Here is a 72,089-nt window from a genome sequence, read left to right as displayed (position 1 = left end):
CTTGCTTCCAACATTCTCAGTTGATAGTTGTTCATCATTTCCATCTCTGCTCAGTCTATCAACACTGGAACGTTCCTCTTCAACTTATTCTTGAACGTGTTGATCACCTTCAAAAGCCGCTTCCTCATGTGTATCATTTTAATATACGACTTTATGCGATGCATCATGAGCAGCATTAATATCCAATAGATGTTCGAAAGAGTCATTCATCCTATCATATTGTCGATAGTTCATCAAATCAAAATTGCCATCGTCCATTCCATTTGATTTGTCGACAATCTTAAACAACTTTTCAAACTTCTCATTGAAATATTCCTAGAAAAACAATTACTAACAATGATTAATCTGAATAACATTAGCAGAAAAAAAAAAGACTTCTCTATAAATTAGCTTACCTTTACTATTTTAAAAACCGCATCCACAATAGCAGATCACTCATCCCCTTTAAACTGATCGACAACTTCTTTTGCGATCGTACTTCTTTCTTTTTATATATGCCTTTAAACCTCCATCGTTACCCTCTAGTATAGAGACACAGAATAAAAATTCAGATATAAAAGAATGCTAAAGTTCAGCAAATACAGAACATAACTTCAGCTATTATAATGCTGAAGTTCATTACAAACAGAACAAAACTTCAGCTCAAAAACATGATGTAGTTTTTCAAAAAACACAACCAGAAAACTTCAGCTTAAAACTTACAGAACATATTGTGTTGACTAATTCATTGTCAAACGTCATTGTAGAATGGATAGAACGACTCTGGGTACGAGATGATTCGCCAGTAATCGGAGTTTGATTCGCTTCTTTTGATCGACTCTGACTACGTGGTGATTCGCCAATAACAGGAGTTCGATTCGCTTCTTTTGATCGACTCGGACTACGTGGTGATTCACCAGTTGAAGGAACCACATTAAGTACCTTTAAACAAATTCGCCTGTATGGTAATTGTCCAATTAAAGGCATTGAATTCGATTCCTCTTCTATAGGAATTATATCCAATACCCTAGACGTGTGATATCTCTGTTTAATACAAAAAGTATATTATGAGAAAAAAATAATACGTCAGCATATTAACACAAAGACAAAGATAAAAAAAATTAACTTACAGCATGATTACGGAAGTAATCCTTAAAAAGTTCGTTATATTTAGGCTCTCCCACACATACATAATGTAACATCCTGGGAACCTGAGGGGTATCAAAGTACTCATCCTCTCTTATACTTCTTACGAATATCTGGGAAGCACTAATAGAACCAAGCACATATCAAAAATGGAAATCCACCAACTTTACACTTAGTTGAATGAAATTTGTTCTGCTTGTCCAATGCATGTTTCAGTGAGTAAATGAGTTTCTCTATGATGACCCAAAAGGGTCATCACTCGTTTTGAAAGTAAATTTTGTGTTTCGAAGCCTTAAAAAACCCTCTTTTTGTCTCACCTCCATTTGGGTGTGAAATCCGAGCGCGTTTCCGGAAAGCGTTTATGTGAAATTTAAGAAAAATAATGAAATTGGCTTTTAAAATTGATTAAAGTTGACTTTGGTCAACATTTTTGGTAAACGGACCTGCACCCCTGATCGGACGGTCCCGTAAGGTCCATAGTAAAATATGGGACTTGGGCATATGCCCGGAATCAAATTCCGAGGTCCCAAGCCCGAGAAAAGAATTTTTAAAGAAATTATTTGCTCGAAAATATAAAGGCTTTTAGAAGTGAATTGATGCGATTTCTTGATGGTATCGAGACCGTATCTTGGTTCCGAAGCTCGGTATAAGTTTAAAATAATAATTTGGTTGAATCTGTGGAATTTGGTAAGAATCGGAGTTTATTTGGTATAAAACGGACCTATAGTTGAGAAAATAGGAATTTCAATATTCTTGAGTGATTTCATGAATTTGAGGTTTAATTTATAGTTGTTGATGTTATTTTGATGATTTGATTGCACGAGCAAGTCTGTATGATGTTTTTGGACTTGCGTGCATATTTTATTTGGAGCCCCGAGGGCTCGGGTGAGTTTTGGATAGGCCGCGGAGTGTACTTGGACTTAGGAAAATTGTCCAGCATTTCTACATTTGCGAGCATTTTTTCGCAAATGTGAAACCCTCAGAAAATCCCAGTAGTCGCAAATGTGACATTCCCTTCGCAATTGTGAAGATGGCAGGAATCCTCAGGAGTCGCAAATGCGAAGGTAGCAGACTTTTGAAGGGTTTGCAATTGCGAACCCCTGGTCGCAATTGCAACATCTGCACCTGATAAGTGGGATTTCAGACGAGATTCTTCTTCATTTTTACAACTTTTCAAACCCTAAAACATTTTTGGGTGATTTTTCAAGGGCACAAACTCTTCCCAATCATTAGAAAGTCATTTCTAACTCATTTCTTTCAATCTAATCCATTCTTTTTACATGATTTCATTTCAAAATCAAGGGGTTTTCATGGGAAATTGGGAGATTTTGGGTAGAACTTAGAATTTTCAAATTTTGGGGATTTAAACCTCGATTTGAGGTCCGATTTCAACGCAAGTTATATTTTAGTCTGTGGCTGAATGCGTGATCGAGTTTTGGTTCGAACCTCAGGTTTTGACCAAGCGAACCCGGGGTCATTTTTGACTTTTTGGGAAAATCATTAGAAAACCTATTTTCATGCATTAGAATTGGTTTATTTAGCATTTGTTGATATCGTTAAGTAAATTGTGACTACATACAAGCGAATTGGAAGTGGAATCAAGAGGTGAAATGATTGTTGAGGCTTGATTGTGTTCGTGGAATTGAGGTAAGTGTTTGGTCTAACCTTAGCTTGAGGGAATAGGAGTTGTGGTCTTATTTTCTATGTGTTAAGTATTGAGTACAACGTATAGATATGCTGACGAGTATCTATACGTTGGTGTCAAGCATGTCCGTGAGTCCTATACTATGATTGTCGTGACTCCATTATGTATTGGCTCAAATTGAGACCTATGATGTGAAGTGATGGTGGAAACGAGATGAGGTATATTGTTGTTTCCCTTGCTGGGATGTTATTGTTTATGATATTGTTTCACTTGCCAGGATGTTATTGCTTATGATATTGTTTCACTTGCCGGGATGTTATTTCTTATGATATTGTTTCCCTTGCAGGGATAATTGTTATTATACTATTGTTCTCTTGCCAAGATTCTTTGTGATTAGTGTTGATTTGTATATTGGAATCGGGTTGCACGCCGTAATAATATTATATGGGATCGGGTTGCACACCACAACAAGGAGTAATAAGGGTGGACTAGGGGTGGGCATAAAATCCGAAAAACCGAATTCCGAACCGGACCGAATTAATTCGGTATTTCGGTTTCGGTTTTTTCGGTATTTCGGTATAATTCGGTATTAAATTTTTGGTATTTCAGTATATCGGTACGGTCCTCGGTATTAAGATCTTGTAATTTCGGTATACCGAAATTACCGAATTTTTAAAGAATTGCCTAATTCCTATCCTAGTCCTACACTGCCTAGCCCAACCCAAAATTTTATATTTGTATCTCTACTAGCCCAATAAGACTAGGCCCAACTTCCTTACTCTCTTTCCCTAGTTTCAATATAGAAATTAGAATTAGGTTTTTCTCCACTCGCAAGTGTCAAGAAGGAAACAGATCGGCTATGATCCTGTTACTGCGTCTACGACTGTGGTCTGGGAGTGCGATAGAGACGGCGTCACGGCGACTTCACGACCTCGGCGCCGATGACTCTTATGTGTGATGGCTAGTTTCCTTATTTTTGACCTTCATTCTTCAATCTTCAACTCTTCAACATGTTCATAACTTCTTCATTCTTCAATCTTCAGCTTTTTTATAATAATTTATGGTAGATTAATTGGTAGTTCTTGTAAATTGGAATAAGAAAATCTGTTTGTGGATCTAAGTTTTTCCTTTTTCCATTGTTTGTGGATCTACTTGGTCACTGCAAAATTTTAGATATTGATTACTGCACTTTTCTTTGAAAACTTATATTATTGATATAGTTTAATAGCAACAAATTATTTTCTCTCTTTTCTTAGATTACTACACTTTTCTAGTGAACAGATTAACTACTCATTGGAAATTTGGAATCGCCACTTGCCTTCTGAACTTTGTCGTGTTAATGTTTCTCAACAAAAGGGTCTTTGTGAGCATCCTTAGTCCGTAGGCGAGTAGTTTGTGCTATTGCTAACTGGTTATATTGTATGATCCAGTTGGGACACTGTAAACTACTAAACTTAGCTCGTTGACTCGTGTCTCTGAGTCTTAGTTCTTTCTCATTATAGTTTGACATATCTCATCACCTTTCCATCCAACTTCATCTTACTATCTTAGCTTGATGTGATAATTTATTTACTTCTTTTCCCTTTCAAGTACTTGCTGTGATAATTAGGTGTGCATCTGGCTTGTTTTTGCTTGCTTAATGCTTAGGCTCTTAGCACTTAGCAGTAAGTGACACATGAATATGTATCAAACCGAAATCGTACCGAAACCGTACCGAACCAAAATAAAAAATACCGAACCGTACCGAAATATTTTGGTACGGTATTTGGTATACACAATTGATAAACCGAATATCAAAATTCCGAACCAAAATTCTTAAATACCGAACCGAAATACTGAATGCCCACCCCTATGGTGGACAGGTGGGGTTGGGTTGCATGTTGCAACATCATTATATGATTGGGATCGGATTGCATGCCGCAACAAGGAGTAATAAGGGTAGACAGGTGGGGTCGGGTTGCACACCGCAACATCATTATATGATTGGGATCAGGTTGTACGCTGCAATAGTATTATATGATTGGGATCGGGTTGCACGCCGCAACAAGAAAGAATAAAAGTGAATATTGATTCTTATGGTGAGAACGAGAGTAAAAGCACGAAGGGTGATGTCGTGCCCTTGTTACTGTTTCCCTTATTCTTGCTGATATGAAATTATGGTATTATTTATGCTTCTCTAGTGAAATTCTGATAGTACTTGATATTCCCTGCAACATGTTCCCCCTTCCCATCTTTAACTGCTAGTTTCTGTTATCATTATTTGCCGTATGATTTAACTGCAAATGTTTATTTGGTAGTCTCGTCCTAGCCTCGTCACTTCTTCGCCAAGGTTATGCTCGATGCTTACCAGCACATGGGGTCGGTTGTGCTGATACTACACTCTGCACTATGTGCAGATCCTAGTGCTGGAGCATTTGGACCACAGTGAGGTTGCTGCCTTGTAACGACCTGACTGGTCTTTTTGAGCTTTTGCACTTTTCTCGCTAGTTTTTGGGCATGACTAGCCCCGTGTGATGTATTATGACTTATGTAAATCATCGGTTTTGTTTTTTAGGGTAATCAGAATGAATTTGGAAGAACAGTTCTCAGTTTGAAGTTTAAAATTTAAAAGGTTGACCAAGTTTTAACTTGTTGGTATATGATCTCGTATTGGAATTTTTATGATTTGGTTAGCTCCGTTAGGTGATTTGGGACTTAGAAGCGTGATCGAAATGTGTTTTACAGGTCCAGAGTAGATTTAGGCTTGAATTGGCGAAATTAGAATTTTGGCGTTTTTCGGTTGATAGGTGAGATTTTGATATAGGGGTCGGAATGAAATTCCGGAAGTTATAATAGGTTAGTTGTATCATTTGTGATGTGTGTCCAAAATTTCAGGTCATTCGGGCGGGGTTTGATAGACTTTTTGATCGAATTCGGAATTTGGAAGTTTTTTGAATTCATAGGCTTGAATCTGATGATGATTTGATGTTGTTTTGAGTGTTCCGAAGGTTGGAACAAGTTTCAATGATGTTATGGGATATGTTGGCATGTTTGGTTGAGGTCCCGAGGGTCTCGGGAGAGTTTCGGATGGCTAACGGACTAGTTTGGACTTGTTAGAATTGCAGAAAAATCTGGTATTCAGGCTGGTTTACTTCTTCGCGTTCGTGAGGGGAGTTTTGCGTTCGCAAAGGGTAATTGAAGGCAAGAGAGGATTTGTGCTTTGCGTTCGCGAAGTGGGAGCCACGATCATGAAGGTCTGTGCAGCGGTGCATCCCGAACGCGTGAGCGGTATCATGTTGACATTGAGGAAGTGGGGTAGCTAGGACCCCAAGGCATTTGTTCTATGCATTCGCGTAGTAGGCGTCGCATTCGCGAAGAGGTGAGTCAGTTATACATCACGTTCGCGAGAGGGTCCTCACGTTCACGAAGAAGGATTCTTGGTCAGTGAAGCTTGGTGTTTCGCGAACGCGAGGGTGCTGCCGCGTTTGCGATGAAGAAAGTATCTGGGCAGAATATTAAGTTCTAAAACGAGGGTTTGGTCCATAATTTCAAAATTCCACTGGAAAACTCGGGAGAAGGTGAAATTTGAGGAGATTTTTAGTGGTGCAACTGAGGTAAGTATTCTTCACTCATATTTGGTTTAATTTCGTGATTTAGCCTTGAATTTCATCATTTAATATGAGGAATTAGAGTGGAAATTGGGGGAAAATGGAAGAACATTTTGAGAATTCTTTTGGGGATTTGAATGGGCAATTGAGGTTGCATTTTGATGAATTTATTATGGGTAGACTCGTGGGAGGATATGGATGCTATTGATGTGATTTTTATCGGATTCCGAGATGTGGACCCGGGGGCCGAGTTTGGCCAATTTCGGAATTTTTTAGTTAATTCGATTATTTTCGCTTGTGTTTTGTTCCTTTAGTGTGTATTAATGATGTGGAACTGATTTTGGTTAGATTCGGGGCATTTGGAGGCCGATTCGAGGGGCAAAGGCATCGTGGGCTAGAGTTTGGACCGGATAAAGGTAAGTAATGATTGTAAATGTTTGTCATGAGGGTATGAAACCCAGGATTTCACATCGTTATGCTACTTTGAGGTGACGCATATGCTAGATGACGAGCGTGAGGTCATGCACTGTTGGGGATTGTGACTTAGTCCGTCCCGTATGACTGTTAAACCGTGTATTTGATTGAAAACTGCTTGCTATCACTCTGTTTTGGAATGTATTATCTTGTTTTGGGTTGAATGCCATATTTGGGCCTCGTGCCAACTGTTTTGGACCCTTAGGGGATTTTTATTATTATTCCTCACTATTTTGATTTCATATTTGTAATCAGTTATGTTGTATTCTATTGTTTTCATAACTCAGCAATATTTACTCTGTTTTGACATTTTAAATGATATTTTGGGATGAGCATCATGTTTTACTGTTGCCCAAGTGGCTTGAGAGATTTCTGACTGAGTGAGGCCGAGGGCCTGTGTTGTGAGGATATTATGGGATCGGACTGCACGCCGCAGTAGTGTGGTACTGATTCATGATTATGAGGCCGAGGGTCTGATTAGTTAAGCCACGAGATGGCTTGTTATGAGGGCGAGGGCCTGTTTGATTATGCCACGAGATGGCTTGTTATTGCGCTGGGGCTGTATTAGCCCTCTAGGAGTATGTACACCCCCATTGAGCGCGGGTACCCAGTGTGAGTGATATGATGTAGCCCAAAGGGCTATTGTTGTTTCATATTATTGGCCGATAGGCTGTTCTTGGTCCATGTTTTGCCCGAGGGGCTGTTCTTGATTCATGTTATGCCCGAAGGGCTAATTACGAGTGTTTGTGAGGTAGCCCGAGGGGTTGGTTCTGTTGATATTATGTCCGAGGGATGGTTTATGGTACATGTTTTGCCCGAGGGGCTGTTTACTTTTTCTATCATTTTTACTCACTTTTTTATCACTCGTTTGAAACTATTGAAAGTTGTTTTAAAAGGTTTTACTGAAACCGAGCTTGATTTATGAAGAAAATGATTTCTGTACTGTTTTGGATATATACTGCATTTGCTGTAGCATTATGATGTGGTTTACGTGTTTTCTTACTGCTCAGCTTTCATTTACTTTTATTACTTACTGAGTTGGCATACTCACATTACTCCCTGCACCTTGTGTGCAGATTTAGGCTTATCTGAACCCAGTAGCGGGTGTTGATTGCCTAGTGTCAGAGTCATCGGAGTTAGCAAAGTAGTTGTCGACGTTCGCAACCCTGATCTTCTCCCTCTTGCCTTCCTTAGATTGTATTTAGTATATTTTTAGACTCTTCGTTGTATTCAGACCTTAGTAGATGCTCGTGACTTGTGACACCCCAATGTCGGGCTTGTGTATTTCTTCTGCACTGTTCATTTAGACTTGCATTTTGAGATATTTGGATTAATAAAAAGCTTTAAAATGATTTATATTGATTAATGGTTAATTCGGGAGTTGTGTCGGCAGGCCTAGTTTCACGATAGGCACCATCACGACGGGGTCAGTTTAGGGTCGTGACATGCCTTCAGTCTAGCGGAGACCCGAGGTAGTCCTGTAGACATCTGAAGGCCTTGGCGTCCCCTTCTATCCTACTTTCTTTCTATTCCTACTTATTTTAGAGACAGACATGTATTTTCTTTGATTCAGACCTTATTTTTAGTAATCTTAGATAGTTTGTGAGATTGTAACACCAGTTCTTGGTGGATTATTGTTATGGAATCATATTTGTATTAAGTTAAACTATTAGATTTCATCTTCCGCACTTCTCTTTATTATTATTATTCCGCTGTTGATCATATGTTAACGTGTAAATGTTAAAAGTTAATGGAAAAGGGTAATAAAATCTGTAACACTCGGCTTGCCTAGCTTTCCCGATTAGGCGCCATCACGACTCCCGAGAGTGGAAAATACGGGTTGTGACAAGTTGGTATTAGAGCTCTAGGTTGCTTAGGTCTCACAATTCACGGACAATCTTAGTAGAGTCTGAGGGATTGGTACGGGGACGTCAGTATTTATCCCCAGAGGCTACAGAGTTTAGGAAAACTTCACATCTATTCTTCTCTGTTGTGCGACTTTATTTCTCAATGCTAATTGAACTTCTACTTTGTTTTTTCGCAGATGGCGAGAACACGTGATTCTTCATCCGCTGATCAGCAGCTCGAGCCCCCAGTGGTAGCTCCTACGAGGGGAAAAGGACAAGGCTGAGCCCGTGCTAGAGGCCGAGGTAGGGGCAGGGCTCAGCCCAGAGCAGCAGCACCAGCAGCGGAGCCTCAGGTAGAGTTTGAGGAGGAGGCTCCAGCCCAGACCGTTCCAATAGGGCCAGCGCAAGTTCTAGAGGGGTTCATAACCACCCCGGTACTTCAGGATGTTCTGGTCTGTCTAATGGGCCTTATGGAGAGCGTCACTCAAGCAGGCATATTTCCTATAGCACTAGTTGTCTCTCATGCTGGAGGAGGAGCCTAGACTCCTGCTACTCGCACTCCAGAGCAGATGGCTCCCTAGTATCAGACTCTAGCAGCTTAGCCAGTCAGAGTAGTTCGGCCAGGTGTTGTGGCACAGACCGGTGAGGGGTCAGCTATATCTGTTGATGCCTTGTGGAGGTTGGACAGGTTCACCAAACTTTTTACTACAACTTTTGGCGGTACATCTTATGAGGATCCCCGGGATTATTTGGACAGCTATCATGAGGTTCTATGGAACATAGGGATAATGGAGACCAATGGGGTCAACTTTGCTGCTTTTCGTCTGTCAGGATCCGTCAAGACTTGGTGGAGGGATTATTGTTTGGCTAGACCAGCTGGGTCACCTGATTTAACTTGGGATCAGTTTTCTCAACTATTTCTGGAGAAGTTTCTCCCTGTCACTCAAAGGGAGAACTATCAGAGGCAGTTTAAGCGTCTCCAACAGGGTTCTATGACTATCACTCAGTACGAGACCAAATTTATTGACTTGGCCCGTCATGCTATTCTTATACTTACCACAGAGAGAGAGAGAGAGTGGGGAGGTTTATTGAGGGACTCGTTCAGCCTATTCGATTGCAAATGGCTAAGGAGACGGGGAGCGAGATTTCTTTTCAGGATGCGGCCAATGTGGCTAGAAGAGTCGAGATGGTTTTATCACATGGTAGTGGTCAGGGGTCTGACAAGAGGCCCCATCATTCGGGCAGGTTCAGTGGTGCCTCGTCGGGAGGCATGGATTCTTTTGGTAGGGGCCATCCTTCCAGGCCGTTTCATTCAGCACTACAGGCATCTCACGGTGCTCCAGGTGGGCATGGTTCTTATGTACCTCATTCAAGAAAGCCAGATCCTATTATAGCACCTCCTCTTCAGAGCTATTCTCATGGTTAGCCGGCCCGCCAGGGTCAGTTTCAGTTTCCTCAGCCACAACACTCAGGTAGATGCTTTGAGTGCGGTGAGTATGGTCATATCCAGAGGGCTTGTCCAAGATTAGTGGGTGTTCAGTCGCAGCATCAAGATTCCCGTGCCATGGTTCAGGCACCGGGTATTCCACCGCCCGCTCAGCCAGCTAGAGGTGGGGGTAGAGGTGCTAGAGGTGGAGGTAGAGTTATTAGAGGTGGAGGTCAAGCCGCTAAAGATGGAGGCCGTCCCAGGGACGTAGTTCAGAGTGGTAGGGCCCAACCCCGATGTTATCCTCTTCCAGCCAGGCCTGAGGCTAAGGCCTCTGATGTAGTTATCATAGCTACTGTTCTAGTTTGTAGAGAGATGCTTCAGTTCTATTTGATCCAGGGTCTACATACTCCTATGTGTCATCTTATTTTGCCCCGTATTTGGACATGCGTAGTGATTCTTTGAGTACTCTTGTAAATGTGTCTACACCGGTGGGTGATTCTATTGTGGTGGATCGTGTCCATCATTCATGTATATTTATGATTGGGGTTCTTGAGACCCCAATAGATTGTTACTTTTGGATATGGCTGATTTTGATGTCATATTGAGGATGGACTGATTATCACCTTACCACGCTATCTTATATTGTCATGCCAAGACTGTGACCTTAGCCTTTCCGGGTTTACCTCGTTTGGAGTGGAGAGGGACTCCTAGTCATTCCACCCATAGGGTTATCTCATATATGAAGGCTCGGCGTATGGTTCAGAAGGGATGTTTGGCCTATTTGGCGTATATTCGTGATTCTAATGCCGAGGTCCTTCTATGGATTCTGTGCCTATTGTTTTTGAGTTTCCGGAGGTATTTCCTTCAGACCTGCTAGGGATGCCACCTGACAGGGATATTGACTTTTGCATTGATTTGGCTCCGGGCACTCAGCCCATTTCTATCCCTCCATATCGTATGGCCCCTCCAGAGTTGAAAGAATTGAAAGTACAATTGCAAGACCTGCTTGATATAGGCTTCATTAGACCTAGTGTCTCGCCTTGGGGTGTGCTAGTATTGTTTGTTAAGAAGAAGGACGGATCGATGAAGATGTGTATAGATTATCAGCAGTTCAACAAGGTCACAATTAAGAATAAGTATCCATTGCCGAGGATTGATGATTTGTTCGACCAGCTTCAGGGTGCCCAAGTGTTTTCTAAGATCCATTTGAGATCTGACTACCATCAGTTGAGGATTAGGGCATCTGATGTCCCTAAGACAGCTTTTCGCAATCGGTACGGGCATTATGAGTTCTTAGTGATATCATTTGGGTTAACAAATGCCCCAGCAGCTTTCATGGATTTGATGAATTGAGTGTTCAAGCCTTACTTGGATTCCTTCGTGATAGTCTTCATTGATGATATTTTGATCTATTCCCGCAGCCGAGAGGAGCATGAGCAACATCTTCGCGCCGTTCTCCAGACTTTGAGGGACAGTCAGTTATATGCTAAGTTCTCGAAATGTGAGTTCTGGTTGAGTTCAGTTGCATTCTTAGGTCACGTTGTATCATCAAAGGGTATTGAGGTAGATCCAAAAAAAATAGAGGCAGTCAAGGACTAGCCTAGACCCGCATCAGCTATAGAGATCCGGAGTTTCTTGGGTTTGGCGGGCTATTACTGATGGTTTGTGGAATGGTTTTCATCTATTGCAGCCCCGATGACCAGGTTGACCCAAAAGGGTGCCCAGTTCAGGTGGTCGGACGAGTGTGAGGCGAGCTTTCAGAAGCTCAAGACAGTTTTGACTACTGCGCCGGTGTTGGTATTGCCTACAGGTTCAGGGCCATATATAGTATATTGTGATGCATCTCGTATTGGACTTGGTGCGGTGTTGATGCAGGATGGCAAGGTCATTCCTTATGTTTCACGATAGTTGAAGATCCATGAGAAGAATTATCCAGTTCATGATTTGGAATTAGCAGCCATTGTTCATGCGCTGAAGATTTGGAGGCATTATTTATATGGCGTGTCTTGTGAGGTGTTCACGGATCACAAAAGTTTGCAATACTTGTTTAAGCAGAAGGAGCTAAATTTGAGGCAGCTGAGGTGGTCGGAGCTATTGAAGGACTATGATATCACCATCTTATATCATCTGGGGAAGGCCAATGTAGTGGCCGATGCTTTGAGTAGAAAGTTAGTCAGCATTGGCAGTCTTGCGTATATTCCGGTCAGTGAGAGACTGCTTGTTCTGGATGTTCAGACTTTGGCCAATCAGTTCGTTAGGTTGGATGTTTTTGAGCCCAACCGTGTGCTAGCTTGCACCATCGCTCGTTCTTCATTATTTGAGCGTATCCGAGATCAACAGTATGATGATCCTCATTTTCTTGTCCTTAGGGACACCGTGCGGCATGGAAGTGCCAAGCAGGCCACAGTCGGAGATGATGGAGTTTTGAGGATGTAAGGTCGAGTTTGTGTGCCTAATGTGGATGGACTTCGTGAGTTGATTCTAGAGGAGGCCCATAGTTCCCGGTATCTATTCATCCGGGCACCGCTAAAATGTATCAGGACTTACGGTAGCATTATTGGTGGAGGAGGATAAAGAAGGATATTGTTGCGTATGTGGCTCGGTGTTTGAATTGTCAGCAGGTAAAGTACGAGCATCAGAGACCCGGTGATTTGTTTTAGAGGATTGAGATTCCTGAGTGGAAGTGGGAGCGTATCACGATGGACTTTGTTGTTGGGCTCCCACGGACTCAGAGGAAGTTCGATGCAGTGTGGGTTATTGTTGATAGGTTCACTAAGTCTGCGCATTTCATCCCTGTGGCAGTTTTCTATTCTTCTGAGCGGTTGTCAAAGATTTATATTCGGGAGATTGTTCGTCTTCATGGTGCGCCCGTGTCTATCATTTCTGACCGGGGTACGCAGTTTACCTCGCATTTTTGGAGGGCAGTACAACATGATTTAGGTACGCGGGTCGAATTGAGCATAACATTTCATCCTTAAACGGATGAACAGTCCGAGCGTACTATTCAAATTTTGGAGGATATGCTCCGAGCATGTGTTATTGACTTTGGAGGTTTGTGGGATCAGTTCTTTCCATTAGCAGAGTTTGCCTACAACAACAGTTACTAGTCGAGCATCCAGATAGCTCCCTATGAGGCTTTATATGGTGGGCGGTGTCGGTCGCTGGTTGGATGGTTTGAGCCGGGAGAGACTCGATTGTTAAGTACAGATCTAGTACAGGATGCCTTGGACAAGGTTAAGATCATTCAGGATAAGCTTCGTACAGCTCAGTCCAGGCATAAGAGTTACGTCGACCGCAAGGTTTGTAATGTGGCATTCATGGTCGGAGAGCGGGTGTTGCTTCGGGTGTCGCCCATGAAGGGCGTGATGAGATTTGGGAAGAAGTGCAAGCTAAGCCCTAGGTTCATTGGTCCTTTTGAGGTTCTTGATCGAGTGGGAGAGGTGGCTTACAAACTTGCGTTGCCACCAAGTTTATCAGTTGTGCACCCAGTGTTTCATGTGTCCATGCTTCAGAAGTATCACGACGATCCATCCCACGTGTTAGACTTCAGTACTGTCCAGTGGGACAAGAACTTGTCCTATGAGGAGAAGCCGGTAGCTATTCTAGACCGGCAGGTTCGCCAGTTGAGATCGAAGAATTTCCCTTCAGTTCGTGTGTAGTGGAGAGGCCAGCCTGTTGAGGCAACAACCTGGGAGTTCGAGTCCAATATGCGGAGCCGTTATCCTCATCTTTTCACCGAATCAGGTACTTTTCTTATGTCCGTTCGAGGACGAACAATTGTTTTAGAGGTGGAGAATGTGATGACCTCGTTTTGAAAGTAAATTCTGTGTTTCGAGGCCTTAAAAAACCTCTTTTTGTCTCACCTCGATTTCCGTACACAGTCCGGGCGCGTTTCCGGAAAGCTTTTATCTGAAATTTAAGAAAAATAATGAAATTGGCCTTTAAAATTTATTAAAGTTGACTTTGGTCAACATTTTTGGTAAACGGACCTGGACCTGTGATCGGATGGTCCTGTAGGGTCCGTAGTAAAATATGGGACTTGGGCTTAGGTCCGGAATCGAATTCCGAGGTCTCAGGCCTTGGAATTCCCTTCTATCCTACTTTCTTTCTGTTCCTACTTATTTTAGAGACAGACATATATTTTCTTTGACTCGGACCTTATTTATAGTAATCTTAGATAGCCCGTGAGATTGTGACACCAGTTCTGGATGGATTATTGTTATGGAATTGTATTTGTATTAAGTTGAACTATTAGATTTCGTCTTCCGCATTTCTCTTTATTATTATTATTATTATTATGATTATTATTATTATTCCATTATTGATCATATGTTAACGTGTAAATGTTAAAAGTTAAGGGAAAATGGTAATAAAATCTGTAACATTCGGCTTGCCTAGCTTTCACGAGTAGGCACCATCACGACTCACGAGGGTGGAAAATCCGGGTCGTGACATTCTCATAACACACATTAGCCCAAGGATATTTAGCACAAGCCTTATCATCTTCAACAATAGTTGCATACTCCTCCATCATAGATGATTCAGTCTTTTTTCCAAACAAAATAGACTCCACAACAAGAATTTCTATAAGCTTCACAACATCTTTATCACTCTCGCATACCTGTCTGAAATTCACAACATTCTTTGTAATTGCATTTCGGGTCATAAAATCTCGAATATCCTTCAAGGTCATACCCTTATACTTCCTAAAATAACGCTTCAGAATATCGCTCTCTCGATTAATTGGTTCTTCAACATTATGTGCAGTGATCCACAAACCGCACATAATGTGAAAGTCTTCAAGGGTGAAGGAAACATCATGGCCAAAAATCTTGAAACTAATGGAGTCTTGATCATTGGTGAATATTCGAGAAAGACACAAACAATGAACCAACTTCATGCTGCATTTGAAATTCTCCATAGCCATAATATATCTAAATATACCATTATTAAGCTTTCCCGTTGTGCAAGAGTCAAGAAACTTGCAATTAAACTCTTCAAATCGTGGTTCCCCTTCCAGTAACCATGATAGTTAAACCAATCTCGAAACTCATAATATTTATCCCCTGGTTTTGTAGGTGGAGCAGTAGGGAGTAAGGACATGTGGGTATTATACGTTGATTAGGTGCATTAGTTGCTTTACGTGCTTTAGCTGCTTTAAGATCTTTAGGTGCCACCTGTTCAAAAAAAGTAGAAGATACAAAAAATAACATCAGAACATTATCAAAAAAATCAATTAAAACTTCAGCTCTGAGAAGGCTGAAGTTCACCAGTCACAAAACAACATTCAGCAAAAATATGTTGTAGTTTTTATAAAAAACAAAACACAAATTCAACTCTAAAATAATGTTGAAGTTCATAAAAAAAATATAACAAAAAATACAAAACACGAAACAAAACTTCATCTCCTAAAACTAAGGTATCATTGAAGTATTATAAATTTCACACTTTAATAGTATCATCTATTTAACTCTCAAAATTTTTAAAAATTTCGACGTCTCCAAAAATCACTAAAGAATTTATAGAATTTTCATCAAAAACACAAACACACGTTCAAAAAACCTAAAAACATAATCGTAAAAGTAAAACTAATGCACTTATCAAACTAAACCCTAGGAAACTATTTTATCATAAATACATGACTATCAAAACTAAAACTAGAAATTAAATCGTAAAAATTAATACTAAAAATAAAACCCAGAAAGTTAATGCAATGTACCTGTGATTATACGTAATGTTATTGGGGAACAAACAGTTGAAAAATCGAAAAGAACGGCGAAAACCGTTTGATTTCAAATAAGAACAAATCAAAAAACGCAAATAACGGGAGAGAGAGAGACAGAGACAGTAGAGGACTATCATATACTTGGAGAGAAAATAGTTTTTTAATAAAGAAGGGCAAAATAGTCTTTTTAAAAGGTTTTTAACAAAAAATGGCTACGGGTACAAACAAAAAAAAAAGCGGCTACAGGTTGAAAAGGGGCGACCAAATAGGACGCCCCATGCAATTTTTACCATATTGTTTAAGCAGCCCATTTAGCTCTCTCTCAATTATTGATTGATATTAGAGCCCGTTTGGACATAAGAAAAATTTTTCCTTTTAAAAAAATTACTTTTTTTTTCGAAATCAGCATTTGTTCATAAAAATTTTAATTTTTATTTGAAGATGCATTTTGTAATTTTTCGAAAATTTGAAAAACTCCATAAAATTGTTTTTCAAAATTTTCACTCAAATCATTCACAAAACTTCAAAAACACCCCAAAATTATATTTATATTCAAACACAACTCTAAACTATTTGTCCAAACATAATAATAAATTTCAAATACAATTTTCACTTGAAATTTTTTTTCCCACTATTTTAGAATTTTACAATCCTTATGTTCAAACGCCCATTTAGTCTCCCCTTCTTCTCCTTCATTTTATGTGACATTTTTTTTTAGCTAAAATCAAAGTTTTAAAAAGAAATAAATACTTTTGAATATTGAAAAGTGCGTCATATTTGTGTGAATGTACGATTATGAATTTAAAATAGCATGTTTGAGTATAAAAATTTATTATTAAATTAAAAGAAAAAATAAAATTAAAATATTTATAAATTTTTTTAAATAAAGATTATTATTACTACTCTATTAAACGGTGTCTTTTAAAGGAGCATATTTTGACCCACCTCTAAGATCTTACAGCAAATGGACGAAAATATGTAAAAACTAACGGCATACGATGAAGCTCTCGTCGCTTGTTTCTGTAGTGAAGAGTGGTTTCACTCCCACCTCCCAACACTGGAACCACTTCCTCCTCTTCCTTTCTCGATCCAAAAAATTCAAACTCATCATCCACTTAGTCCAATCAAACAAATTCAACACAGACTCCAACACACAAAAAATCTTCATACGAGCACTTGCCAAAGAGAATAGATTCGAAGAGGCACTTCAGCACTTGAAATTGAATACTACTAACCAGCTCGACAAACGCCTAATTGATTCTTTAATTCAAGGCCTCTCTAAAACAAATCCCGAAAAGGCGCTTTCTTTACTGCAGGATGGCTCGGGGAAAGATATTATTTTGCTCTCTTCTTACACTTTTTGTTCGTTGATTCACTCTTTCTGCAGTCAGGAAAGGATCAATGAAGCAATTCAAGTGTTAGAGTTAATGACCCATGAGAAAATTAAATACCCATTTGATAATTTTGTGTGCAGTTTTGTGATTCATGGGTTCTTGTGTGTTGGAAAGCCCGAGCTTGCTGTTGAGTTCTTTGAAAATGCTGTGAATTCAGGTTGTTTAAAGCCCAATGTTGTTACTTACACAACACTTGTGAGTGCTTATTATAGGTTAGGTAGAATTGAGGAGGTTTCTAATTTGGGGATAAATGGATTAGAATTAGATGTTGTGTTTTACAGTAATTGGATATATGGGTATTTTAGGGAAGGAGCAATTGAAGAGGCACTAAAAAGATATAATGAGATGGTGTGTACTAGGAGAATTGAGTTGGATACAATAGGCTATACAATACTTATTGATGGATTCTCAAAGGAGGGACATGTGGAGAAAGCAGTTGGGTTCCTATACAGGATGAAAAAACATGGTCTTCAACCTAATTTGGTTACTCTTACAGCACTAGTATTAGGATTCTGCAAGAAGGGGAAAGTGCTTGAGGCGTTTGCAGTGTTTAAGATGGTTGAGGATTTGCAGATTGAAGCAGATGAATTTGTATATGCAGTATTGATTGATGGTATGTGCAGGAAGGGTGACGTTGGACGTGCATTTGAACTGCTCGGTGAAATGGAGAAGAAAGGCATAAAACCTAGTGTTGTCACATATAATACCATTATCAATGGATTGTGCAAAGCTGGGAGGATGAATGAGGCCGATGATGTGTCTAAGGGAATCCTCGGAGATGTTATCACGTATAGTACATTGTTACATGGTTATATTCAAGAAGAAAATGTCATGGGAATGTTAGAAACAAAAAAGAGAGTTGAAGCAGCTGATGTTTTTCTGGATGTTACTATGTGCAACTTGCTTATAAAAGCCCTATTTATGATGGGGTTGTTTGAGGAGGCTCTTGCCATATATAAGAAAATATCAGATATGAGCATTACTTCCAATTCTGTTACTTACTGTGCCATGATTGACGGTTACTTGAAAGTAGGAATGATAGAGGAAGCACTTGAAATATTTGATGAATTTCGTAAGACATCTATACCTTCAGCTGCATGTTACAATTGCACCATTCAAGGGCTCTGTAGGAATGGCATGCCGGACATAGCAATTGAAGTATTCGTTGAACTAATTGATCGAGGTTTGCCTTTAAGTACAAGGATCTATATGACATTGATAAAAAAGATCTTTGAAGTTAAGGGTGCTCAGGGAGTTTTAGATTTGTTTCAGAGATTGGAAAGAGTTAAGCATGAAAAATTTGGTTCAATGTGTGAAGATGCTGTTTCTTTCCTGTGCAACAAAGGATTACTAGAGGCTGCAGTCAATCTGCTAATTGTGATCCAAAGTAATGGTTTTGTTCTAAGCAAGAAATCCTACCATCTTTTAATGAAATCTCTTCTCTATGGTGGCCAAACCTTTTTGACTGGACTTCTTTTGACAACATTCCTAAAAACATATGGGATGTTTGAGCACGGGGCAAAGAAGATGCTTGTTTACTTCCTTTGCATTAAAAATGTAGAAACTGCACTTCGGTTTCTTGTTACAGTGGAAGGCGACACATCTGAGTTGACCTTTCCTGCTGTAGTTTTGCGGACACTGACAAAAGGCGGCCGATATCTGGATGCGTATAACCTTGTTATGGGAGCGAGTGATAAGCTACCTCTCATGGATGTGGTTGACTACTCAATTGTTATTGACGGCCTTTGCAAAGGAGGACATATTGACAGGGCCTTAGATCTCTGTAATTTTGCCAGCAATATAGGAATTTCTTTCAATATTGTAACCTATAACTCAGTAATCAGTGGGTTGTGTCGTCAAGGGTGTGTGCTTGAAGCTTTTCGGTTATTTGATTCATTAGAAAGGAATGATATAGTTCCTTCAGAAATCACGTATGGTATACTCATTGACGCTTTGTCAAAAGAAGGTCTTTTAGCAGATGCCAGAAGTTTGTTTGAAGAAATGTTCCTAAAGAATCTTAGAGCGGGTACTCGCATATATAATTCATTAATCAATGAATGCAGCAAGTTAGGTCAAATCCAGGAAACTTTGAAGCTTCTCCATGATTTACAAGCTAAAGGCCTCAGACCAGATGAATTCACTGTGAGTGCAGTACTTAACTGCTATTGTCAGAAGGGTGACATGGAGGAAGCTCTTGGGTTCTATTCCGATTTCAAAATGAAAGGCATACTACCTGATTTCTTGGGTTTCATGTACCTGGTGAGGGGCTTATGCGATAAAGGAAGGATGGAAGAATCTCGATGCATTTTGAGAGAGATGCTTCAATCAAAATCTGTCATTGATCTTCTTGGCAGAGTTGAAATCCAAATCGAGACAGAGTCTATTAGAAGTTTTCTTTCTCTATTGTGTGAGCGAGGAAGCATACAAGAGGCAGTTACTATTCTGAATGAAGTGGTATCCATGTTTTTCCCTGCTAGAAGGGGGTGTGGTGCTTGGAATTTATTAGGGAAACTTGAAGAGTCTTATGATGGGAGAAAGATGGATATAGACTCAAGATCACACGAGAGATGGATGCATGAGAAGGCATCAAACAACCGTCATGACCAAGACACTCAAATAACCCAGTTGCTCGACTTCAATTCTTACTATTCCTGTATTGCTTTATTGTGTTCAAAAGGGGAGCGTGATAAGGCTAATGAAGTGGCTAAAGTTATTACTGGTTTCTCATAGAGCTTGTTTGTCTTTTCAACAATATTTAGCTAGCTTCTTTGGCTATGGTTTGCGAACAAAGAACCGTACAAGAGCTATCTTAGGTATGTTTTACTCTTGTCGAGATTTCTAAGTGCATAATTTATGTGACTCTAGGTAATCAACTTGGCAAATCCATATATCTATTTCTAACAAACATTTCAAAATGAATTTTTTGACTTTGTAGGTCATAAAAAGTGATTTTTAAGTTTGTAGTGGTAGTTTATTTTATTGTTATTCAGAGTGTTTGCTTTAGACGAGATAATTCAATCAATTATATATGTTTAGCATATTAAATGCTATTGTAATTTCTATTACCTCTATTTACATAAGTTCTTCCCTAAGTTGCATTTTGAAATTCTAATGCAAGTATTTGAATGATGAACTACCTTTGAGTTAATCTCCTATGCAGGAGGAATTAAAGGAAGTGAAATGTAACTTGGAAGCTTCTATGAACCTCTGGATTCCCTCTTTACACCAAGAAGAGCAAATCTCAGTGACTAAAGCCAGGTCCTTAAAAACTTCAGACGATGGACTTAGCAGTATTCTTTCTGAAGAAGAAGTACAGGGAATTTGGACCTTCTTGCAAGGCCATTTGAGACTTTGTGGCATGACTATACATGAAAGCTTTAGGCAATGTCTCATTGTCACTCCTCGTGTTGTTGCAGAGGTTACTTTTTGATTCTTCATTCTAGTCAATCTATGTATTTCCAGAAAACATTTCTTTTCATTCTGAGTGTACCCATGTGTACTAATAAGTATCTGGATTATCAGTTCGCAAGCTCCATCACTGGAATGCTGTAACAAGGAATGCTGGATTTCTGATTGTTATTCTGGAGGTGGATGGAATTTGCAATTTAGAAGACATTTTGATGATTGGGAGATTGAAGATGTTAACCTTCTGCTTCAAAATTTGAGTTCAGTGGTGATATTAGAAGAAAGAGAGGACTCAGTACATGGACAGCCAGTAGAGATGAGAAGTTCTCTGTTATATCCTGCTATAAAATGTTGCAACTCTCAAGCTCAAGGAGACATAGTAGATGAAATGGCCAGCTAAAATAATCTGGAAAACCAACGTTCCTCCTAAAGCGGCATGTTTTGGATTGTTTGCAACGCATGGTGCGTTTCTCACACTGTCATGTTCTCATATCCTTTTTTATTTCTTGAGTTGTTTTAGCAATTTGTAAATATCCTGCTGCATACAATTACCTATTCAGCTATGCAATAGCCATGGAATGATCATTAGTATTGCAGGTGACAGGCCTCAAACCTTATTAGTAGTAGCTTGCATTTAGAATGCAAAAGGCATTATTATTTCACTGGCTTCTGTTTCATGTTTTTGTTACCGCATGAACTTAGCATGTGAAAGATGCTTTTGTCTTCGGGAAAATTTCACATTAGAACAACTGGGCTCCATACTTTTCAATTTTATAACCTATATTTCAATTTACAACCAACTAGCCCATAAATAATAGGCTAAGATTCAACATCCAACTCCAATAGGTTCTCAAAATTACTATTTAATTTTTAAAAAAGATTCCTCAAGCTTTTAAATTAATTTTCGAATCAGTAACTGTGACTCAAATATTAATTCAACAAACTAAATTCATTTGGGTGGTAAAAATTAGATTTTTAACAAGCTTAAATATGTGAGTTTAAATTCCGAATTTGATTTTGTGAGAAATTTGGAGTGGGTGTTATTTAGACTTGTTAGAAATAGTATAAGGAGGTTGTATATAAAATTTGAAGTCATTTAATGGAGATTTGGACTGGTTTTGAACAAGAATTGCAACTGAAAATCGTGGAAGATGTTCGTCTACAGACGTTTGTATAAAGGTGTATAATAGTGTATAAGGTGTGTTTCTACACTCATATATACTATTATACAAGATTATACATAATTATACAAAAAAAACTGACTTCGTCTTCTTCCTTGTGTCTTTTTTGAAATTTAACTCAAATCTTGCTCAAATCTACTCCAAATCACTTCAAATTTAAATTTTGAACTCCTTTCAATATTTTCAATCAATTGGAACAATACCCAATCCAAACAACTAACAAATTCAAAAAAATTCATTTTCAAAAGCAAAGCTTTGAATGGTCTTCAATGGTGGACTTCTACTCTTCAATTTTCTTACATTGCAAGTAGGTGACACGAGGAAAAGTAGAAAATACACGGTTCTTTGAAGCATATGTAGAAGATGTGAGAAGAAGAGAGAGTGAAAGCAATGGTTGTGAGAACAAAGAATTAACTCCATAGCTTCTAGAAGCAATGGTTGTAAAAACACAGATTTTGAATTTGCTAGTGCTTTCAAAATATGTACAATGTGGGATAGGTGGGGTAAAACTTAAAAACATGGGTAATTTTTTGTTATGGTGTGAAGTCATGTGTATTTTTTTGTAATTCTTTCTTTGTCTTCTGCAGTGTAATTCCAACCTCTGTGCTTGCAACATATCTGGTTGAGTAGTAGAATATTAATCACTTTGCTGTGGTTAGAAGAGCTCCTCCTGAATTCGAAATCGCTTGCTTATAGGTCAGTTTCTTGATTCAGATTTGCTTCTTTTTTTCTTAATAGATAATTTTAGCATTTTAAGCAAAAGAAGTTTTGCACGTCTGTGAAAGCCATGAGGAGGCTGGGGAGGCTTTCAGACTATTGCTTCACAGCATTAGACTGAGTGCTTTTCTCTGTTAACTGAAATAAAGACGACTGGCTTCTATGCTGAGTTCTATCTTTCGTTTTTTTGCTAGCTTTGTTCGTAATAATTATACAATCTAAGTAAGAGTGAATAGATGGGTATTTAGGCTTTTGAATTTTGATGTACGAAAACACACTGTTTATCACGGCAGATTTCCAAATGCTCAGTCCGGGCTCGGATTTAAGCTTAAAAATAGTTCTGCCTTCGACCAGACCCTCGATTTGAAGTCAAATGTATATGAAGAATTATGATCAAAATAAAAACTTTTCAATAAATAAGAAGCAAAGAAACAAGTTTGTATTGCCTTAATATGCGTGTCACGATGTGTTTATTTTATTGAATAATAAACCTACCCTTTATATAGTAGGGGAGTTTTACCCCTGCTACAATTCTAAAAAAAGGTAAAAATCCTCCTTGTACATCAATTGTTGATGCGCTACCGACATAGGGCAGGATTCGCGCCGTGATATCCAATCGGATATCACTGCCCTCTATTAGTCGTGTGCCATCGTTCGTAGTGCTTTCCGAGGTCTTGGAGCTCGTACCGAATTCGGGGGTGTTGTCTTGTTGGGTCCGGTGGCGAGCATCCCGTTCGGGCCTTCCCAACTTTGATTCAGATTCCATGTAGTTATGTCCTTGATTTGTTTGACCCACCGGGAAATCGGGATACTCATTAGCCCCGATTTTAACCGTGTACAATAATGCAATATAATACATTATGAAATGAAACAATATGTGACGCCCATTCAAACAAGCTGTTAAGTAGGCATTTGGACAATCTTAATTTGCTTGACGTCCAAAGAAAAGTATTTAAAGTAGGGAAAACCGCTAATTTTTCCCTTTATTAAATGATTTGAAATGGGACGATTTTATTGTTCGTTTCTTTTTTGGTTCAAAAGTGTCCATGTCTTAGTCGAGTTGTTCAAAAATGATTCCTAATTAACGATCGCTCTCGTTCGAATATATTCAATTAAAACAAAAACAAAAAAGTAAATTTTGTCCCTGAATTAGTCGATACAGGGACAAATCTATCCTCCATTTCGTCTTAGCACATTTATTATTCATGACTATTTGAAATATTAGAGTTCAGTATTTGTAATATTAAGATAATATTTGATACTTAAATGGAATAAATGTATGGCCATACAGTTAAAATAACCCAAACACGACAAGCCAATATAATACGAGACAGGTGTTAGACTGGGCACCAAGTATCTACTAGGCTACGAGCTGTGCCCACACCATTCCTCACGCCCAAAGGAAAAGAAAAAAAATGAAATACACACATATACACATTAGGCTAATACTCCTAATTAAAATAGGCACTTAACGTACATATAAAAGAAAACGACCTGCAAAAAATTGTAGGGCCAGAGGGTGTAATGAACAGCGCTATTTCTGTTTTTCCCCAATAATTAACTAGACTAGCAGCCCGTATTAACTATAAACTAAAAATATCCCCATTCTTGTTTAACTACCCTACCTAAAATTGTAGGGCCAGAGGGTGTAATGAACAGTAAAGTGGACAGCATTATGATTTTAAAAAATAAATATTGATATCATATATTTCTAAGGCAGAAGAAGACAAAGTAGAGAATCTTTATTCAAGTAATCCTAGATGCTTCAAGTTGTCTTATTTGTCTTCGGTGTAGTCCAATACTCCAATTAGCTTAAGCCCTTCACATATATCTGCACTTCTCCACTCACTTCTCCAATACATAGCAAAAAACTCGCTTCTTTTTCTTTTTAGAAGAAGAAAAGAAAGCCATGATTTCTTACCTATTAGCTCTACTATTACTTCCTCTATCTCTCACTTTCATTTTCTTCCTTCGTAACCGCGATTCGAATAGCAAAAAACTTCCACCAGGAACATCTGGATGGCCATTGTTAGGAGAAAACATCGAGTTAGCCTTATTAGGTCCTGAGAAATTCCTCAAAAATAGAACGGAAAAGTACTCACCTCATGTGTTCCAAACATTAATCATGGGAGAAAAATTGGCTGTGTTTTGTGGTGCGCAAGGGAATAAGTTCTTATTCTCAAATGAGAACAAGCTTCTCACATCCTGGTGGCCAAAATCCATGAAAAAGGCATTGCTTTTCCCTGAATTTGCTGAGAGTTCACTGAAAGATGTATTGACTTTACAACGCGGTTTTCTACAAGATATTCTCAAGCCTGAGGCTCTAAAACAATACATTCCAATTATGGATGCAATGGCTCGAGAACATTTAGATGAAAATTGGATTCCTAATGGAGTAGTAAAGGTTTTCCCATTGTCAAAGAAGTACACATTTGATTTGGCGTGTCGATTGTTCATGAGTTTGGTAAATCCTGAGGAAATAAAGAGGTTGGCTGATCCTTTCACTCTTGTTACAAATGGAATGTTTTCTATGCCTATTGATTTGCCCGGAACAGCTTATAATCGCGCTATCAAAGGCGGGAAAATGGTGAGGGATGAACTTATGAGGATCATTTCACAGAGGAGAAAGGAATTACAAATGGAGAATAAAGAGACAATAGCAGGAGGCAGAGACTTGCTGTCAAAAATATTGCTTGTTACTGATGAAAATGGAAGGTTTATGAGTGAAATGGAGATCTCCAACAATATAATAGGAATGCTAGTGGCAAGCTTTGAGACTACTAGTAGTGCAGTCACTAGTGTCTTGAAATATCTGGCTGAACTTCCGCACGTCTATGATCAAGTTTACAAAGGTAAACTAGACATGCTTTGTGAAATAAAAACACTCTCTCCGTTTTATTTTATATGGTTCTGTTTGACTATGGACATCTAAGAAAGAATGAGAACTTTTGCCGCATATTAAAAAGGAAATAGTGTTATATAAAATAAAACATATAGAGTCGTAAATAGGTAAATTTAAATTTGAATCTAATATATATTCACATGGCAAATGGTTGTTTGATGACAGAACAAATGGCAATTGCAAAGTTGAAAGGAGAAGATGAGTTGCTAACATGGGAGGACATTGAGAAGATGAAATATTCTTGGAATGTAGTTCGTGAATCACTAAGGCTAACTCCACCCGCTCAAGGAGCTTTTAGAGAAACAATCACTGATTGTACATATGCAGGTTTTACCATTCCAAAAGGGTGGAAGGTACAAAATTAAATATTTTCATTTTGTTACTTACGAGCTACCTTCATTTCTATCTATACACGGTGTTTGTGAAAATGACATGTTTTTTTACAGACATTTTGGTCAGTGCACTCAACACATAAGAATCCGAAATACTTCACTGATCCTGAAAAGTTTGATCCAATGAGGTTCGAGGGAAGTGGTCCAGCTCCCTACACGTTTATACCCTTCGGGGGAGGACCTCGAATGTGCCCTGGAAAAGAGTATGCTCGAACGGAAGTACTAGTGTTGATGCACAATGTGGTCAAAAGGTTTAAACTTGAAAAGGTTATTCCAGATGAGAAGATTGTGTTCGATGCTTCTCCTGTGCCAAAGCATGGCCTTCCTGTTCGCCTTCTGCCTCATGGAAATTAACTCATATTTCATCTAGAAAGTGAATCATGTTCTTGTTTTAATTAGTTTGAGAAAAATGAAGATCTGGCAATGAATAATTTTAATAGTAGTATGACAATAAGTTGTTGCATTCAAATTACGGGGATATGCTTATTAGGGGTGGGCATCGGTCGGTTCAGTTATGAATATTATCGGTTATCGGTTTACAAATATCATAACCCGATAACCAAACCGATAAGATATTGGTTATCGGTTATCGGTTTACCCGATAAAATAAAACAACTAAAACAGCTTCAAAATGTATAAAACAATTTCGGTATAAAACTTTTTTGCTAAACCAATTTTATAAGATTTTAAGAACTGTTTTGCTAAAACTATTTTCAGAATTGTTCTATTTTACAAGAATTTAAATTTACTGCAACATCCAATAAAATAAACATTAACCAAAGTTTCTATCCTTCATTCTTCAACCCAAAAAATATAAACAAAAATCCCAATATCAGTCAGTGATGAAAAAATAGAATCTCAGTCATATTTTCACTTCGACACTTTCTGCAAATACAAGGGATTTAAATGAATAACAAATACAAGTTTATTAGTTATGAAATACAAATTTTATAATAACTGACACAAGATAACTTCGTAATAGCTCAACAATTAAAGCACACGACAAATCTCACTTCAGTTTTCAAACAAACTAAGAAAAATCCAGAGCCAGAATGCTTTCAAACAAACTAAGAAAAAGATGAAGATGAAACAACTAAAAACTTACACGAAGAATCAAGATGAAGCTGAAGAATGCAGCTGAGAAATACGACTGAATAGTGAAGTGAAAATGCGACTGAAGAATCTATGGATCTGAGAAATGAAGTGAAGATGCGACTGAAGAGTGAAAGAAAGAAGCTGAGAAAAGCGACTGACGCCGGCCTGAGTCTTGACGGGCTGACTGGTGAGGGCGTGATGCAACTGACGCCGGCCTGAGTTTTGACAGGCTGATTGATGAGGGCGTGAGGCGGAGAAATTGAGAAAGAATAGGGAAATTAAAGAGTGAACTATGAATTATGAAACCCTAGTATGTATATACTTAAGGGTAAACTAGTAAATTAGTTAATCCTTATTGGGTTATCGGTTTTACCCAATAACAAAATTGCAAAAACGAGCCCGAACCGATAATCCAATAATTTTTTTTAACCCCGTTACCGAACCGTTAACCCAATAACCAAATACCGATAATCCAATAAATAATTAACGATTCGGGTTATCGGTTTTACCCGATATATGCCCACCCCTAATGCTTATTATGTTTTGTTACCAATTTGTATCAAGATTGTCCGAGTGAAGTACGAGTGGCACGAATCTAAATTTAGTTGGGCTTCTCGTGAATGCTGGGTGAGAAACCAAAAAGGAAAAAATATACAAGTCACAATTTGTTGATCAATTGAGAAAATCATCTCGAAACACACAAAAATAGAAAGAATACTAGCTACATATTGTTTAAGCAGCCCATTTAGCTCTGTTTCAACAATTGTTTGATTATGTGACATTGTTTAACCAAATCAATTTTAAGAAAAAATAAATACTTTTAAATCTTGAAATATTGTTTGACTATAAAAATCTATTATTTAATAAATAGAAAAGATTAAATTAAAATATTTGTAAATTTTAAAAAAAGATTAGTACTATTAAACAGTTGCTTTTAAATGGAGCATTTTTTGATCCCTTTTAAAACGGCCGAGCGTATTAAACACCAACGGCAGCCAGCAAAATCCCCTGTTCTTCAGCTGCCGACCGCAGCTGAACTGTATAGGGAGCATAGGATGCAGCTCTTGTCGGTTCTTTCTGTAGTGAAGAGTGGTTTCACTCCCACCGCCCAACACTTGAACCATTTCCTCCTCTTCCTTTCTCGCCCCAAAAAATTCAAACTCATCATTCACTTATTCGAATCAAATCAATTCAGCGCTGACTCCAAGCCCCCTAGAATCTTCATACAAGCACTTGCCGAAGAGAACAGATTCGAAGAGGCACTTCAGCACTTGAAATTGAATAGTCCTACCCAGGTGTACAAAGACAAACGCCTATATGATTCTTTAATTCAGGGCCTCTCTCAAACAAACCCCGGAAAGGCGCTTTCTTTACTGTAGGGAAAGATGGTATTTTGCTCTCTTCTTATACTTTTTGTTCATTGATTCACTCTTCCTGCACTCAGGGAAGGATCAATGAAGCAATTCAAGTGTTAGAGTTAATGACCCATGAGAAAATTAAATACCCATTTGATACTTTTGTGTGCAGTTTTGAGATTCATGGGTTCTTTAGTGTTGGTATGCCCGAGCTTGCTGTTGAGTTCTTTAACAATGCTGTGAATTCAGGTTGTTTAAAAGTCAATGTTATTACTTACACAACACTTGTGAGTGCTTATTGTCAGAGGCGAATTCAGGATTTAAATTCTATGGGTTCAATTTTTAAGATTTTTAACATTGAACCCATTATATATTTAAAGTTATGGGTTCAAATCTATTATTTTTGCAATTTTAATGAATTTTTACACATAAATTTCTACTCCTCGTCAAAAGTTATGGGTTCAATTGAACCCGTAACTCTCACACTGCATCCGCCTCTGCTTATTGTAGGTTAGGTAGAATTGAGGACGTTTCTAATTTGGGAATGTATGGATTAGAATTGGATATTGTGTTTTACAGTAATTGGATATATGGGTATTTTAGGGAAAGAGCAATTGAAGAGGCACTAAAAAGATATAATGAGATGTTGTGTACTAGGAGAATTGAGTTGGATACAATAGGCTATACAATACTTATTAATGGGTTCTCAAAGGAGGGACATGTGGAGAAAGCAGTTGGGTTCCTATACAGGATGAAAAAACATGGTCTTCAACCTAATTTGGTTACTCTAACAGCACTAGTATTAGGATTCTGCAAGAAGAGGAAAGTGCTTGAGGCGTTTGCAGTGTTTAAGATGGTTGAGAATTTGCAGATTGAAGCAGATTAATTTGTCTATGCAGTATTGATTGATGGTGTGTGCAGGAAGGGTGACGTTGGACGTGCATATGAACTGCTTGGTGAAATGGAGAAGAAGGGCATAAAACCTATTGTTGTCACATATAATACCATTATCAATGGATTGTGCAAAGCTGGGAGGATGATTGAGGCCAATGATGTGTCTAAGGGAATCCTCGGAGATGTTATCACGTATAGTACATTGTTACATGGTTATATTCAAGAAGAAAATGTCATGGGAATGTTAGAAACAAAAAAGAGAGTTGAAGCAGCTGATATTTTTCTGGATGTTACTATGTGCAACTTGCTTATAAAAGCCCTATTTATGATGGGGTTGTTTGAGGAGGCTCTTGCCATATAGAAGAAATATCAAATATGGGCATTACTTCCAGTTCTGTTACTTACTGTGCCATGATTGACGGTCGCTTGAAAGTAGGAATGATAGATGAGGCACTTGAAATATTTGATGAATTTCGGAAGACATCTATACCTTCAGCTGCATGTTACAATTGCACCATCAAGGGCTCTGTAGGAATGGCATGCCGGACATAGCAATTGAAGTATTCGTTGAACTAATTCATTGAGGTTTGCCTTTAAGTACAACGATCTATATGACATTGATAAAAAAGATCTTTGAAGTTAAGGGTGCTCAGGGAGTTTTAGATTTGTTTCAGAGATTGGAAAGACTTATGCATGAAAAATTTGGTTCAATGTGTGGAGATGCTGTTTCTTTCTTGTGCAACAAAGGATTATTAGAGGTTGCAGTCAATCTGCTAATTGTGACCCAAAGTAATGGTTTTGTTCTAAGCAAGAAATCCTACCATCTTTTAATGAAATCTCTTCTCTATGGTGGCCAAAACTTTTTGACTGGACTTCTTTTGACAACATTCCTAAAAAAGTATGGGATGTTTGAGCACGGGGCAACGAAGTGTACTTCCTTTGCATTAAAAATGTAGAAACTGCACTTCGGTTTCTTGCTACAGTGAAAGGCGACACATTTGAGGTGACCTTTCCTGCTGTAGTTTTGCGGACACTGACAAAAGGTTGCCGATATCTGGATGCATATAACCTTGTTATGGGAGTGAGAGATAAGCTACCTCTCATGGATGTGGTTGACTACTCAATTGTTATTGACGGCCTTTGCAAAGGAGGACATATTGACAGGGCATTAGATCTCTGTAATTTTGCCAAGAATAAAGGAATTTCTTTCAATATTGCAACCTATAACTCTGTTATCAATGGCTTGTGTCGTCAAGGGTGTGTGGTTGAAGCTTTTCGGCTATTTGATTCATTAGAAAGGAATGATATAGTTCCTTCAGAAATCACGTATGGTATACTCATTGACGCTTTGTCAAAAGAATTTCTTTTAGCAGATGCTAGGAATTTGTTTGAGGAAATGTTCCTAAAGAATCTTAGACCAAGTACTCGCATGTATAATTCATTAATCAATGGATGCAGCAAGTTAGGTCAAATCGAGGAAACTTTGAAACTTCTCCATGATTTACAAGCTAAAGGCCTCAGACCAGATGAATTCACTGTGAGTGCAGTACTTAACTGCAATTGCCAGAATGGTGGCATGGAGGAAGCTGTTGGGTTCTATTCCGAGTTCAAAATGAAAGGCACACTACCTGATTTCTTGGGTTTCATGTACCTCGTGAGTGGCTTATGTGATAAAGGAAGGATGGAAGAATCTCGATGCATTCTGAGGGAGATGCTTCAATCAAAATCTGTCAGTGATCTTCTTGGCAGAGTTGAAAGCCAGATTGAAACAGAGTCTATTAGAAGTTTTCTTTCTCTATTGTGTGTGCGGGGAAGCATCCAAGAGGCAGTTACTATTCTGAATGCAGTGGTATCCATGTTTTTCCCTGCTAGAAGGGGGTGTGGTGCTGGGAATTTATTAGGGAAACTCGAAGAGCCTTATAATGGGAGAGAGATGGATATAGACTCAAGATTGCATGAGAGTTGGATGCTTGAGAAGGCATCAAACAACCGTCATGACCAATACACTCAAATAACCCAGTTGCTCGACTTCAATTCTTACTATTCCCGTATTGCTTTATTGTGTTCAAAAGGGGAGCATGATAAGGCTAATGAAGTGGCTAAAGTTATTACTGGTTTCACGTAGTGCATGTTTGTCTTTTCAATAATATTTAGCTAGCTTCTTTGGCTATGGTTTGGGAACAACGAACCATACAAGAGCTATCTTAGGTAGGTAATAAACTTGGCAAATCTATATATCTATTTTTAACAAACAATTCAAAATGATTTTTTGACTTTGTAGTTCATAAAAAAAATGTTTTTTTAACTTTGTAGTGGTAGTTTATTTTATTGTTATTCAGAGTGTTTGCTTTGGAAGATATAATTCAATCAATTATATACTTTTAGCATATTAAATGCTATTGTAATTTCTGTTGCACTTTGAAATTCCAATGCAAGTATTTGAACTATCAACCAACTCTGTGTTATTATCCTATGCAGGAGGAATTAAAGCAAGTGAAATGTAAGTTGGAAGCTTCTATGAACCTCTAGATTCCCACTTTACACCAAGAAGAGCAAATCTCAATGACCAAAGCTAGGTGCTTAAAAACTTCGGACGATGGACTTAGCAATATTCTTTCTGAAGAAGTACAGGGGAATTTGGACCTTCTTGCAAAGGCCATTTGAGACTTTGTAGCATTTTTATCTGCACTTTTGCAAACTGTACATGAAAGCTTTAGACAATGTCTCATTGTCACTCCCCGTGTTGTTGCAGAGGTTACTTTTTGCTTTTTCATTCTAGTCAATCTATGTATTTCCAAAAAAACATTTCTTTTCATTCTGAGCGTACCCATGTGTAATAAGTATCTGGATTATCAGATCACAAGCTCCATCACTGGAATGCTGGATTTCTGATTGTTATTCTGGAAATGGATGGAATTTGCAATTTAGAAGACATTTTGATGATTGGGAGATTGAAGATGTTAACTTCTGCTTCAAAAGTTGAGTTCACTGGTGATAATAGAAGAGAGGACTCAGTACATACACAGCCACTAGCGATGAGAAGTTCTCAGTTATATCCTGTTATAAAATGTTGCAAGCTCAAGGAGACATAGTAGATGAACAATGGCCAGCTAAAATAATCTAAGACCAACGTTCCTCCTAAAGCGGCATGTTTTGGATGGTTTGCAATGCATGGTGCGTTTCTCGCACTGTCATGCTCTCATGTCCTTTTTTATTTCTTGAGTTGTTTTAGCAATTTGTATCTATCCTTCTGCATACAATTACCTATTCAGCTATGCAATAGCCAAGGAATGATCATTAGTATTGCAGGTGGCAGGCCTCAAACCTTATTAGTAGTAGCTTGCATTTGGAATGCAAAAGGCATTATTATCTCACTGGCTTCTGTTTCATGTTTTTGTTACCGCATGAACTTAGCATGTGAAGGAAGCTTTTGTCTTCTGCAGTGTAATTCCAGCCTCTGTGCTTGCAGCATATCTGGTTGAGTAGTAGAATATTAATCCCTTTGCTGTGGTTAGAAGAGCTCCTCATGAATTTGAAATCGCTTGCTTATAGGTCAGTTTCTTGATTAAGATTTGCTTCTTTTTTTTTGTTAATAGATTTTTTAGCATTTTATGCAAAAGAAGTTTTGCACGTCTACGAAAGCCATGAGACTGGGGAGGTTTTCAGACTATTGCTTCACTGTATTGATGATTTACATTAGATTGAGTGCTTCTCTCTGTTAACTGAAATAAAGAGGACTTACTTCTATGTTGAGTTCTATCTTCGGTTTTTTGCTAGCTTAAGGGAGTTATTGTTCATAATGATTATACAATGTAACTAAGAGAGAATAGATGGGTATTTAGTGCGTTTGAATTTTGATACACGAAAACACACTGTTTAACACGGCAGATTTCCAAATGCTCAAATGTACATAGTGGTTACTTGATATACTCAGATTTGGATGCCATTTAACTGATCTTACTGCTCTTTAAGCTGGATGAGAAGTTAGGTTGTTTTGTGTGCTGCTCTTTGATAAATGGACCTTGGGCCTAACTCAACCCCAAATGCTAGCTTATAAGGTGAGGATGCCCAAGATCATATAAGGAGACCAAAGACCTCAAATCCCACCGATTTGAGACAATTCAACACCACCTCTCACGCCCCAGACCTGCAAACTGGAGCGTGGACAACATAAATGGGGGTCGAACATTGGTAACAATAACTGGGATGGGCCTGGCTCCAATACCATTATAAATGGACCTTGGACTTAACTCAGCCCAAAAAACTAGCTTATAAGGTAAAGATTGCCCAAAATCATATAAGGAGACCAAAGACCTCAAATCCCACTGATGTGGGACAATTCAACACCCTTAATATATGGTTGTGCAGAAACATCAAGATTTGTTCGATGAAATAGATAATCTGCAAGATGGATATAATGGCTAATAAGGGAAAACATAAATCTTTGGAAACATCTTGTAATATAAGAGCAACAATGATTCTTCTTTTTTCTTTTTCATATTTGCATTTTGTTTTGTTCTTCTTTAGTTTTTCACGGGCTCTCTGCGAATAACAACGTAGCAAATTCTTGAGAGCAAGGAGCATTTAATTGATCAGTTGTGCAGAAGATATAATTATTATTTTTGAGTAATTTATCTTATAACATGATAAATGGACCTTGGGCCTAAATCAACCCCAAAAACTAGCTTATAAGGTGAGTATTGCCCAAAACCATATAAGGAAACCAAAGACTTCAAATCTCACTGATGTGGGACAATTCAACAGCAACAACAACCCAGTAAAATCCCACAATTGGGGTCTGAGGAGGGCAAAATGTACACAGACCTTACCCCTACCCCAAGGGGTAGAGAGGTTGTTTCCGATAGACCCTTGGCTCAAGCAGACGAAAAAGACAATATATCAGTACCAACAGTAGAAAGCATAAAAATAATAACAGAATCAAAAGTACCAGAAAATAGATGAAAAAAAATAACAGTAGCACATAAGAAAGGCTCGGTACTATGAAAAGTGAAAGAGAAGTGTGGACACAACAATAACCACTAGCACTCTAGGACACAACCCTCTCCGACTAGCCTCTCACCCGGTGCGGAGTAGCAAATAGCGCCGCTACCCCCTGTCCTACAACCCTAATGCTAGACCCCCACACTTTCCTATCAAGGACCATGTCCTCGGAAATTTGAAGCCTCGCCATGTCCTGCCTGATCACCTCTCCCCAATACTTCTTGGGCCGCCCTCTACCTCTTCTTATACTTGTCAAAGCCAACCGCTCACATCTCCTTACTGGAGCGTTTGGACTTCTACTCCGCACGTGCCCGAACCATCTGTGCCTAGCTTCCTGCATCTTGTCATCCATCAGGGTCACGCCCACCTTCTCCCGAATATCTTAATTCCTAATCTTATTCATCCTAGTGTGCCCGCACATCCACCTCAACCTCCTCATTTCTGCTACTTTCATCCTCTGGATATGCGAGTTCTTAACCGACCAACACTCTGCCCCATACAACATGGCCGGTCTAACCACGGCTCTATAGAACTTACCTTTGAGCCTCAGTGACACCTTCTTGTCAGGACTCCAGATGCTAACCTCCGCTTCATCCACCCCATCCCTATACGGTGCACAACATCTTCGTCAATCTTACCATCCCCTGAATAACCGACCAAAGGTACTTGAAACTGCTTCTCTTGGGGATGACCTGTGATTCAAGCATCATGTCCACGCCCACTTCCCTCGACTTGGCGCTGAACTTGCACTCTAGGTATTCTGTCTTAGTTCTGCTAAACTTGAAACCCTTAGACTCAAGGGTCTGTCTCCAAACCTCCAGTCTCTCGTTAATGCCGCCTCATGTCTCATCAATATGGTGCGTCAGTGCGTCCATCACCGGGGCAAATAAAAATGGGCTAAGCGCAGATCCTTGATGCAGCCCTATAACAACTGAAAAATGCTCTGAGTCGCCTCCCACCATCCTAACCCGGATCTTAGCTCCCTCATATATGTCTTTAATCGCCCTAATATAAGCAACCGACACGCCTTTCGCCTCCATGCATCTCCAAAGAACCTCCCTAAGTACCTTGTCATACGCTTTCTCCAGGTCAATAAACACCATGTGTAGAACTTACTTCTTATCCCTGTAATGTTCCACCAACCTCCTAATAAGGTGGATAGCGATGTGGGACAATTCAACACTCTTAAAATATGGTTGTGCAGAAACATCAAGATTTGTTCTATGAAGTAGATAAACTGGAAGATGGATATAATGGCTAATAAGGGAAAGCATAAATCTTTGGAAACATCTCGTAACATAAGAGCAACAATGATTCTTTCTTTTTTCTTTTTCATATTTGCATTTTGTTTTGTTTTTCTTTAGTTTTTCACGGACTCTCTGCGAATAACAACGTAGCAAATTCTTGAGAGCAAGGAGCATCTAATTGATCAGGCAGAAGATATAATTACTATTTTTGAGCAATTTATCTTATGCATGTAGCTATCACAACAAATGTAGAAAAATAACCTGTTAACTTTTAAATTGAAGGATGTATGTTAAAAAAGGGTAGTCCGGTGCACTAAGCTCCTGTTATGTGCAAGGTCCGGGGAAGGGCCGGACCACAAGGGATCGTACGCAGCCTTACCTTGCATTTCTGCAAGTGGCTATTTCCACGGCTCGAACCTATGACCTACTGGTCACATGACAGCAATTTTACCAGTTACGCCAAGGCTCCCCTTCAACACCAAGGCTCCCCTTCCAAAGGATGTATGTTACTATTCTCAAAAAAATAAAAATAAAAAACTTTCAAAGTGCAGGATGTAACAGCATTCTGCTCTTCTGATAAGAATCCTATCCCTTCTATGCTGGTTTTAGTAACAGAGAAACAGATGAGATCAGCTACGTCAACGTTGGAATAATCTAAAGGAAATATCCTCACCATCAACCCAAGGTACGTTGTCAACTGTTACTGTCAACTGTAAAGGAACTTTGTTAAAGAAAGTTTCTGATGATATTTTTATAATCTACAGGGTCAAATTGTTATAAATCGCTACGTAGATACAAAATCATATACCTCCCTTTGTAGTGTTGTCAATGATACATTTCTAGCCATGTCCTCATGTGAGCGGGTATTAATTTTTCCCTTTTCTTGTATTGTATGAGTGATTCATTGGCTATTTATTTAGCACATGATAGAGTAAATTAGAAGTTTGTGATCTCTTGTGCTTCAATTTTTTTCCGTCTACAAGGAGATATAGGGTGTAATTAGATGTATAAGAGTCACTTAAACCATCATGTTCACTTTAATGACTCAACATCTTGTCTATTTAGTCATCAATGTTATTTAGAGACTTAAACTCCCTCTACATGACACCTAGAACATTTTTAAACGAGTGAACAGTTAGCTGCTTAGAATTAAGAAGCTTCTTTTTTGTTATAAAAAAAGTGCTGACATGACGATTAGATCAATTTCATTCATGAAGAAGAGGGAGGAGAATCTATTAATATCAAGGACCTGTGATCCTGATTTATTATTAGCATCAAGGTTAGGGATATCTTTTTCCAAGGGAAATTTTTTAGAACTAAACAATTTTTGGTGGAATTACAGTAGGTTCACTTCACTCAAGTTCTCTCTCCTCTCCTGTAGAAGCTCAACTTCTTCACGTTCATCATTTTTGTTTCAAAAGAATGTATCTGGTGCAGGGCCTGCGGGCTAGGAGCAGCCATTAGTTATTGCCCCCTCTGCCTGCAGCGTTGTTGCTGTAGTTTTTTTTTTTTGTGTGTGTGGGGGGGGGGGGGGGGCTATTTATTATCATTATCGAACTTGGGTGTTTGTTTGAGGCTTAGTTGTTGTGTTATCATTATCCCAACTTTTTGGGTAGCAGCCACTTTTTAAGTGTGCCCCCTTCCGCTACACTATGGAGACAAGGCTGGATTGTTTAAATAATTAAACCAATTACAAGTCCAAGATGTATGGAGCAACAGGATATATAATTACTTCTTTATTTCACATGGTACAAATCTTTTGGATGAGTATGAAATGCAATTACATTTATAATACAAAACCAAACAATTTTTTTTTTCCATTTAATATTATCTCTATTTAATAACACAAATATGTTGGGCACTTGTTCACAATCGGATGATTTAATTATGCGGATGATGCTGCAATGGGACTTTGAACCACATGGACTCCGTCACTCCATGTGTACCGACCAAAGGCAAACTCATTTCTCCTTTCAACACTTTGTGCTCTAATTGTTATATTGAAGCTAAGTTTCTCTCCCAACTTGCTGAAGCGTAAAGTTTTCGGAATGATGTCAACATCATATCCAGGAGGTGATCGCATAGCTAAAACATAAGTAGAATTGTCTTTTCCAACATTTGTAACAACTCTTCTGACGGTCCTCGATCCTTTGATGTTAGCTATTGCAAGTGATGGATAGTTAAGGTTACTTGCTTCTGGTACTTCCTCAGGACAATTGAACGAGGAATCTAGGCTTATGTTTTGACTACAAAGATAGAGAAGATAATCCTCATACGTTGCATCATAAATGAGTCCAGGATCTACTGCTCTTGATGGTCGGAAATGGCCTGCTCCGTACTCAAAGGGGTTTGCATCATTACCAGTGGCATTTGTTATTGGTCTACCAACCAAATTATTGATTGTTGCTGCAGTATGAGGAAAACAAATGTCAGAGAGAAATTCTTTAGAAAAAAATAACGAGGACAATTCTTTACGAGAAGAGTAAAGCATTACATGTTGTCATTAGAGCTGATCTGATTGCAGCACTGCTCCAATCTGGATGAATGGATTTTAAGAGTGCAATTACAGCTGAAACATGTGGGCAAGACATGGATGTCCCAGACTGCATATTATACTTGACGACACGACGATCCTCTGGCAAGTTCAACGGAGAGGATGCTTCACTCCATGCGGCTAGTATGTTTAATCCAGGAGCAGTTATATCCGGCTGCAATTAATGTAAAAGTATTTTTCAGAAAGAGTTTACTTGCCTTCTATATACTGTCGGTGTAAAAAAGTTTTAGTGGAAATTGTTCGTAAAAAGTAAATTACTAGTAGCCTGGAAAATAAGGCAGGTTGTTTGCTAAAATGCTCATTTTTTGGTGCTGATATATATTACCTTGAGAATGTTAGGATCGACTATATTTGGTCCTTTGGAAGTGAAAGGAGCCATGACTGGTGCTGACTTGGTACCAATCAATGTTTGCCCTGGGAGAAGTGTTGCCATTGGATTTTTTTCAGTCTGTATATATGTTCGGATTGTATTTAGGCCATATGAAAAAGCAACTGTTGTGGAATCCAAAAAAGGGGTGACTTGTATCTCATTAAATGGAGTTCCTAAAATAGCTGCAACACCTCCAGCTCTTTTCACCTCCATTGATGCCTGCATACTACTGCCCCTGCAGACGACAACTTTTCCTCTTACAAGATTTCTTGAAAGTGTACCAGGAAAACATAGTCTGGATATTCCATAAGAGCAGTGAGATATTAGTTTCATTAGCTACTGATTAAGAAATAAAAGAATTAAAAAGTAAAATGAAAGTTACCCTGTTGTATTGCTTGCCGTAGTTCCTCTAATTTCTACATCTCCTGCATAAACCAAAGGATGCAACCTACTCCTCCTTATTGGAGTTACTGTTTGCCCCTGTAATTTATAAATAAAAAACCCCAAAAAGTTAATAAACTTATAAAGCCAAAAAAGGAGGCAATTTTACTTGTAGAATTGGATTTAACTACTTGAAGTTAATCTTGATAAGGGTTATATCATATACATTGGCAGCGTAAAGATACTATTTAATGATTATAAGAGAGTGTAATTATCTTATAAGATATCTAATTGGCTAAACATTTTATATACCATTAGTGCATAGAGCTTAAACTGTCGTGATAATTGACAAATGAATCAGAGTCGATCCATACCTCGACGATCATTCCATTTCCGAGCATAATTGGAGATGAAAAAACACGATCGATACTACTAGCACCAACTGTGATAATCCATGGAGCCACATTTCCAACAGTAGATGGTGTTGGACCATCATTTCCAGCACTACAGGCTACTACAATATTCCTCTTCAGAGCATGCAAAGATCCAATTGCAATACCATTTTGTGTATAATATGTTGTTCTAGGTTGAGACCCAAGGGAGACACTGAGTACATCAACTCCATCAGCTATAGCATCATCAAAAGCAGCAATAATATCATCTGTGAGGCATGTATTTCCCTCAGCTAAGCTCTGATCTGGAACTGGCCAACATACTTTATAAATGGCAAGGCGAACATTTGGAGCACCTCCTGTTGCTGTACCTTTTGCAAATCCACCAATTGCTGATGCATTGGCAACTCTTCGACCACCTACTGTTGCTGCTGCGTGAGTACCATGACCATTTACATCTCTTGGTGAACGAAAGTCCCTCGTCTCGTTAAGAGGACCAAAATTTGCCTCGTAACTTTTTAAATAATATCGTGCTCCAACTAATTTCCTTTTGGAAAAAACATAACAAAAGTTTGCACTGTCAATATATATAAGTTAAATTAAAGATGTAATATTTTGACTGATTGGGAAGACTAGTCAACCTGTTGCAATGGGAGGAGTTGAAGGCAACACCTTCTTGGCAAATTCCTTTCCATGACTTTGGAACTGGTTCCATTCCTTCATCATTGAAACTTGGAGATTCTGGCCACACCCCTAAGTTCAACAACCCAGAGAAGAAAATAAGGGGAAAAGAAAAAAGGGCCTTGATTTGAAATCGATACATTAACACACACACTAGAAGAAGAAGAAGAAAAGTTAAGACGACAGTGATATTCTTGACCCAATCTTCCTACCATATATACGTACTAAGTCAAAATATGAGTACTATAATATTCAAATTAGAAAAAAAAAAAATTTAAAAAATAGAGAAAATCTCTTACCACTGTCCATAACCCCAACAATGATATCCTTCCCATAACTAGCATTTTGCAACAAATCTTGTCCAGAATTTATGAGTGAAGTTCCTTCCATCAAGCTCACAAAGTCCCAAGATCTTGTAGTATGAGGCTTTATTTCATGAGGATCACTGTGAAATACTGATATTACCCCTTCCATCCCTGTTAAAAAAAACAACAACTTATATTGATCAAAAACAACGCGAGTAACCTACTCTAGGGCAGTCTGGTAGTGTTGAGACTTAATATAATTAAGTGACTAAAAGTATGTTCAGCTCTTAAACTTTTGGGCGGGGTGGTCATACAATCTATTGTGGTATCAGAGCCGTCAAGAGGTTCTGAGTTCAAATCTCATAAAGAAAAAATATTTAGTTTCATGTCTTTGACTCATGAAAACGAAGCAGGCCCTCACGATAAGTTCATGTATACGTTTATTTACGAACCTGATATCATATCGGCTTCTTGTGGCGTTAACAAAGCAGAGAAGCCATTGATGACGTTCTTGTAGCTGTGAACTAGCGATGTTTTAGCTTCCTCTTTGGAAGTAGCCTTGACAGAATGAAGAAATGAGCAGTGGTGATCTTCTATTTCTTTCAAAGTCTTCTCTCCACTGTGCTCGCCAAGGTACACTACATAAACCTTGGTTTCTTCAGTAGATGAAACAAAACCATTAAGGAATATCATGAGGAAGAGCAAAAAGAAAACTACAAAGTTATGATTCTTCATTTTAAATGGCTTGTTTTGATTTGCTTTGTCGGGTTACTTGAGGGTTTTTATAGTCCATATATATATATATATATATATATATATATATATATATATGTGTGTGTACAATAAATGCAACATGTGATCATTAGTAAATTAATCTTGATCTTACAAGTCAGTATCTATACGTCTAGATATATAGGAAAGAGTCTATGGCCAAATATTATGACCATTTCCTGTCAAAGCTAGCTTTAAATTAGTTAAGGAATTTTAATCTCATACGCGTCTAGCTAGTAACCTTCGATGAAATAGTAATACTCCATCCGTTTTAATTTAGATGACGCACTTTCTTTATTAGTCCGTTCCAATAAAAAATGATACATTTTTATATTTAGAAACAATTTAACTTTAAACTTTTCATTCTACCAACTTTACCTGTAACACTTCTCAAATTTATAAAAGTTTCGATACTATAGAAATAAATTATTACTATTTTTATTATTTTTATCTTGCCTATAGTGAAATATGCCTATATATATATATATATATAACTGGATATACAATTATGAAAATATTAATAATTTTAATATTATTAATTATTAAAAGTGAGTATCATTAATTATTAGTTAAGTTAAAAAAAAAGGGGAGCGGGGGGAAGGGAAGGGCCTAAAAGCCCATAAAAGGGCTATTGGAAAACAAAAGGCTCCAAGCCTTAAGAGAAACAGAACCCACGTTCTGATTCATCAAAAAGGGTGGAAGGCTTTTGCCTTAGACGAAAAATAGAACAGTACGAAATAGAGGCTTCTAATCACGCAGGCAACGGAAAATCTAGGGTTCTTTACAAATCACTAATTCTCGAATTCAGGTATATAAAATTCCCTATTGTCAATTACCCTACAGTAGTAATAGGTGAGAACTGAATAGTTATTCCCTTCTCTCTCTATATCAACAGTAAAGTTCCGTGTTTAAGTGTGAACGTTTAAAATTAATTAAAATGCACTGATTGTTATAGAATCCATTTTTTGACTGGTGTCAATTGGACTGGGGCCTACTATTGGCTCGAGAAGTTTTGAGGTGAGTTGATAAAACCCTTTACTAAAGTGGTTTAACTCACAAAAGCACGCATACAAAGTGTTTGATGAATTGCATAAAAGAGTTGATATATACTTAATTGGAGTGAGTAAGAACATATTTGCTTAGAATTATTTTCTAGCTAAAGTTTAGATGATTAATTTGATATATGTGCATAAATTCTCAGAATTTTGTGTTATTCTTATATGCCAGTTTCATGTTGAAAATTCATGAAGGAGAGAGAATCTTTATAAATACTTTTGAATGTTTATTTCATTCTTATGCCATGCCTTACCTTTAAGGATACCGATATGATTATGTGTAAAAGGTTTAGACTTGAAAAGTCACAAGAAGAAGTTTTAGAAAGAAAAGATTTTTGGGAGTATCCTTTATTCTAAGAAGGGGTCATCGTCTAGGCCGAGGGTCCTGACCAAGGCGTTGACTTCCTGAAACTACTTGTGCCAAAGTAGGGGGCACACGAGCTGAGGGTCTCATTGCTGAGAATTTACTTAGCCATGATAAGCTATGATACATGAGCGTTGAGAACCATAAAGCGAGTGACACTTCGTAGATTGGGCATATTCGATCAGGTTGGGATTGAACCTGTGCCGATCACACTGTGACTAAGACAGAATTAAGTCAGGATAGTTGGAACTCCCAAAGTATAAAGAGAAGTAATTTTTTTTAGAAAAAGAAAAGAATTTCTTTTAGAATATTCATAAACTGCTATTATGCAATTATTTTAGAATTGTTCTTAGAAGCTTTATGTTTTCTATGCATTTATATTCTTTGCTCGTAATGTGTATTGTATTAAAGTTGCATCCCCTATTGTTGAGACTCACTGAGTACAATGGATGGTACTGACGTTCTCTTTTGGGAACCTACGTTGGTCTGCGGTACAACGCAGGAACCGATTTTGCAGGCGAGCAGGCTACGGGTTAGGATTTCCTTCTCTTCCAGTACTATTGGTGAGCTCCGATTTTGTTCGTGGAGTATTTCTTAGAGTTATCTTTATTTAGTTATTTTTTTGTTTACTTAGAGAACTGGCCAGGAAATCTCATGTCCTGAGCAATGCGTCAGTTTACCAGTAGAGGCTTCATAAACATAGTCGTTGGGTTAAGATTCAGATTTTTTTGATAATAACTTAGCAGTAATTTAGTAGTTACTATGAATAAAGTTTTGGAGTTAATTTATTTAAATATTTAAATTAATTAATAGTATTTGGTTAGAGTATTGCCTTATTGCATATAAAGTTTGGAGTTATAATAGATTTGATAAGCAGAGATGGTTCGCTCGGTCATGTTTAATGATCGAGTGCCGGTCCCGGCTTGTTCAAAAAATGGGTCATGACAAACTTTGTATCAGAGCCTCAGGTTTATGGAGTCCTAGGGGTCTATGAAGCCGTGTTAGTAGAGTCTTGTTTATATGTATGAGGTACACCATACTTATAAATAAGAGGCTACAAGCATTTAGGAAAAGTCTTATTTTTTTTTATACTTTAGATCGTGCAGTAGAGTCTACCTCTAAGAAATTATCTAATGTTTTCTTTTCTCCAAAACTCACAGAAATGGATCGTACTCGCAACTCTGACACCGACACTCAGAATGCTGCTCAAGAAACTATTGCTACCATTGTGGCTCAAGGCAGAATTAAAAAGTCTCCAACTCAGAAAAGGAAAGGTAAATCCACAAAGGGTGTTCAAGTACCCCGGGTTGAACATGAAGAAGGGGTGGAACGTGATGATCAAGTACCTCAAGATCCAGTGCCGCCCCCAACAGCAGCTCTGGCTCAGGTAACTATATCTCCCGAGGTGGGTCAAATGTTTAATGCTGTCAACAGTGCTATGGAGATGTTTAAAGCCTTTATGGCCAACCAGAACGAGAGAAGAGATGTGATTTCACCTCAATCAAATAGACAGAACAATTTTGAGTCCTCAAAAGTGAATACATTTTTTAAGTTGAGTCCTCCAATGTTCCATGGTTCTATAGTTGATGAAGATCCGATGTTGTGGCAAGAGGGTGTCAAGAAAGCCCTTCGAGTGATGAAAACATTTGATGATGAAGCTGTGGAGCTGGCTGCTTACTAGCTTAGAGATGTGGTTGGCGCTTGGTTTGAGATGTGGGAAAAGAAAAGAGATGAAGATGATAGTCTGCCTATTTGGGAAGAATTTGAAAAGGCCTTCATGGCTAACTTTATCACAGAAGAGGATAGGGACGCTAAGCCTACAGAGTTCGAATAGCTCAAGCAAGGGAATAAAAGTATACATGAGTGCTACATGGAATTCATAAGGTTGGTTAAGCATGCTCCTCACATGGTTAAGAAAGAAAAAGAAAAGATTCGCAGGTTTGTTGGCGGTTTAGCTTACCACATTAAGGATACGACATCAGATGCAACAGTAGGGATGATGTGATGACCCAAAAAGTCATCACTTAGGTTGCAATGAAATTCTACATTCGGAGTCCTTAAAAACCTCCCTTAGTACCACCTCGATTTGCGTGTGCAGTCCGGGCGTGTAGTCAGAAAGCTTAAATGTGAAAATCTGTGAAAAATGATAAGTTTTGACTGTAAATGAATAAATTTGACTTCGGTCAACGTTTTGGGTAAACGGACCTAGACCCATGATTTGACGGTCCTAGAGGATCCGTAGGAAAATATGGGACTTGGGCGTATGCCCGGAATCGGATTCCGAGGTCCTAAGCCCGAGAAACGGATTTTTTTAAAGAAAATTATTTTTGAAATTGTTTAAAGAAATTTGAAATGAATTTTGCTTAGAACATGGTGGTATTGGGCCTGTATTTTGGTTCCGGCGCCCGGTACAAGTCTTATATATGATTTAAGACATTTTTGTGAAATTTGGTGAAAAACGGATGTCATATGACGTGATTCGGACTTAAATCGCAAAATTTATGTTTAAAGAAATTTTGAGAAAATTTCATTGATCTCGAGATTTAATTTGATGTTCATGATGTTATCTTGATGATTTGATTACACGAATAAGTCCGTAGGATATTTTTGAGGTTTTGTATGCACTTGGTTTGGAGTTCCGAGGGCTCGGGTGAGTTTTGGGTAGGTTCCGGGATGTTTTAGGCTTAAAACCAGAAGTTGCAGGCCTCTGAACCCGCCAGTGCGGTCCGCGGTCGACCTTGTGTGGTGCGCGGTGTAGGGTTGTGTGGCCGCAGTCGACTTTATGCGATCCGCACAGGGGCGCTGTTGTGCGGCCTCAATCGACTTTGTGCGGTCCGCACAGGGGCACTAGGCTGTAGTATCCTCAGGAAGGGCTGTGCGGCCGCAGTCCATTTTGTGCGGTCCGCACAGAGGGTCTGAGAGGGGTATAAATAGACGGGATTTTCAGTTGTTTTCATTTTTCAAAACCCCATAAACATAAGAGGCGATTTTTCAAACAACTTTTCTTCTCCAAATCAATTGTAAGTCATTTTTAACTAGTTTTCTTCAATCATTAACATCTTTTAACTTGATTTCAACTTCAAATCAATGATTTTCATGGGGGAAATTAGGTGTTTTGGGTAGAACCTAGGTTTTTCAAAAATTGGGGATTTGGACCTCGATTTGAGGTCCGATTTCAAAACAAATTACATATTTGAGCTCGTGAGGGAATGTGTAATTTGGTTTTGGTTCGAACCTCGGGTTTTGACTGCGTGGGCCCGGGGGCGATTTGACTTTTTGGGCAAAACTTTGGAAAACTCATTTTCATGCATTCAAATTGATTCATTTAGTGTTATTGATGTAATTAAGTAACTTGTGGCTAGATACGAGCGAATTGGCGGAGGAATCAAGGGGTAAAGCTATAATTGAAACTTGAGTTTTGTTCGAGGCATCGAGGTAAGTGTTTGGTCTAACCTTAGCTTGAGGGATTAGGAGTTGTGTCCTATTTGCTAATTGCTTCTTGTTGAGTACGACGTATAGACATGCTGACGAGTATTTATACGTTGGTGTCAAGCATGACCGTGGGTCTTATATTGTTATTTTCATGACTTCGTTGTATTTTTCATGCCTTGGTGAAGATTTCTATTTGTTGTGTAAAGTTATGAAAAGAATTGTGACCTGTGAACATTGAGGAGCGTTGGCTCCAGTTGTATAATAAATTGTGAAAGTATAAGTGATAATTGAAACTCTAGAATATTGGTTCGAGTTGTGAAGTGAATTGTGAAGTAAAAGTGAGAAAGAGAAGAGATCATTATGTTGCCCCTTGCTGGGCTATTATTGAGTTGTGGTTCCCTTGCATTGTGTTCTTAATTGATATTAAGGATGGTTAGGTTGATGATTCTTTGTGTTATGTGTTGTAACAAGCTTAAGTATAGTTGAGGTAGGTAGATGTTGTAACGAGTTTGGTTATAGATGTTTCTCCTTTGCCGGGATATTGTTTGTTGATATCATTGTTCCCTTGCCGGGATTCCTTGTGATTATCGTTGGCTTGTACATGGGAGAGGGTGGTACACCTACCACAATATATGATGAAATGGGAAAAAGGTGGTACGCCTACCACAAGATATGATGAAATAGGAGCGGGTGGTACGCCTAGCACAAGATATGATGAAATGGGAGCGGGTGGTACGCCTACCACAAGATAAGATGAAATGGGAGTGGGTGGTATGCCTACCACGAGGTTTGATGAAATGGGAGCGAGTGGTACGCCTACCACGAGATTTAATGAAATGGGAGCGGGTGGTACGCCTAACACAAGATATGAGAAATGAGATCGGGTTGCACGCCTGCAACAAGATGTAAACTGAAAGTGAAATTTGCCTTTATTTTTCCTTATCCTTGTTAGAAGTTAAATTTTGGTTTCCTTATAACTTCATTGAGATTCTGCCTTATCTGTTATTCCCCGAAGCATGTTTCCCCTCCCCATTTTAATCGTTTGTTTCCGTTTATCTTTTCGCTATATATATATATACACACACATAATTGCACAGGTTTATTTGGAGTCTGGTCCTAGCCTCGTCACTACCTCGCCGGGTTAGGCCAGACACTTACCAGCACATGAGGTCGGTTGTGCTGATGCTACACTCTGCACTTATGTGCAGATACAGGAGAAGCGCTTGGTCAGTAGCGGTAGGGGAGCCAACCTTGAGTCCACCGAGACACCGAGGTAGCCCTGCAAGCATCCGCAGGCCCGACGTCTCTTCCATCCATTTAGATGTTCTGTTTTCTTTTGTATTCGAGATAGACTATATTTCCTTTTTCAGACACTTGTATGTAGCATTCCTAGATAGTCCGTGAATGTTGTGACACCAGTTTCTGGGTAGAGATACATGTTGGATTTTTATTCGTATCTGTTTTGGTATAATATTTATCTAAGTCTTCCGCTTAAATTTCATCTTTCGTCATTATTTAAATGATGATTACCTGCTAATTTAATTGGTTAAAAAGGCTAAAATGAAAGAGTTTGAATTTTCCGCATTTAATGGCTTGCCTAGCTTCTATGAGTAGGCACCATCACGACCCCCGAGGGTGGAAAATCCGGATCACGACAGATGACAAACTTCTCCTCTAATATGGGATTTGCCAAGAACTTAGAAAAAGATAGACATCAAAAGAGAGAAGAAAAAAAACATAACAAGAAAGCTCGGACATCGGACAGGTTTAATGGTACATCCAGCGGAGGTGGAAATGATTCCTCTAATAAGGAGTCATTAGCACCAGCTCAGTCTAGCCATCAGTCAGGTGGTGGGTCTTCCTTCAAACGTACTCAGAGTTATGAAAATTAGTCTCGCTAGAATCAGAATTGTAAGACATCATCCTCACATAGCCAAAGTCAGGCTGGGCAACATTCACACCAACAAGGTCTTTGTGGAACATGTAAGCGGCAACATTTAGGTCAGTGCAAGCTCGGGTTTCATGGTTGCTATCATTGTGGAGACATTGGTCATATAAAGGCCAACTGCCCAAAGTTGCGACGTAATTTCAGTGGTGGATCAACTCGTCTTCTAGTTCCTCAGCTACTCCAGTTGCACCATCCTAGGCTCGTGGTTCTCATAATCAGGCCAGGCATGGGACAAGCAGAGGTGCAGATTGAGTAACGAGTTACTCAGGGAGGGGGACAACCCCGTTTGTTTGCTACGCTTGATCGTTAGAGTGCAGAGGCATCTGCAGACGTTATTACAGGTATACTTTTAGTCTGCTCACATAATGCTTATGCCATAATGGATCCAGATTCAATGTTTTCATATATGACTCCATACTTTGCAATTAACCTCAGACTAGAACCTGAACAACTTAGTGAGTCATTCCTAGTATCTACTCTAGTTAGCGAGTCAATGAAAGTCACAAGAGTCTATAGAGGTTGTATAGTTTCAGCCCAAGGTCGCAACACCAAAGCCAATCTCATAGAATTAGAAATGGTGGATTTCGATGTGATCATGGGTATGGATTGGTTATCTTCCTGCTATGCCATGTTAGATTGTCATGCCAAGATAGTCGGGTTCCAATTTCCAAATGAAGAAGTCTTAGAGTGGAAGGGTAGCTCAGCATCGCTTGTAGGTAAGTTTATTTCTTACCTACAAGGGGTGTCTCGCCTATTTGGCTCACATCATTAATCCAGAATCAGAACCACCAGCTCTTCAGTCTGCGCCAGTTGTTAGAGAATTTCTAGAAGTTTTCCTAGATGACCTTCCCGGGCTTCCTCCTGAAAGAATCATAGACTTTGGCATTGATGTCATGCCAGGCACTCAGCCCATATCTATACCTCCTTATAGAATGGCTCCAGCAGAACTTAATGAGTTGAGAGAACAGTTAAAAGACCTCCTTAACAAGGGCTTCATCAGTCCGAGTGTTTCACCGTGGGGGTGCCCCGATCCTGTTTGTCAAGAAGAAAGATGGGTCTCTCAGAATGTGAATCGACTATCGGTAGTTGAATAAAGTTACCATTAAGAACAAGTATCCACTGCCAAGAATTGATGATTTATTTGATCAACTTCAAGGTGCAAAGTACTTCTCAAAAATAGACTTGAGGTCGGGGTACCATCAGTTGAGAATCAAAGAGGAGTATATATTTAAAACAGCCTTTAGAACTCGCTACGGGCACTATGAATTTCTAGTGATGTCTTTCGGGTTGACAAAAGCTCCAACTACATTTATGGACCTCATGAACAGAGTTTTCAAGCCATTCATAGATACCTTTATTATTGTGTTTATAGACGATATTTTGGTATACTCTAGGAGCAAGGAAGATCATGCAGAACACCTCAAAATAGCCTTGTAGACCTTGAAGAAGAATGAGCATTATGCCAAGTTTTCAAAATGTGAGTTCTGGTTGCAGTCAGTGGCATTCTTAGGCCACGTGGTATCTAGTGAAGGAATAAAATTAGACCCTCAGAAGACAAAAGCAGTCAAGAACTGGCCTAGGCCGACAATGCCAATCGAAATCAGGAGTTTCTTGGGGTTAGCTGGCTACTACAGAAGATTTGTAGAGGGGTTTTCTTCACTTGCAGCTCCATTAACTAAGTTGACTCAGAAAGCAGTTAAGTTTCAATGGTCAGACGCTTGTGAGCAGAGTTTTCAAGATTTAAAGAAGAGGTTGACCATTGCACCTGTATTAACCTTGCCGACAGGTTCGAGTGGGTTCACAGTGCATTGTGGTGCCTCCAAAGTTGGTCTCGGTTGTGTTCTTATGCAAAATGGAAAAGTTATTGCTTATGCTTCCAGGTAGTTAAAGAATCATGAAAAGAACTATCCCACACACGACTTGGAACTTGTAGTAGTGGTATTTGTATTAAAGATATGGCGACACTACCTTTATGGCAAGCATTCTGAAGTGTGTACAGATCACAAAAGCCTTCAGTACATTTTCAAGCAAAAAGAATCAAATTTGAGACAGAGAAGGTGGCTCGAGCTATTGAAAGATTATGACATCAATATCCTTTATCACCCGGGCAAAGCTAATATGGTAGCAGATGCACTTAGTAGGAAGTCAATGGGTGTCTTGGCCCATCTTGCAGTACAAAGGCATTCTTTGGGTCGAGAAATTCAAAAACTAGCAAATGATGGAATTAGATTGGATGAGACCGAAGAAGGAGGTATAACTGCTTATGCCTTAGCGCAATCATCCCTTGTTGCGCATGTTAAGGCTAAGCAGGATGAAGATTCGTACTTAGTGAAATTAAAAGAAGGAGTCAGAAACAAAGAAATTACTGCTTTCACTCAAGGAAGTGACGGAGTTTTGAAGTTGAATGATCGGTTATGTGTGCTTGATGTAGATGGTCTTAGGAAGGCCATAATGGAGGAAACTCACAGTTCGAGGTACTCTATCCATCTAGGTGCTACCAAAATGTATCTAGATTTGAAAGAGTTGTATTGGTGGAAAGGCGTGAAGAAACAAGTAGCAGATCATGTGGCTAAATGTTTAAATTGCCAGCAAATCAAAGCCGAGCATCAGAGGCTTGGTGGCCTAGCTCAAGATATAGAGATACCATAGTGGAAGTGGGAGATGATTAATATGGATTTCGTAGTAGGTCTACCTAGCACGTACCGTAAACATGATTCAATTTGGGTAATTGTAGACCGACTGACAAAGTCCGCACATTTCCTACTAGTAAAGACGACAGATTTCGCAGAGCAGTATGCACAGTTGTACATCAAAGAAATAGTCTGATTGCATGGTACTCCAGTTTCAATCATATCTGACAGAGGCCCCCAGTTCACGGCGCATTTTTGGCAAGCATTTCAGAAAAAATTAGGTACCAAGGTCAATTTAAGCAACGCTTTCCATCCACAGACCGATGGCCAAGCAGAAAGGACCATTCAAACTCTCGAAGATATGATGCGTGTGTGTGTTATAGATTTTGGAGGTAATTGGGATGATCACTTGCCACTTATAGAATATGCTTACAATAACAACTATCAGGCCAGCATTGGTATGGCTCCTTATGAAGCGTTGTATGGGCGGAGATATAGGTCTCTAGTGGGTTGGTTTGAACCAGTAGAAGTGTCGATGATTGGTCCAAAGTTTGTGTGTGAGGCCTTGGAGAAAGTTTAGCTAATTAGAGAAAGACTTAAAGCAACTCAGAGTCGTCAAAAGTCTTATTTTGACAAGAGGCATCGTGAGTTAGAGTTCATGGTTGGTGATAAGGTATTTTTGAAAGTTTCACATATGAAAGGAGTTATGAGGTTTGGTAAGAAAGATAAACTTAGCCCTAGATTTATCGGACCTTATGAAATTCTAGAAAAGAAAGGAAACGTGGCTTATAAGTTAGCGCTACCCGTTGAGTTATCCTCTGTGCATCCTGTCTTTCATGTGTCTGTGCATAGAAAGTACATTCATGATGAGTCGCATATAATAATTGTTGATACCATAAAAAATTAAAGAAGGCTTGACTTATGAAGAGGTACCTATAGAAATTCTCGATAGGCAAGTAAGAAAGTTGAGAACAAAAGATTTAGCATCGGTAAAAGTTTTGTGGAGTAATCATGATTCAAAAGAGGCTACGTGGGAGGTCGAGGAAGATATGAGAAAGAAATATCCACATTTATTTGAGGAAAAATGTATGTGAACCTAAGTTTGGTTTGACATTTATATTTCATTTATTAAATATAAGTTAGCAAGTATTTTTGTCCTTCCTAGATTATACTTAGTTGATGTAGTAATTTAGTTTATGTCATAGTATATTTAATTCATTAAAGTGATTTACTTGTGCTAAAGTTGTTGTGCTTTAGATTCTTGTTAGTTATCGTTGTACCTCCTTGCCGGAGTGTGAGTAATTAATTTATGTGTTGCGTATGGTGCCTATGAATGGGTTGTTATGGTATATTTGGTTGTTGTTGATGTAGTTGTGGTATTTGTGACAGTGATATTTTTTTTGGATGGTCCAATTTACAAGGGAAACTCTGCCGAATTTTTTGAAAATTTAGGGAGTTAGCCAAAATTTTGAGTCCCTTGGAAGAGTGAGTAGTGCTAAGAAAAATTTAAGAGGTTCAAGGACCTAAGGGATGATTGTTAGCTTAAGAATAAGGCCCTAGCAACATTCGAGTATGAATTTTTTAAGGAGGGAAGATTGTAACACTCCTCAAATTTATAAAAGTTTCGAGACACGCTAACTATATAACTAAATTATTACTATATATATATATATATATATATATATTGGATATACAATTAGGAAAATATTAATATTAATATTATTAATTATTAAAAGTGGATATCATTAATTATTAGTTACGCTAAAAAAAGGGAGGCCTAAAAGCCCATAAAAGGGTTATTGGAAAACAAAAGGCTCCAAGCCTAAAGAGAAATAGAACCCACGTTCTGATTCATCAAAAAGGGCCGAAGGCTTTTGCCTTAGACGAAAAACAGAACAGTACGAAACAGAGGCTTCTTATCATGCAGGCAACGGAAAATCTAGGGTTCTTTACAAATCACTAATTCTCGAGCTCAGGTATATAAAATTCCTTATTGTTAATTACCCTATAGTAGTAATAGGTGAGAACTGAATAGTTATTCCCTTCTTTCTCTATATCAACAGTAAAGTTCCGTGTTTAGGTGCGAAATTTTAAAATTAATTAAAATGCACTGGTTATTGTAGTATCCATTGTTTGACTGGTGTCAATTGGACTGGGGCCTACGTATTGGCTCGACAATTTTTGAGGTGATTTGATATAAAGCTTTACTAAAGTGGTTTAACTCACAAAAGCACGCATACAAAGTGTTTGATGAATTGCATAAAAGAGTTGATATATACTTAATTGGAGTGAGTAAGAACCTATTAGCTTAGAATTATTTTCTAGCTAAAGTTTAGATGATTATTTTGATATATGTGCATAAATTCTCAGATTTTTGTGTTATTCTTATATGCCAGTTTCATGTTGAAAACTCATGAAGGAGCAAGAATCTTTATAAATACTTTTGAATATTTATTTCATTCTTATGTCATGCCTTACATTTAAGGATACCGCTATGATTATTTGTAAAAGATTTAGACTTGAAAAATCACAAGAAGAAGTTTTAGAAAGAAAAGATTTTTGGGAGTATCCTTTATTCTAAGAAGGGGTCATCGTCTAGGCCGAGGGTCCTGACCAAGGCGTTGACTTCCTGAAACTACTTGTGCCAAAGTAGGGGGCACACGAGCTGAGGGTCTCATTGCTGAGAATTTACTTAGCCATGATAAGCTATGATACATGAGCGTTGAGAACCATAAAGCGAGTGACACTTCGTAGATTGGGCATATTCGATCAGGTTGGGATTGAACCTGTGCCGATCACACTGTGACTAAGACAGAATTAAGTCAGGATAGTTGGAACTCCCAAAGTATAAAGAGAAGTAATTTTTTTTAGAAAAAGAAAAGAATTTCTTTTAGAATATTCATAAACTGCTATTATGCAATTATTTTAGAATTGTTCTTAGAAGCTTTATGTTTTCTATGCATTTATATTCTTTGCTCGTAATGTGTATTGTATTAAAGTTGCATCCCCTATTGTTGAGACTCACTGAGTACAATGGATGGTACTGATGTTCTCTTTTGGGAACCTACGTTGGTCTGCGGTACAACGCAGGAACCGATTTTGCAGGCGAGCAGGCTACGGGTTAGGATTTCCTTCTCTTCCAGTACTATTGGTGAGCTCCGATTTTGTTCGTGGAGTATTTCTTAGAGTTATCTTTATTTAGTTATTTTTTTGTTTACTTAGAGAACTGGCCAGGAAATCTCATGTCCTGAGCAATGCGTCAGTTTACCAGTAGAGGCTTCATAAACATAGTCGTTGGGTTAAGATTTAGATTTTTTTGATAATAACTTAGCAGTAATTTAGTAGTTACTATGAATAAAGTTTTGGAGTTAATTTATTTAAATATTTAAACTAATTAAAAGTATTTGGTTAGAGTATTGCCTTGTTGCATATAAAGTTTGGAGTTATAATAGATTTGATAAGCAGAGATGGTTCGCTCGGTCATGTTTAGTGATCGAGTGCCGGTCCCCGCTTGTTCAGAAAATGGGTCGTGACATTACCCTTAATGAGAGTTTTTATAGTCACACAAATATCATGACCCCACTAAGCTTATGCCCCTTAGTCTTTTAGCACCAAATGTTTCAAAAAATTTCTTTTTGTTTTTTAAACTTTGTGGCAAGTCAAACTACAATATCTAAATTGAAACGGATAGAGTAATTTGTTGGTCCAATTTTAGTATGTGGTGGCAAACAGTGTCAAGTAAGAAACGAGGAAAAGCTAGGTCAACTTTTTTGTTTCGTCTTGTACATTCTTACGAGAAAACTTCCAATTATTGATTGTTAGTCAATTTAGTTTTTTATGTTTTTTCTACGATTGTTAGTCAATTCACAACAAGGCAAACGTATAAAGTCACATAAAGTAATTTTCTGTATAATTAAAATATATAGTAGGTTATAAAGTTTCCTCTTTACAAATGTTTTTTTTCCTGCATACTGGACATGAGATCTAGACATTTAAGGCTTGTTTTGAATTTTTTTTGGAATTATTGAAAAGTATTTTATCAAAAATTTAGTAATCAAACAATATATAAAGAAGTGTTTAATAGTATGCTCCGATGGCTTAACGCTAATTTTATTGTTATAATCAAGTTCAGAATTTACTTGCAAGGAACATGAAAACTTAATATTAGAACTTGGGCGAGATATAAAATCCTCCATGTAAAGGAAGATTTCAGCCGACGTTAAGCTTTCGTCGAAAAAATCACCCATTGTTGATTACCAAAATATTGGAAAACTAATATATATGTTAACACAGTGATAGGTACAATATTATGTCAGAGTTTAATTTATTAATATTTATTTAAAAAATTTAGAAGCGTGCGAATTTCAAAGCTTGGACACAATTAACGCATTATAAAAACTTTATAAACTAAAATATTGGCGGCTGATTATATTTAATCTACATTCACCAGGTCGTCAAATATATTAAGGCAATGTATAACTTATCAACTTGCTGTACTCTTAAGGACAAAAAATCAGAGAGAAAATCTCTATCCACGAATTAACCAAATCAAAGTCCTAACTACCAATCGACTTTTCTATATAGTGGTCAATAAGGTACAGATGACTATAACGACACACATACATATCTTGAATGAAACTAATTGTGAACTAAGAGGAGTCCTTCCTATCCCACCGATGGCTAAACACAAATAGACCTTTCTTATAAGAGTTAACAAGACTTAAATTGAATGCTTGCCATGTGGACCCCAGCACCGTCTCCGACTCTGATCGAGGCTCAGGGAAGTCTATTACCCTTCTGCTCGTTATTTTTGATATGACATGGGGACATGCCATAATTTTTAAGTGTGGGGTGGGAGACTTGTTCGGGTAATGTATTGTAGTGTATATAGACATGGTGTATGTTGTAGTATTTGATTGGTGTTGTTGTGTATAATTGACTGTACTCACATTAGAAGTAACTGACTTGGCCCAACGACGGACACTTGTCGACGGGTCTCTTGAGGGTCAAAGTCGGATTTAAAAAAAAAATGTAGAGGACTCTTCCTGAGGACGGACCACTTGGACAATACTCTTGAGGGAAGTAGTCCATGTAGTTTCTTTATTTTATTTTCTTTTTTCTTTTTTAGGTAGTGTAGTAATTTTCCCTTGGTTTTTCTTTTGACCACGGTTCTTTTCCAAGGGCTTTTCTTGAACCGGGTTAGGTAGATTTTTCGTTTGTAGTTTTAGGACCAAAATGGGTGAAGGCTAGAATGCAACCATTGATGTACACACCTGAGAATAACAAAAATAAAAATGAGGGTGCGACGTCTAGGCTCGGTTGTAGACTCGTAAATCTATGCCTTAATTTTGCACATCCTGTCTTGCTTGAACGCTCGTATGAGTGTGTTGATAAACTGATTTGTAATGAGTTACATGCCAAGTGTGTGTGAGCTATTACATGTATTTTGTGTTTGCATGTGATACCTAGAACTTGCCATGTGTGTTTGCAAAGCGAAATAGAAGTTGTTTGGTTTTAGAGATGATTGAGGCATTTCTTTGTGTAGCCTGTATATTTGTGAATCCACCTGTATATATTGCCATAGTTAACCCCTTTGAGCCTGAAGCTTGTTCTTTGATAACCCTATAATGACCTATATCCCTGTGTTTGAATAGTTTGACTATTTGAACCTGTACCTCCTAGAAACACTTGAATTACTAAATAACATACAAAAGTCAAAGTGTGGGGTGGTAAGGAAGTAGGAAAAAGGGGAATCAGGAAAGAAATACTTGAATGGTGCAATGGATTTGTAAAATTCTAAAAAAAACAGTTGCACCTAAAGAAAAGTAGGGGTCACCTATGAACTAAAATGTGGAAGAACGAGTGGGCTGAGCATGAAAATTGAAATAAAAGGAAGTGTGTAGTAAAAGTGCTTAGGAAGGTTAGTCACTATATCCAAATATATCCTACCCGTCCCTTAGTCTACATTACAACCAAATAAAGACTTCTTGATCTTTGACTGAATAGCTCGATTAGTAGAGTATTACACTATGGGCAAACTTATGGTGTGTCTGTGTGGCATGTGAATGTTCTTTGCTGAGAATAAGTGAATTCTTCCTATCTTTGGTTCCGTGTTGCTTGAATTTTATGTGTGTGGAACTTCTCTCAGAATTATGATGTGAGGGCATGTGACTCAGGAAGAAAAAGTTGAGTTTTCACCTCTGTTAGAGTAACTAGAGTGAGCATGAGTGTGTCATGGTGTTAGAGTCTTCATCTGAGGCGTGACTGTTGCACTGCTTAGGTTGTTCCTTCATAATGGCGGGTGTGGCATAAAAAAAATTAAAAAAAAATTGGGTAATGCATCGAACGATTAGGCCTAGAAGTGTGGTTTAACTTGCTCGAGGACGAGCAAAGGTTTAAGTGTGGGGTGTTGATAATAGGTGAATTTAACAATAATTAGGCCCTAAATAACCACCTTCTTGTATAGTTTGTATGATAAAAGTGATAACAAAATTCTTATTAGTGTTTTTCATGCTTTGCAGGTTATATATGACCAGAGAAGGCTATGGAGTACTTTTGGGATCAAATATGGAGACAAAGAGGCCGATCGTAAAATTCCGTCAAGTAAACCACGCGAAACAGCTCAAGTCAGAACTGAAAGAGGACTATCGCGGTTCCACCGCGACCGCGGCAGAACCGCGGTAGAAGATGGTTGCAGACAAAGTGAGAATCAGAGAGCATGTTTGGCCGCGGTTTGACCGCGACCGCGGCAGAACCGCGGCTGAGACGGAGAACTTCAGGGACTAAAGTGCAAAACACGGGATATTTAGCCCAAAACCCTATTTTAAACATTAGACTTCTCCCAAGAGAGGCATGTATTGATTTGGAGAGTATTTTGGCAAGGAAAAACAATTGGGAGGGATCACCCAAAACATCTTTCTTCTTTTCTTTGTTTTTTCTTGCAAGTTTTATGATGAATATTGTTTTAGTTTGTTTACCCATAGTTATGAGTAGCTAAATCCTTTGTCTAAGGTTTTGATGGAACCTATTGGGGGATGAACTTCTTGTTTATGTGAATACAAATTGCTAGTCTCAATCTTTATTTGTTCAACTTTGTGCATGTTGTAGTTAATTGACAGGATCCTCAATTAGTTGTGTCTATTTAGTGTGTATAACTCGGGAGAGAGTGCATATTTAGGTTATTGTTGAACAACACCACTCCCAAAGTATAAGAGGGATCTATAACTGCGGGTTTAAAGGCGGGATTAGGGATAACGAAACCTTGAGTGCAATCTAAAGTGAACCGTGTTAATTAGAGCCAGCAGTGTATCTCGGGAGAGTGCATTGAGTATATTACTGTGATTACTCGGGAGAGATTTACGGTAAGATGAGCGTTCATGATTGATAGAGAGGTGTTGGTCAATTTGTATGAAGCATAAACAGAAGGGATTCCATCAATAGGGGAAGTCATTACCTTAGCGTTTTCTCATTATTGTTTACAACCTTAGCATCCTTAGTTTACAACTGTTTATTTACTTGCAATTTTAGTTATTAAAGATTAACTCTCTGTGGATTCGACCCTAGGCAGAATACTCAAGTTATATTTGCAACGTCCGCAAGGTCCTTTTTGTAAGACATAATTGGGCGTGATCACCGAGCTTAGTAGCGCGAGTTTGTTATACAAGCGGGGGCAATAAGGTGCTGAGAACAGTCATGGTTCACAGCCTATGACGGTGAAGGGTGCCACAAATTTGGACCCTTACCCTTCACAGAGCAGTTGTCGTGCCTTGCTTACCAGTTACGCTACCAGTCCAAGCCACCACTTCTATGTGGGTTAGTCATTGGTTGAACCATCACCTTTTTATTCTTTCTTCCTTTTATTTATACTAATCTTAGTTGCTTAATTGCTATTAAAAAATATTGTACTCTTTAGTTGTGTCAGAAGGCAATTAAGAGAATGTTGAACCCATATATTTCTAATGATTCTTCTATAAAAGAACTTTTTTTTTTTTGGCTTACTACATTTTCGTAAAGAATTATAGTTATATTACCTAATTCATTTAATGAATGATTTATATAAGATAAAATATTAGATGTTAAATTTCTACTCATTCTGTCTCAACTTATGTGTACTACTTCCTTTTCTAATCTGTCCCATAAATTGAATTCATAGTTCTTTATTTAAATATAATTTAATGTTAATTTTTTCAATTTACTCTTAAAAGATGATTTATAGTTGCTTAAACATATGTGGCTTGTTTAGGCCACAAATTTTTAAAAAAAATCTTTTTTCTTAAATTTCGTGCTCAGTTAAACAAGTAAAAATGATACAAGGAAGTCATTTTTAAGCATGATGTTTAAAATATATTTACGGTTTACAATGTATTTAAATATTAATCAATTGTGCTCAAACTTCAGGACACATCATCCAAGAGTTTAAACCTCAAAGTTCAAACTTCAGGACATCGTGTCCTAAAGTTCAAAAATTGTGTCCAGAAATTCGAATCTTATGTCCTGAATTTTGAATTAGTAGTTCAAAAATTCAGGACACTTAGTCCTGAATTTCAAATTAGCAGCTCAAAAATTCAGGACACTTAGTCGTGAAGTTTGGGTGAATTGGCTAATCTTTTAATACATTATAAATTGTGGATATAATTTAAATAACGGGCTTAAAAGTGACTATTGGTGCACTTCGCCCGATAAACAATGCCAATAAATTTGGTTAGAAAGAGTAGTTATTAGTATTTCCTACATATTTTAAATGAAGAAAGATTTAATAATAATTTTAGTTAATTTCAAAGTCCTAAGATATTAAAAAAATAAGTAAATGATAATCTTGTCCAAGGTAAAATATATGTTTGAAGGATAAAACAATAGATCAACATTTCGTATTGAAGTTTCATTAAAAATAAAGATTCACAAAATTTAAATCGACCTTTTTACTTCCTACATTGTTTAAATAAGGAAAGATTTTAAGGAAATATGTAGGAAAATTTACTTAAAACTAACTTAAATTTCTTATAAATTACAATATAATTTATTGCTATTAATTTCAATTTATAAATTAGAGTATCATATATATGTTTCACTTATCCAATATTGTAATTGAGCTTTGATTTGATATAAGTATATATTACAACATGTAAAAAACTTAAAGCATATTTATTATTACTATAAGCTATTATTATTTTCAAATATAGGTATGTCATTTGTAAATTACTTTAAAGATTTAGAATAGATATATTTTGATTAGTAAATATGTGATGTAACGTGTTAGTCAAAAGCTATGTTAATTTACACAAATAAAATAAGAAAAAAAAATTATGTAACCTAAATGTTAGGAGTTTATTCAAACTTCAAATAAGGAAAATTTAATAATCAAAATTTTAGTTGATTTTGAAGTGCTAAATAATAGGAAATTAACTTAATATACAGTATCGTCCAATATAAATCTATTCTTGAAGGGTAAAAAAAGCGAACAACATTTCACTAAGGGCCTTCGTGCTTTTAATATTGTATAGATAAAAAATAATTAAATGATAATCTTGTCCAAGGTAAAATATATGTTTGAAGGATAAAACAATAGATCAACATTTCGTATTGAAGTTTCATTAAAAATAAAGATTCACAATATTTAAATCGACCTTTTCACTTCCTACATTGTTTAAATAAGGAAAGATTTTAAGGAAATATGTAGGAAAATTTACTTAAAACTAACTTAAATTTCTTATAAATTACAATATAATTTATTGCTATTAATTTCAATTTATAAATTAGAGTATCATATATATGTTTCACTTATCCAATATTGTAATTGAGCTTTGATTTGATATAAGTATATATTACAACATGTAAAAAACTTAAAGCATATTTATTATTACTATAAGCTATTATTATTTTCAAATATAGGTATGTCATTTGTAAATTACTTTGATTTGTAAATTACTATAAGCTTATAGTAATATTTATTATTACTATAAGCTATTATTATTTTCAAATATAGGTATGTCATTTGTAAATTACTTTAAAGGCTTAGAATAGATATATTTTCATTAGTAAATATGTAATGTACGTGTTAGTAAGAAGCTATATTAATTTACACAAATAAAATAAGAAAAAAAATTTATGTAACCTAAATGTTAGGAGTTTATTCAAAGTTAAAATAAGAAAAATTTAATAATCAAAATTTTAGTTGATTTTGAAGTTCTAAATAATAGGAAATTAACTTAATTTACAGTATCGTCCAATATAAATAGATTAGAAGAGCTAGGTTTTGACGTGTGTGCTTCGTGGAATTCAATTCAAACTTGAGGGTAATTTAGTCATTTCAATTACTTAGTTGATATTGTTTTCTGCGGTGGCTTTTGTTTTTGCAGCCAAAACATCTTCATTTCTTACTCAGTCGTATATTATTCCTTTGTTTGTTTCCCGTCTCTTCAGTTTTTCAAAGATATACTCCAATTCATTTTGTTCTTGATGCTCTTTAAATCTGATATGAAACTTGGGGTTAGATAGTAAAGCACAAGGGAGAAGAGTGCACGTCAGGAAGGAGAGACTATTTAAAGCTATTCACCAGAAACAAAGGTAAACTTTCTCTCTTTCCTTTCTTTCCGTTTCGAGTGTTTGCTTTCCTCTATATTTAGTCAGGACTATGTAGTAGGCTTATTTGGGTTTCTGATTGTGGAATGCATGTATCTCTGTTAAAGAGCTAGGTTTCGACGTGTGTGCTTCGTGGAATTTAATTCAAACCTGAGGGTAATTTAGTCATTTCAATTACTTAGTTGATATTGTTCCCTGCGGCAGCTTTTATTTTTGCAGCCAACACATCTTCATTTCTTACTCAGCCATATATTATTCCTTTGTTTGTTTCCCGTCTCTTCAGTTTCTCAAAAATATACTCCAATCCATTTTGTTCTTGATGCTCTTTAAATCTGATATGAAACTTGGGGTTAGATAGTAAGGCATGAGGGAGAAGAGTGCAAGTCAGGAAGGAGAGACTATTAAAAGCTCTTCACCGGAAACAAAGGTAAACTTTCTCTCTTTCCTTTCTTTCTGTCTCAAATGTTTGTTTTCCTCTATACTTAGTATGCATCGGACTTATTTGGGTTTCTGATTGTGGAATGCATGTATCTCTATTGATTATGGTTGGAATCTTTTGGTCGACTGTGTTAGCCAATTTCATCTAAAACAACAGGTCAGTATAGTTTAAATATCCAAATTCTAATTTTAAAATTCGATGTAGTTCCATAATCTTCAGAGAATAGAGGATGGATTCTGTACTTAGATTTGGTGGCAATTTCCAGATGTAGAAGGGCTTGCCTGAAACTGTTGAAGAAGTGTATCAGTGAGAAGTTTAGCAAAAGATCTAGGAGAGTAACATTTGCTAGAGTCATAAAATGAAGGCTTAAGGTAGTTGTTGGTGTAGCCATTACTGCCTATGGAGACGAAAAATAGCGACCTTGATAGGTCACTTGAGAACTCAATTTGCGGTAAAAAATCAATTCGCTCAGATAGATGCACGCACTTCCCCTGCAAACACTAATTAAAAGCTAGCATATGGTTAATATAATGGCTATAATTCAAATTGGCATTTTGTGTGTCTACTATAACAAGTAAGACCCAAAAGTACTTCGTCAAAGTTTCTAATTCTATATTGACTGTCACTCTACCAATCACAATTAAAAGACAATTTACAGATAATCGGTAATGAAAAGTAAAAAATTAATCTAAAGAATAAGGATTGCCTGTTAAAAATACGTTATCTTCTTTGTCAAAAGTATAATTTGTATGAGTGTAAGTTATATGCTTTGACAATATATAATTCTTGATAGCATACAATTATAAATACAGATATGTATTTATTACCATCGGAATAGTATATTAATTGTTGATATTTAATGTATGAACGATTAGGTGCAAAGCCAACATACTTACAGCAGCTACTAGAGGAAAAAATATAGGAATGTTTACACCCTATAGAAAACCTTAGTACCCTATTTATTTTAAATAAATACCATTTTAAAATATTACATCCTATAGATACCTTTTATACTTTATAGCCAAATATCTAATTATAGTTACATCCTACATTTAAGGCACCATATATGCTAAATAATATTTTTCTCTCTCCTTTTTAGTCTTTTCTCTCACAATTAAAGGACAATCGAAACGGGATTGGTTTATTTATTTCAGAGTCGCCACTTGGGAGATTTAAGGTGTCCCAAGTCACCAATTTTAATCCCGAATCGAGGAAAAGAATGACTCTATATTACAGTCTGCGTACCAGAAATCCGGATAAGGAATTCTGTTAACCCGGGAGAAGGTGTTAGGCATTCCCGAGTTCCGTGGTTCTAGCACGGTCGCTCAACTGTCATATTCGGCTTATTTATCTGATTTTAATACAATTATGAACCGATGTGCCAATTTTAACTTTTTACCACTTTATTATTATTATTTTTAAAAGAATGTGAACATCGCTTAAAACACGTCTTTGGACTGCGTCACATGAAATGCACCCACAATCCGGAACATATTTTATTTGATGTTTTGGGATTTGGATTTGGGTCGCATGAAATTCACACCCGAGTTTAAGAGGATAGATTATTAAAGGCGCGCCTAAAAGAGACTATCGCGTTATTATTCCGGGGGGGTCGTGAGATTTGCTAAACGACCCGCCTTGGAAGCTGAATGCTTCGATATATACATTTAATGAGGGCCCCGCAGCTTGTGCGTTTTTATTTGTCGAGGCTCATCTCGTCCTTATTTTAAAAGGATATCCTATAGCAACTACGTTTCTTGTCGCGTTTGTCTCTACTAATTGAAAACAGAGATAGCCCTAGTTAATTACATGCTTGCAGGTTATTTATAGCAGGATTCAAAATGCTTTTTCAGAACAAGAAAAACGTGGCTATGCGCACGGACAGCTAATCGAACATTATGGGCCCAAATCCAGCTCATGCGGGATGGGCCAGACCTGGGCTACTGTTTATCCGATGCGAGCCTGCCCGGTCTATTTCGACCTAGGCTCGCCCCCGTGAGGTTGAGGAACGCAGACTTGTGCTATTTGTTATAAGGGTGTGGTTCGACAATTATAATGAGACAGTTTATCAAAAGGAAACGAAATTAACTAACATGGATAGTTTTATGTTTTGACATACATTTAAGGACATGCCAATCACAAAAACACAACTCACTTCCAGGTTATAGCCTATTATACTGCCAATCCTCTTATCTGTCAAATTACACACCATATAATATTAAATTATCCTACATTTACATTCACTATATGAAATGACCAACTCCAGTACCTAATAAGAATGTAAACCAATACACTCTACATGACACTCGATATAACAACTACATGTGGACCTAAACGTCTTCAAATCTTCTCTTTTGTATTCATGCTCAAACTTTCAAGTTACATAGACAGTATTAGTCGTGTACCTGGTATAGAGGAACAAAAGCAGGAGAAGAAGAAAGATGTCAGCAACGGGCAACCAAGCAGCAAACACAACAACAACAACAACCAACAACAATAACCAGCCTCAATTATGAAGCCTTCAAGTGATAAAGCACCACGCAGAAAATCCCAGAAAACAGAGTAGAAAACAACCGAGAAAACCAGAATATTCACGACAATAGCAACAGCAATGCAATGATCACAAATAACTTGGCAAATAAACAACAACAATTGGCCAAGACAGCTTTTACCAGCTTGAATTCTTATGTAGGTTTCAGACAGTGTTTGGTTACAATATTCTGAGAATTTATGTTTCTTTCTTTCAAGCTTTTTTAAGAAAACCTTCTCTCCAGGCTCTAAAAATCTCCCCTTCTAATGGAAGGTCTGCCTCTTTTATAGCCTAAACTCAGCACTTTACAGTCTGTTTGACAACTCAGAATTCCCCCCTCCCTGCTGTTTTTCCACTCAGCTATTTTAAATAACCAGACCTCCCATGAGATCCCTGACAGCCCCTCTCTATTTTGTTGTTAAAGTGTCCTAATCTCTTATTTATTTATCCAAAGTATGGGCAGCAGGAATATAATCTGACAGCACATGCTGTCCAATTATTTTAATTCCTTAACAGCTGACCATACACATGCTACCCACAATCTAAACCAAGCAAACATGCCATCCATTTAAGACCAAAGTCTGAACTGCCATTATAACTTACCCCCTAAATGTGTTTTTGATTCAAATTGAACAAAATCAATAGGCAACACAATTCAGTTCCTAATGGAATTCAAATACGATCACAGCAGAAACAAACAGCATGAATCAAGTTGTTACCATTAATGGCTGAAACTAATTGACGACATACATCGACTCGACTATATTAATCGTAACACGTAATAATCAGTCGTTCATATAAACAATACGTACAGGGTCCTGAATGGCTTCAGACAACTTTTGTTCAATTACTGGGAACCTATATGAATTAACTATTGGACGAACAAATCTAATTGACGAGCATGTATATCACCAGATGTATTCACATACAGAGAAGAACAAACAATCAAGTAAAATGTCTTTGTCAGAGGTGGAAGGAATTTAAGAAAAATACCAGAAAAACCAAATAAACACAACAGAAACATGCTAATAAACTTAATCAGCATGCAAATGAAACATAAAAAGAAAAGAAAAACTTACTGAAAACTTTTTAAGAAAAGTTGACCCAGGTCCGAATCAGATTTGGCCTTTTGAAGCCGAACAGACTTTAATCGGGGTGTTCTCAACCGAAAACACCTTGAATGAAGTCTATTAGACCCCAAACCCTCTATGAAACAAGTCAGATTCCCCAGGTTCTGGTGTTCTAAGGTTTGGCTCTTCAGATTTGAGATTCTAGGAGTTGTGGGTAGATTCGGACCAAACCAAGCTCGGTTTGGTCACGAGGGAGGTCAGGGGAGTGTCTGGTACGAATATGGTGAGGTTTGGTGTAGGTCAGAGTTCGACTCAAATCTTCAAATGAAGATTCGAGATGAAGGAAGGTGATTCGAGGCTAGGGGTAACAGATTCGGGTTTGGGGTGGTGAGGTGGTCCTAGGGTGTTCAGGAGGTGGTCACCGACGTCCATGCCGCCGGCTTTAATGGCGAGGGGAGATGGGGCGGCTAGGGTTCCTAATGGGAGGTCTGGGTTCGAGCTTGGGGACGACGGAAGGGGGGTGTTCATATAGGGGGCTGGGTAAAGGGTTAGGTTTATATATGTAACGGGTAATTAGATCCTGGCCGTTGGATGAATCGAAATTGATGGCCAGGATCATTCACCTAATGCGGAACGACACCGTTTGGCCTTGGTTGGGGGGTCGGTTCGAACTGGTTCTTGGGTCGGGTTTGAAAACGAGTTAATGACGGGGATCCTGGGCCGTTGGATTGGATTGGTTGGAACGGCTGAGATGAGCAGTCCTTGAAACGACGTAGTCTTGGTATTGAACTACGTCGTTTTGATGACCTGCGGATGGGTCTTGGGCTGGCTGACTTGGGCTGCTTCTGGGCCTCAAAAATTTTGAAATAAATAGGCCCAATCCGATTTCTTAAATAATTTGCACTCTTTTATTTTGTTTTCTAATTTTAAAATACAACTAAACAAAAAATGAATTTGAAATACCCATTAATCAATACTTAACACCATTATTCACACACATATAAAAAAAACTTTTAAATGGTTAAATTACAACCTAGAAATGCATATATATTTTTTGTGAATTTTCTTTTAATGACACATATTTTGTATTTTGATCGATAACATTAAATTAAAAAAACATGGACAGAACCACAAATGACCAACAGCACGTATTATGTAAAGTCGAAGATTTGTACAGCGCGGTCATTTGTCACACACATATATTTTTCTTTTGGAGTGATTGTTCGTGAAGCAAAAATCACGTGCTTACAACCATATATGCTAAATAATATTTTTCTCTCTCCTTTTTAGTCTTTTCTCTCACATAATCACAGTAAAATTGACTAACCACATTCTCTCTCTTTTTGCATACACTTTACTCTTTCTCCCTCAACCCACGATTCATACCTCTCCTCCCACCCAAATTCTCTAGCTCTCCTCCATTGTCATTCCATTACAATCGCCTAGGGTAAGTTTAATTCGTTGATTTTGATAGACGAAGAGCAATTGGTTCAACTGTAGTGGCTCGATTCTGCTTGGCAGTGGTCGTTGAAGTAGGGTTCACAGCTTTTGCGTAATTCATGGCTTCGTTTGTGGGATTTGAGGGCTGGGGATTGTTTGTAGTTGTTGTAGGAGGTTGGGCAGATGTGTTAAGGGGCTGACCAGCCGGAATTAATGGCTGGCCGCCGGCCGGCGAAGCCATCAGGCTGCTTCTCTCTCTAGATCGCCCAAATCGTCTATTTATATTTCAGCTGTATTCACATGTATTCAGTAGCATTAATTTATATATTTTAGATGTATTAAAAAGTTATGCGTATTCTCTTGTATTCAGTTTTAATCAGTTGTATTTAACTATTTTATTCAGCAGAAGTTAGTTGTATTTTGTTGCATTCAAGAGTTTTATTCAGCTGTATTCAGTTGTATTTTGTTGTATTCAAGTGTTTTATTCAGATGAATTAAGTTGTATTTTGTTGTATTCAACTGTATACAGTTCTACTCAACTATATTATTCATATGTATTTCTCTTTATTCAGCTATAATCTTTATTATGTATCTTTCAAATACAGATTAATGAGGGATCGTTTTAGTTCGTTGAGTTAAATTAGGAGAATATCATGTGATTTGATTTCCTTAGTTCGTGGAGTTAAATTAGGAGAATATCATGTGATTTGATTTTCTTAATTCATGGAGTTAAATTAGGAGAATATCATGTGATTTGATTTCCTTCCGTTTTTAACCAGTTTAACCTTCTGTATTTAACGTTAATGTCGCTTGAATACAACTAAATACATGTCAAACTTAGCTGGAATTCCAGTTTTTACGCCTATTTTTTTTATTGTATTAATGAATACAATAGCTTAAATACATAAAATACATTGTATAAAAATATAAAAGGTATCTATAATACGTAATATAGCAAAGGGTATCTATAAATGGCTAATTAGACTTAAAAGATGGTGCTTTATGAAAAAATCCCTAAAATATAGTACCTAATTAGTTTACCCTATTATGAAGTAAATGTGTTAAAAATATACTTATGAATAATGTCATTTACCCGATAGGATCAACAAGAGAGTAATTACCACAAAGCAAAGTTTGTATAGAACATTTTATTAGGAGCGATAACGAATATATTTTTGCTAGAGAAGTTGGAGACTTATGTGCATTGATATAGACTTTCTTTACTTAAAATGTTACATCTATGAAAATTTTAATTATCTATAAGCTGGATTAGTAGAATAGTCTTACTGAATATTCACTTTTGTAACCATGGATTTTTGTCCTAAGTTGTTATATGCCAGGAACATTAGCAACATAATTGCACAAAATGAATTTTTTGATCCATATTCTTGTGTAATATTCTCAAAACTTTGCTGCATTTTTGTCTTTTGATGGGAATGACTGGCATATGAATGTGTTGCACACATTAAACGCATCAAATTTTGGAGTCAAAATAATAGTCACTGCACTTTCCCATCAAAAAATTTGTCTGGGAATATTATCTGAAAAAGTTCATGCTGAGTCGAAGTCATAAGATTCATTAGGATATAAGTGTTTTTCTGAGTCTAAGTCATAAGGTTTATTAGGATATAAGTATTTCCGTATCTCCGCATATTTTCCTTTTCTTAGAGATGGGGAATCAGAATTCGAAGTAAGAGAAACAACTTTTATTTATTGTGCCTGGATACACCTTTTAATGTATAGTCTTACACAACGATAAACCATAACTGGTATTGCAGGTGTCACGCACCTTGTGCTGAATATACAATGTTTGTCCTTGGATATACCATTGATATACAGTCTTACAACGATCACATGCCTATAATATATCTGAGAAGATTTACAACGAACAAGGTTCAGTCTTCCACTTTTGAATAATCAAAGAGCAAGCTTGCAACAAGGTAAGTCAATCTAAAAAAGATACTTCGATTGAATGTTATTTATTGGTTTGGTCGCCACTCGCCAGTGAAAGGTCTTTTGCTACTATTTTGGGTTGCCACTGGATCCACTTTCTGCTGATGTTTCTGGATGCAGTTGAAGCCACTTATGCTGCTGCTTCTTGGATGTTACTACAAATATCTTTAAAGTTTCTCTGGATGCGATTGGAACTACTTTTGTTGCTCTTTTTCTAGATGTTGTTGCAGTCCTTTTTTGTTGTTGTACTATTAGGTTAGTCCATGTGGTTACACATCAAACTCTTCAGTACTTTTAACTTCTAAGATCCAGGTCCATTCATTTTTGTTTCCTTCTGTATATGCTCTATATTCTCCGGCTTTAGTTTCGAGCAGTCTTACTAAAGATACTTAGTACCAAAATTAAACTATGATATCCCTTGAAAACAACTATCGCAACTAGGGGTTGAAAGGGGTATGCTATGCAGCTCTTTTGTGGGTCTGCCATTTTCCCGTCACTAATCTCTGTACAATAACAACATAATCAATCAGCTTGTAAAGAGCTATTGGATTTGCATTGAAAAGCTCTTCTTGACTGTGTTTTTATAGTAGCATCAAGGTATTCTCGCTACATGAAGTGCGAGTACTTGACAAAAAGTTTTTTATCATCCACAAAAATGCTAACTTAAAGCAACAATTTAGAAAAGTGAAAAATACTAACCTAATAAAGGCACAAATATCAATTGATCTCTAAACACTTAAATTTGAAAGCATTTTATTCCTCCACCTCCTTCACTTTATTATTAGCCCTATTCACCTTTTCTCTGTGTCTTTTTGTATTTTCTTATGATAATTTTTTCTCTTGTAAGGTTAAGAGCAACATAGTTAATATTTATTACTCTTCTCCTCTTGGTAAAAGGTACTATCATGTTTTACTATATGATTGTTGGTCAAATTTTATCCTTTCTGCTTCAAGATTGTGAGTATTTGTTAGCTCTAACAAGGAGGTAAGAGTAGTGCAAAAGCTTAAGCTTTTTACTCTTTGTTATTTCCTTCAAGAAAGCTCTTTTACTCTTACCTTGTTCAAGCCATTTTGAGATTGAGAGCTTTTGGCTTGATAAAAACAATTAATGGTTCACAAAATCAGTATCTAAAGGCCAGAATTATGATTTTGATAGATAGGTAAGGCTGAACAAATATAAATAGCAGGTTCCTTTCACCCCGTCTCTGGTACTTGTGTCTATTTGAATTTGTCTGTTTGAATTTGCCTGCACATAGATGAGCTATATCTTCCGTTGTCCAAACATTGTTAGATTTGGTGACATTATTGATCTTATAGAATTAATTGGGTTAAATACTCAGAAAAGATTCTGATAATATATTTTGCATGCTCCATAATGCTTTGCTCTCTTAAATTACTTTGTCTTTTTGCTTTTTCCAAATTGAATCTGTTGAGATTCATGAAGGCTGCTACCATCTGAACGTGTCCTCTTTTCTTCTACCTTGACCGCTTGACACCTTCACTTTGACGAATGTCTATTGTCTTGCTTCTTTATTTCAGGTAATTTTTGGTTAAAAAAAATTAAGAAGAAGGCATTGAGCTTCAGCCGAAAAGTATTTTCTGTTGCCTGCAAGAATCTGAAAAAGAATATACATTTTGAACTTTAAGCATATGCTAATATGATGCTACCATAGAGATAAAGAATGTATATTTTGATTCAAAATGTATATAAATAATATCCAGCAATTAGTGTGCATGTAGTGTTGTAGTGTTGCTTATCTAATTAGATACTAACTTACATGCATCAATTTTTATTATCAGCCCTTTCACACAAAACCAAGTAATATTGGGCCCGTGCTGGCATGAGCAATAACCACCTAGTTTCCTTTCTAATTAAGTCCTATCAATATCTGAATTTATTTAATTCAACCAACTCTTTAGATGTACATAAATCCCTTAGCGCGTTTAAATATTTTTCAAAGAAAACAACTATAGGGAACCAAGGGAAACTACAGGGGATTTTTACATACCTATACACTATTGGAAACCTTATTACCTTCCCTACTCAAGTTTCAATTTAATTACCTCCTATATACAAATTTACCAATTATATACACTTTAGAAATTAAATGAGTATCCCTTTATATTAGGAATCAATTATTTCTCTCCCTCTCTCTCCCTCCCTCTCTCTCCCTCTCTCCCTCTCCCTCTCTCCCTCTCCCTATCTCTCTCCCTAATTCCAGTAATGTAGAGCAAAGGAAAAGGGAGCATCAATTCCACCATTGACATCCATTAAAAAGCTTTAAAGCTTTGAATTAGAATTTGGGTTTTCAAAAAATATTATTTGTTTGAATTGGGTATTGTTGCAAACAATTAGGAATTCTCTCTACGTCTCTCTCTATCTCTCAATCCCTAGTTCCAGTAATGTAAAGCAAAGGAAAAGAGAACAACAATTCCACCATTGACAGCCATTAAAAAGCTTTGAAGCTTTAAATTCGAATTTGGGTTTTCAAAAACCATTATTTATTTGGATTGGGTGGTGTTGCAAACAATTGAAAATATGGTTTGGAGTTTATATCTCAATTTTGAGGGTGTTTTAGTGAAGATTAGACTTGATTTTGGCTGAATTTCAGATTGAAACTCGAAAAAGAAGAAGAAAAAAAAGAAGAAGAAAAAAAAACATGACATACATTATACTACAGAGATTGTAGTAAAATTGTGGAATAATATATATATATATATATATATATATATATATATATATATATTATTTAAATATTGTATAAAAGTTGAACAATATTTTGTATAAAAATTATATTTAAGTTTTACGATACTGTAGCTGTATATAACTAGGTAGAAATAATGTATGAAAATTGTAGATAAGTTGTAGAATATATAATTAGTTGTATGAAAATTATTTTTACTATGTATAAATCGGATACAAAATATACAAAAAATGTATTGTATAAAATTTGTATAAAAATTGTGTTTAAGTGGTATAATATTGTAGTTGTATATAACTGGGTAAAAATAATGTATGAAAGTTGTAAATAAGTTGTATAATATATAATTAGTTGTATGAAATTTATTTTTACTATGTATAAATTAGATACAAAATGTACAAAAGATAGTGTATAAAATTTGTATTTGTGTAATAAGTGTCACACCTCCTTTTTCTACCCGCAGGGATATAGGGGAGTTTTTCCAATTAAAGTGACATAAATTGAAACGGGATTATTTATTCAAATTCAGAGTCGTCACTTGGGATAATTTATGGTGTCCCGAGTCACCGGTTTAAAATCTCGAATCGAGGAAGTTTTGACTCTGTTTTACGGTCTGCGAAACACAAAAATTCGGGTAAGGAATTCTGTTAACCCGAAAGAAAGTGTTAGACATTCCCAGATTCCGTGGTTTTAGCACGGTCGATCAACTATTAATAATTGACCTAATTATCTGAATTATTACATGTTTTGAACCTATTGTGCATTTTAACTTTTTAACCCGTTTTTAATTATTTATGAAATTATTTCTGAAACAAGTCACGATTGTTGTACACTTGTCATTTTGGTACACATTGCAAACCGCGTCACGGGAATCGTACCCGCGATCTGCAACATATTTATTTTATTACTAAAAATTTAAAGTTGTGGTCGGGTATCTGAATGGGATTTACGTTTCATGACTATTTCACGGGAACCGTACCCATAGTCGCAATAATTTATTTATTTTAAATGTCTGATGGTCGAGTCACGCCAACGTGCACTCGAATTTTGGGGTTACGTATCACGATCATGCCACGAGA

The 72,089-nt window shown here is 37.3% G+C and overlaps 4 protein-coding genes across 9 annotated transcripts; 3 read left to right on the top strand and 1 right to left on the bottom strand.

Annotated features, from left to right (window-relative positions):
- The first annotated feature begins 16,792 nt into the window (after positions 1-16,792).
- Positions 16,793-26,286, top strand: LOC104219139 (beta-amyrin 6-beta-monooxygenase). 3 transcript variants are annotated; one of them, XM_009769774.2, is made up of 5 exons: positions 20,387-20,644; positions 20,749-21,093; positions 22,400-22,508; positions 25,597-25,784; positions 25,878-26,286. In XM_009769774.2, the coding sequence occupies exons 4-5, from the start codon at positions 25,602-25,604 to the stop codon at positions 26,175-26,177; spliced, it is 483 nt and encodes a 160-aa protein (XP_009768076.1). In that variant the 5' UTR covers positions 20,387-20,644; positions 20,749-21,093; positions 22,400-22,508; positions 25,597-25,601; the 3' UTR covers positions 26,178-26,286. The 3 variants fall into 3 exon arrangements, with proteins under 3 accessions (XP_009768077.1, XP_009768076.1, XP_009768075.1); XM_009769775.2 differs by lacking the exons at positions 25,597-25,784; positions 25,878-26,286 and adding an exon at positions 16,793-20,039; XM_009769773.2 differs by lacking the exons at positions 20,387-20,644; positions 20,749-21,093; positions 22,400-22,508 and adding an exon at positions 22,515-25,381.
- Positions 26,287-27,894: 1,608 nt separating this feature from the next.
- LOC104219141 (pentatricopeptide repeat-containing protein At5g57250, mitochondrial-like) lies at positions 27,895-37,916 on the top strand. 4 transcript variants are annotated; one of them, XR_709171.2, is made up of 8 exons: positions 27,895-28,306; positions 28,446-28,522; positions 31,646-31,921; positions 32,024-32,341; positions 32,611-32,719; positions 35,698-36,100; positions 36,180-36,278; positions 37,627-37,916. XR_709171.2 is itself a non-coding variant. In XM_009769783.2 (2 exons), the coding sequence occupies exon 1, from the start codon at positions 30,243-30,245 to the stop codon at positions 31,290-31,292; it is 1,050 nt and encodes a 349-aa protein (XP_009768085.1). In that variant the 5' UTR covers positions 28,529-30,242; the 3' UTR covers positions 31,293-31,375; positions 31,646-31,724. The 4 variants fall into 4 exon arrangements, 2 of the variants coding, with proteins under 2 accessions (XP_009768085.1, XP_070023978.1); XR_709170.2 differs by lacking the exon at positions 28,446-28,522; XM_009769783.2 differs by lacking the exons at positions 27,895-28,306; positions 28,446-28,522; positions 32,024-32,341; ... (2 more) ...; positions 36,180-36,278; positions 37,627-37,916 and adding an exon at positions 28,529-31,375 and having other exon boundaries at positions 31,646-31,724.
- Positions 37,137-40,858, bottom strand: LOC104219140 (subtilisin-like protease SBT5.6). Its single transcript, XM_009769776.2, has 8 exons — positions 40,551-40,858; positions 40,093-40,269; positions 39,754-39,865; positions 39,095-39,659; positions 38,722-38,819; positions 38,295-38,634; positions 37,910-38,123; positions 37,137-37,821 (listed from the first exon to the last, which is right to left on the bottom strand). Exons 1-8 carry the CDS (start codon positions 40,831-40,833, stop codon positions 37,301-37,303), a joined length of 2,310 nt encoding a protein of 769 aa, XP_009768078.1. The 5' UTR covers positions 40,834-40,858; the 3' UTR covers positions 37,137-37,300.
- An 8,958-nt stretch (positions 40,859-49,816) lies between these two features.
- LOC138884888 (uncharacterized) lies at positions 49,817-50,317 on the top strand. The gene has a single exon (XM_070165752.1). The coding sequence runs from the start codon at positions 49,817-49,819 to the stop codon at positions 50,315-50,317; it is 501 nt and encodes a 166-aa protein (XP_070021853.1).
- The last annotated feature ends 21,772 nt before the right edge of the window (positions 50,318-72,089 follow it).

The sequence above is a fragment of the Nicotiana sylvestris genome, chromosome 2 (genome assembly GCF_000393655.2).
Source record: "Nicotiana sylvestris chromosome 2, ASM39365v2, whole genome shotgun sequence".
Taxonomy (NCBI): Eukaryota; Viridiplantae; Streptophyta; class Magnoliopsida; order Solanales; family Solanaceae; genus Nicotiana; species Nicotiana sylvestris.
This window is presented reverse-complemented; position numbering and strand designations above follow the sequence as displayed.

Bases quoted from the DNA above. Each gene is read 5' to 3' on its own strand.
- LOC104219140 (XM_009769776.2), bottom strand. From the start codon at position 40,833: ATGAAGAATCATAACTTTGTAGTTTTCTTTTTGCTCTTCCTCATGATA. The intron at 40,270-40,550 runs GTTCGTAAATAA...TTTTTTTAACAG, and splicing joins AGAAGCCGATATGATATCAG to GGATGGAAGGGGTAATATCA. The intron at 39,866-40,092 runs GTAAGAGATTTT...TGTTGAACTTAG, and splicing joins TGTTGGGGTTATGGACAGTG to GGGTGTGGCCAGAATCTCCA.
- LOC104219141 (XM_009769783.2), top strand. From the start codon at position 30,243: ATGGGAGTGAGAGATAAGCTACCTCTCATGGATGTGGTTGACTACTCA.
- LOC104219139 (XM_009769775.2), top strand. From the start codon at position 16,831: ATGAAGCTCTCGTCGCTTGTTTCTGTAGTGAAGAGTGGTTTCACTCCC.
- LOC138884888 (XM_070165752.1), top strand. From the start codon at position 49,817: ATGGGTGTCTTGGCCCATCTTGCAGTACAAAGGCATTCTTTGGGTCGA.